The sequence below is a fragment of the Seriola dumerili genome, unplaced genomic scaffold, assembly GCF_002260705.1.
Source record: "Seriola dumerili isolate Sdu_G_001 unplaced genomic scaffold, Sdu_1.0 BDQW01000056.1, whole genome shotgun sequence".
Taxonomy (NCBI): Eukaryota; Metazoa; Chordata; class Actinopteri; order Carangiformes; family Carangidae; genus Seriola; species Seriola dumerili.
The window spans coordinates 732,569-804,657 of NW_019174311.1; the positions used below are offsets into that span (position 1 = coordinate 732,569).

At 41.0% G+C, this 72,089-nt stretch overlaps 2 protein-coding genes across 5 annotated transcripts in view; both read right to left on the bottom strand.

Annotated features, from left to right (window-relative positions):
- Positions 1-1,328, bottom strand: part of LOC111219133 (vesicle-associated membrane protein-associated protein B/C-like) — a 6,764-nt gene extending 5,436 nt beyond the window's left edge. The window contains exon 1 of one of the 2 annotated variants that reach the window (XM_022741728.1): positions 1,035-1,328. In XM_022741728.1, coding sequence (XP_022597449.1) covers positions 1,035-1,092 — 58 coding nt within the window. In that variant the 5' untranslated portion in view covers positions 1,093-1,328. The remainder of the gene's footprint in view (positions 1-1,034) is intronic. The other variant, XM_022741727.1, reaches the window with a different exon arrangement.
- A 5,613-nt stretch (positions 1,329-6,941) lies between these two features.
- gnas (GNAS complex locus) lies at positions 6,942-46,396 on the bottom strand. 3 transcript variants are annotated; one of them, XM_022741506.1, is made up of 12 exons: positions 45,140-46,396; positions 40,106-40,178; positions 35,610-35,664; positions 35,287-35,406; positions 27,693-27,790; positions 24,056-24,110; positions 23,502-23,575; positions 23,329-23,387; positions 23,114-23,234; positions 22,252-22,382; positions 21,458-21,525; positions 6,942-7,263 (listed from the first exon to the last, which is right to left on the bottom strand). In XM_022741506.1, the coding sequence occupies exons 1-12, from the start codon at positions 45,276-45,278 to the stop codon at positions 7,117-7,119; spliced, it is 1,140 nt and encodes a 379-aa protein (XP_022597227.1). In that variant the 5' UTR covers positions 45,279-46,396; the 3' UTR covers positions 6,942-7,116. The 3 variants fall into 3 exon arrangements, with proteins under 3 accessions (XP_022597227.1, XP_022597229.1, XP_022597230.1); XM_022741508.1 differs by lacking the exons at positions 35,287-35,406; positions 35,610-35,664; positions 40,106-40,178; positions 45,140-46,396 and adding an exon at positions 33,953-34,031; XM_022741509.1 differs by lacking the exons at positions 27,693-27,790; positions 35,287-35,406; positions 35,610-35,664; positions 40,106-40,178; positions 45,140-46,396 and adding an exon at positions 24,972-25,035.
- Positions 46,397-72,089: the final 25,693 nt, after the last annotated feature.

The window sequence follows — 72,089 nt, forward strand, 5'->3', positions numbered from 1 at the left end:
AAGAGCAGCAAAATGTGCAAGCATTTATTTTATTATTCACACCCCACCCTCAGCCAAAATTTGGATGATATAGAAAACTTATTCAAGGGGCGGTTTTGTGACATGTGCCAAGTGCAAATGTTTTCATGTTGCTTGTTGTATCATTTAAATCATCCTCAAACTGTCCCTCTGACAGAAATATTCAACTTGTTTTGGAAGCTAAACCCGGGTTATGGAATCGTATGTTGGACAAACAACCTCACTGCTCTAATCAGATACACTGTGTGGGTGTATGCATCTTCTCCTGGCTCATCTTTTCTTCCAAAGCGCTGCAATAATCGATCAGTGAACAGCCCACTACTGACTGATCCCTTCACCTTAGGCCATCGCTTGACCCATTTCTCCAGCAACATCATACCCAAAGGCAGTGATCTCCATTATCCCTGCCCTTATAACAGCTACGACTGTATTTACAGTTCTTCAGGCTGTATATAGAAAAGCTGGAAAGGAATTCAGGCTGCACAATGAAAGTAAACTGTAAAGCTCCCAGTCGAAGCTTGCTAGCTGATGATATTGTGAAATAAGCATGGTGATAAGGCTAAGCAATGACACCCCGATCGTAGAAAATGCTAGAATAGCCACTTTTTGACAGTCGGGTGTTAGCAACAACGCCGAGCGCACGGCATATGTCAAGAATTAGATCCCATCGCGGAGTTGTTTAACCTGCTGTCAGGGGATGAAAGACAGAGACAGGAGCAAATGAGTGAATTAGAGAAATGGGACGGCGGGCCTGCCCTGACGCTGCAATGACAGCTAACAGTTTGATTTGCTTGCTAGGTTAGCTGAATGCTAGCTGGTTAGCATCGTCGCGCACAGTGTCGTTTCACCTGTTTCAACGCAGACTCGTTACGTCTGTCTAATCTAACAACAGCGACGACACTTAAGCAAACGTTAAGTGGTTAATGCAGAAATCAATACACTGGCTGTCATAAACGGCTTCTAGGTTAGCTACCTAGCCCGGCCCGGCACGGCCCGGCCCTCTGTGCCAGCGTTACCTCTGAATTTCAGTTCGTGTTGTGGCTCTAGCACCAGGACTTGTTCTGGTCTGGCCATGTCCCAGAGCTTCTTCCTGTCGTGACGGCGAAGACAACAATGTTTAACCGCAGGTAGCCCAGAGAAGTGAAGCAGCTGGCTCCCTAAGAAACAACCGAACCGTCTGCGGTTTTTTTCTACGGGAGGGAGGAGGATTACAAATGCACCACGACTCCGACTGGCTGACTGACTGCCACCGACAGCTGCTGGGGGCTAACGTGCTAGTGCTAACTGTGCTAGCAGCGGAGGGACAGACGGGAAGGAAGGAGGAAGGCGACGTCACGGGAGAGGCGGGGCCGAGGTGGGACGTCAGCTGCTCTTTCTCCAAAAAAAAACTGTTCGTATTGAATCATGAAACGTATATTTGTAAATGTCGACTGTTACAAATATATGGAAGAGGATTAGGGGCACATGTGAAAAAAAATTCCGTGGAAAAAAAGAAACAATATAAAGGACGATACATCGATAAAATAATCAGAAAGAGATCAAAACTATGAGCCAAGGCCGTAGCCAAAGGTGGATGTGGATTACCAACGGTGAAAAACGGGCAACTGCCTCAGGGCCCGAAAATCCCCAGGTTTCCTCCATATTAATTGGGTCTACATGAAGCTTTATTGTTTTAGTTTATATTGTCATAAAGTTTTGTCATATCAAATTGCTATAATGTTTTGTCTGTCACGAAATTAATACAAAGAAAATCTGGAGGAAGGTAGTATTATTCCATCATAGGAGATTATTTTCATTATCAATAGTCTGAAAATTATTTTCTTCAATGGTGGATTGATTGCTTAGTGTATAAAATGGTGAGAAACCCAAAACCCAAGATTCCCTGTTTTGTCTGACCACTTATCGACTTAAAGATGTTGAACCATTATAGAAAATATTGACATTTGAGAAGCTGGTACCAGAGAAATTTTGGCCTTAAGTGCTTAAAATGAACTGAAATGATTACTCACTTACCAATATTGTTGCCATTGATTTTCTGTCAGTCAATTAATCAATTATTTAATCTCTAGACTACTGGTTGATTTTAGGATGAACAATGAAACTGCCATGTATAGCAGATGTCAGTAGGGTCATGACCTCAGTTAGTGTTTAGAAAGTGTTTAAGAAAAACTGAGGTCATGTACGCTTGCTGCACCTACAAACAATCTCAGAAGATTATGACCAGGAACCAAAAAGGTCAAACTTTTTTTTAATTATTTTTATTTTAATTTTATTTTATTCAAGTTTTAGTTGACTGTTCAGTTATGCAGTATTTTACAAGGCTACTCTTTATGCTGTTTCAAAGCCAGAGCCAGGAATATAATTCTTGATGGTTTATATTTTTGCTGGTCTAATCATAGTTGCATTTAAACTCACTGAGTATAAAAATAGGGGAATCAGCCTATAAAGTATGCACCATGTGTGTTTTCAACTATCAGGTTGCTAAAACTGCAAATGCCCCCAAAATTACAGAGGACATCAATGACCTTAACAGCAGCTGTGGCCATCATATCTACAGTGCCTTGGAAACCCCAGTTAGTTTAGTTCCTACACTACACAGTAGGTCTATAAGTTCACATAATCATAGCTGCAAATAAATTTAGTGAGAGATCATCAAATTTATGCAATTTCACTTTCAAACATTCACCAAGGTTCGACTACAAACACACTGTAGCTGCATAGGATTTAATCCATGGTTCGCACACCAGTAGTTTCAGCACATCCTGAAATTTTTCTAAGGTGGACTTTCTTCAGAATAGGGGGCAGTTTTTATTGAGTGTTACATTCATATTTATTTATACAAATCTATGAGCGATGTAACATTCTCCCTCCCTAAAGATGTCAGACAGGCTAACAATCACAAGGCCATACATGAATCATGAAGGAGCTGAGTCAGGAGTCTCCAGGTCTGCATTTGTGAATGAATAGAGTTAGTTTCTTTAGACTTCTATACAGAAGTCATGACTTCAATTGTACTACCTTTTTACCGTTTCTAAGCAACATGGCTGTTAAATATCATTTCCAGGCAGGCACAGCATTTCTCATTGAATTACAGATAATTTCCTTGCACTCTCTACTTGTGGGTAGAACAGACATGCTATCTATCCAAACACAGTTTACAGTGTGTTACATCCGCAGTAAATAACAGGCTGAAATCTACATTTATTTACCTTAAATACACAGATAGATGTCAGGTATGATTGGTTACCCTGCTCTGCTTTTCCACTGTTTCCAGGTCATAGTTCACCTTTGCATTCTAAACTTCCCTCCACAGATTTCTTCCGTTTCTATATTAAAAACATATATATATATTGCTGCTTGTGATTCCATCATACTCTACTCGTCATAGAAAATGATTGACAAGTATGGTCTACGATGTTGCTGCTGCTGGTGCATATTTGTCTTAAGGCCCATTCCTGCATACTTAAAGCAACACTTTTCATCAAAAGCAAATCTTACTCATTTTCTACTCACCTCCACATCAACCGAAACGTCACTGAAGTTGGGAGGAGCACAGAGTAAATTAGCTCCTGTAGATCAATATGTCACCACTCAAAAACATCAAACAGGATATTTTAACAAGGTATGACTGTTAGCTCATGTGTTTTATGGCGACCATGTGTCTGTCTGCAGAAAATCTGAAACTAGAGACACTAGCTTGTGTTATCTAGCTATGAAAATGGCACTAACTTGCTATGTGAGTGTGGTGGTCCAAGGGTAACCCCTCTACAGGGTTATATTTTGGGTAAAATGACTCCTTTAAATCAGGTTCTTTTATTTTTCCCTGTAAGCAGCTTAAACACTGGGAATATTATATATGCTAATTCACATTGACAGTATAACATAAAGATACATAAAGATCCATTACCAGCTTGTTCCAGCTCTTCAATGAAGAGATAGTTTGTTATTTAAAGAGTGAAATCCATGATTTTAGGGCCGCACCATTCAGTCAAATGTAAGTATTCTAGATTTTTCATGCAGCATTTTATACACATTTCCCCCAAATACAGCCCAACATATCTGACATCTTAGGGAATTCTGGAATCTCCACTAAAAATTTAAATCAAGTTCTTCGGATTTGAACAATGTTTGGCTGCACAGAAATAGTTTGCTCTGTGGCACTGAAGAGGTTAAGTGTTTGATTGTTGGCCAGATATTCAGAACTTGTCCACTCAGGACATTTTTACCTTCAGGGACTCACAGAGGAGCTAAGTGCAGGACAAAGGCATATCAGTTAAATTTTCATAGGGGGTGAGGACAGTTTGCTAATTAGTTTCCATCCCGAATTTCCATGTTGTTGAGCAACAAAACCAGAGGCCCTGCACCACCTTCATGGTTGTCCCAATAAATACAGACTGTGTATCTGAAGAGGAAATGACTGCTAAATGAGCAGGAAACTCCACTTCCTCTTGTGTGGATTTACAACAACCCTATCTGCCGATGAAAACTGAGGGATAAGAATGCAAAAATGCAGCTTATGTAAGAGAGTAGACAGAAGTATTGCCTGTGTCAGACCTGTCTCAGAGTGTGTTTAAAGTGTAATGACAGACCTGTTGCTGTCTGCACCAAAAAAACCTTTATTTCTTAAAGCGCCTGTTCAGAAAGTAGAGACCCATATTTGATGTACACATTAAATGAAGACTAGGCCACTGAAAAGAGAGCAACGCTAATACTGTACAGGCTGCCTCTTGCTGTGCAAGGCTAAGGAGGACCCCCCCCCCCCCTCATTTTTTTTTTCATTTTTGGCCAAAAGAATAAGATTTGTATAGAAACAAACAATGTTCTGCATCTGTCGTCTCCTTTTAAACCTTCATAATATCCTTTGCAGATGTAAACGTAAGAAAATAAAAGAAACCTGAACACAACTTCAGTTGAAAGGATTTAAGTTATAGCAATACGCACACTATCAAGTGTACAATTTGTCAATGTTCATTTGATTCTAATAAAATACTTTTTTTAAAACCCATATACATTTCATATATTTATCTTTTTGGGGTATATGGATCCAAAAATAGACATTTAAATCATAAAGAGAATGGGAGGATAGGGGAAGACAAATAAAACTACAAAAGCTTCGAATGGCTGTCCTCTGTCCCAGAGGGGAGGGAGGGGGAGAGAGAGAGAGAGAGAGAGAGAGAGAGAGAGAGAGAGGGATAAAGAAATACAGAGAAAAGGAAATGGCGAGGAAGGCAGGGAGTTAGGAGGGGATTGGCCAAGCTATACAGCGCAGTATGACACCCACTTTAGCTCATTACACACGTACAGTCGTGATCAAGGCACAGGGATCTTCTAAAAGTTATTTTTTCAATAAAGTTGTACAAAATAATACATTTTACAGTCTGTACAAGAATAATAGTTCAGCAGTAAAATAAAGATGGACATACAAAGGAGCGGGAGGTCAGGGAGGAAGGAGGACAGATGGAGGAATGACAGAGGGAGGAATGACAGGGAGGTGTGAGCAGGTTGTTTGACCAAAAGAACATTAGTGTCCTGTTTTGTTGTTTTTATCTTCTTGTTTTTTTATATTCCAGGATTATTATATTTTATTTTCTCTTAAAACAAAACAGCACTACCAGACACGTAAAAGTACAGATGGGAGGGTGGTGGAGGGGAGGAAGTGGGGGGTGGAAAGAGAGGGGGAGAAATGCGAAGATGGAGAAGTGAGTAGATTCTCAGAGGAGAAAGAGCAGGGGTGAAAAAAGGATAGAATGACAGAGACCGAAAGAGCATACAGATAAAGAAAAAGAGCGCACAGGGCACAATGGCACAAAAGTCTACACAGACAAAAACAGCTGTGGAGACAGTAAAACAGGGTCAATCATGACAAGATGAGAGCTCTTTTTAACTTATATGGTACTGTACTGTAGAAGGATGCTTTTTGCCCTCTGCTTGTTAAGTTCCAAAAAAGATGGCATATTTTTTGTTTCTTTTTTGTTTTAAACTCAATATATCCTCCTCACGTTTTGCTTCATTACCAACAAGGCAATGTAAGGTGGCAAAACAATTCTGTGAAGAAGTCGAGGGACCGCCCCCCCCCCCTATCAAACATGTCCAGACTCCATCAGAGAAATTCACACAGAGTCGGCTCTGTTCTGCTTTTATGACTGATCACAGCACAACCCTGGTCCATGTAGTCTGTGGCAACGTTGCTCCTCGGGGCTCGTCTGCACAGTCAGACACTCGGTCTGTTTAATCTCAAAGCACTGTGCTAGAAAAATCCACCAGCAGGTAGATGAGCCTGTCGATCATCAGCAGATCAGTACATTTCTGGATCCACTGCAGTTGTGCAGTCCAGTAAAAAGCAGATGTGATATGTTTCTGTGTGCAAGCAGACCCCGTGGTTAGATTTATGGATGTGTGTATGTGATAGGATCGATTGGTGTACATGGTTTGAGTCAAGTCCTGAGCACAGTGCTTGTGTTTTTTGTTAGATACAGTTTTCAGCTCTTGTGACATGTTTTTTTCCCTATTTGCAGTAATTCAACAGTTCCCACTTTCCACTTACACTGAAGTAGTAGCTCTCTCAGTTTTCATCCCAACCTGAACAAGAGGGAAATTTTACAATCTCAACTATAGCTCAAACCCTCCTCACTGCAGGAAATACAGTCCAGACTGGGACTGTCAGGGATTTGGAGAGGTGAAGGAAAGGGATGATACGTGATGTGGAGAGGTGAGGAGCTGGGAGTTTGGCTGAAGGTGGAGAAAAGACTTCATTAATGTGTTCGCCCCTCAAACCAGTCCATCAAAACAGCTCTGTCTACTGTAGGTGGGGAGTTTGAATCAGGGGAAATTCTGGGTTCAGGGTGTGTTTACTGTAAGTGTGTGTCTGTGTATGAATGAATGAATGAATGAATGAATGAATGAGAGAGAGAGAGAGAGTGTGTGTGTGTGTGTGTGTGTGTGTGTGTGTGTGTGTGTGTGTGTGTGTGTTTTGGCCCCCGTTCCTTCACAAGAGCTCTCACACTTCTGTGGAAGAGGGAAATTAAGCGACTCAGGGTTCAGGGTTTCTCATTGTCCAATCTGTTTCTGTGTTTTTGGCTGAACCCCTTTCCTTTCCCATCACAACAGCTCGTACTGCCGCAGGTGCATCCGCTGGATGATGTCTCGACAGTCATTGAAGACACGCCGGATGTTTTCTGTGTCAACGGCACAGGTGAAGTGTGGGTAACAGTAGTGCCTCCCGTCCCCGCTTGCTGTGCTGATCCTCTGTAAATGAAGAAAGCAAAATGTGAAAAACTGTTTCAAAATAAATATTACAAGCTAACACATTTTATAATTGGCTGCTGAGGTTTTTACTTTTTACTAAGGACTGATATAATGCAAATACATACAACACACAACTCATGCTATATTTAGCTTGAGATTCTAATCTTTTCTCAACAAATCTAATGAAAACACCAAAACCAACAATGTGTTAGTCCGTCTCTCAAAACTTTCTGAGTCACATGATTCCAGTGCTGGCCTCCCTTCACTGGCTCCCTTAGATTTCAGAATGATTTTAAAATTTTATTACTGACATTTAAGGTCTTAAATGGCTCTGCACCCAATTACATCTTCGACTTATTGACAAGGTATACGCCCAAACGAGAGGTGAAATCTGCAGATGGAGGCCTGCTGGTCCCCCAAGGTCAAGGCTTGTGGCTAAGGGTGAGCGGGCACTTGCTATTAGAGCTCAGACACTCTGGAGCCCCCTCACACATGAAATCAGACACTGTAACTCTAACTTCCTTTAAATCTGTTCTTAAAACACATTTCTTTGTCGCAGCCTTAGGTATGATACATGTTTTATTTATATTGTTTTATACCTTATTGCCTCTTTTTACTTACTGTCAGATCTTCTTACATAATGTTGATTTGAGAGGTTTTTATTATGTGCCTGCAATGCAATAGCATTGAAGGCATATATTATTATTCTGCATACTTATTAGTGTGAATGCTGCAGCACTATTGTTATTCAAATCTTTAGTATTGGTGTGAATGCTGAGGCTACTCCTTCATACTTTTTCATACAAAAACCATTCAACTATCAAAACGTTCAGCTTGTTCTGTAGATTATTGGATGTACAATTTTTTTCTATTAAACTATTAAACTTGTATTCAACGTTTTGATATCTTGTACAGTTTTTGAATTATCACAGTTTTAGTTTCATGCTTTTTCAGTAATTCCTGAGTTTATAATGGGTGTGTATGGCACAGAATGTTCAGGGCTAGAGTGGATTATATCATCGCTAGAGTGGGAGATGCTATAAAATTTGTCTGAAAAAAATCAGTGTAACTTGTCCTTATGGCCACATATTTCGATCTTGACACATCATTTCTTCCTCAAATTTCATAAATAAATAAAATAAAATAAATAAATAAATTTCTATTGTCTGCAATATAACTGACTCCACATTACATATATTCTAATTGGTGGATTACCTTTGGAGCTCATTCTGATTGGTGAATTAGGTTACCCAGTGTTTTCCAGGTGCTACCTTCTTCAGAGATAAAGAAAGGTAGGCAGCCAGACAGACAGACAGCATTGTCACCATGGCAACCTCTGAGTGCAGGGAGGGGATACACAGCTAGGTCAAATTACCTGATCAGAAACTTTTTTGTTTTGTTTTATCAACTACTTTTCTGACATTTCTATAAAAAAACTGCTACAGACTGCTCCAACACTAAATACAGACAATGATTTACACACCTCTCAACTGTTTTCACTGGAAATATGTTTCAGTCCAGTTGTAATCAGGAAGCATTCGGCAGTTGATTTCAGTTTGTCATTCTAACTGACACAGAAACACACATAAATACAGACAAGCAGAGAGGCGCGCAGACAGATAGAAAGACACACACACACAGAGACACAGACACAGGCACACAAACAGATACTCACTAGCACACAAGCATATACTCACACACACAAACACATATACACACACACACACACACACATACACACACACACACACACACATACACACACACACACACACACACACACACACACACAAAGCTGTTTACAAATTAGTAGTCATAGAGGGAGATACCAGTTCAGACTGGACGGAACAACAATTAATATAGCAGCACACATGTTGAATTTTATCTGCTCCACTAGTGTTATACTCCAGATCCTCCTTTTACTTTCCTTTGGTTGTTAACTACTCCTGCATACTTTGTGCTATATGAACTGTTCAACTATCAAAACGTTCAGCTTCTTGAAGACATTTTTTTACAGTGTAAGTGAATGGAGACGATGTTCAAATCCTTCAAAACTTCTACGTCTTTGAAACTCGAGTACTTGAGCATACTTTCAGCTACAGGCTTCATTCAAACGTTAAAGTATTCACAACACTTCCAGCTATTAAGCGATTAATCAGCTTATTGAAATCTTAAATTAAAGTTTCTAATGTTCAGGATGCAGTTCATCTTTCATCATCATTACTTCTTCACATTTTTAAGGCATTTTATTCCTACTTCCACCTATGGTGGTAAATAATTTGTCTTTCAAGTGTTTCAACATGTTTCGGTTATTAGTCCTTGGGCCAGAGCCCAAACTTTCACTTGTCGGTACCACTCAAGGTGACCAAACTTACTTATAATTTTTGAAACGATCTATGTCTGTAGATGATATTTTGGTATGATAACCCTTCCTGAGTGGCAGCTGTATCATAGTTATCAGCTCATGAAGTTACCCACCCCCTTCAGAAAATTACATTTTAGATGCTGGTGCATATCCTGGTTTAGACTCATGTACAGGACATCTGTCAATGTTTCACAATATTGTCTTTGGTATCATTTTAAAGGGGCCCTTTAAGCTTTCAGTCAAGCTAAGATGTGAATCTTTCTGACCAACATAGAGGTGACTGTAGCTCTTTAAACTATAAACAACACAAATTTTTGCATAATTTTCGTCTAAATGATATACTATCTTTTAGCCCTGTGCCATCTAGGAACAACAGAGACACAAAATACAAAAACTGGAATAATCACAGGACCATAAGGATTCAGGAAATGTATAATATGCCTATACTCTTTCATTGTCAAGGGTGATTGTGAGCCTTAAACTAGAAGGGCATCATTAACTAGACCAAGGTCAGTATAAGGCAGTGGTTCTCAAAGTTGGGGGCGCGCCCCCTATGGGGATGGTACAGTGAAAGCCTTTTAAATTGAAATTGAATTGAGTTAACAGCGAAAGAGAAAGATAGAGAGAGAGAGAGAGAGAGAGAGAGAGAGAGAGAGAGAGAGAGAGAGCGAGAGAAACTCAGACAGCGACAGAGAAAGCGAGAGAGAGAGAGAGAGAGAGTTAAACAGCGACAGAGAAACTCAGACAGCAACAGAGAAAGAGAGAGAGACAGTTAAACAGCGACAGAGAAACTCAGACCTCCTTTATCCAGATAACCTGTCCATGAGTGAACTCATCAAAGAAAACCAGTCCCTTAAAAGTGAGCTGCAGACCTTGAAAAGTGCCAGTGCCCAAGATGTCATAGCAAACGCAGCCATCAAACTGAGAGGGGACATCAAGAGTCAAGATGTTCCTCAAGCCTGGCCACCTGAAGTCAAACCAGAAGCAGAATGTCCTACCATTCCAGAGTCACTCAGTGTCTTCCTGTGCCATCTACTCACAGGCTCTAATGATCCTGATCATGCGATCCGAGTTCAGTGGCTCCTACAATCATTTGGCCATGACATCCTATATGCAGTGACATGTGGAAAGATCAAACCTTCCATGCACATCATTCTGCCATTCAGTGTCAAGTCTTTGACAGGGAATGTAGAGTTCATAAACATCCTCAACCGACTTGGTCATAGTGTGTCCTATTCACAGATGGAAGAGATCGACACTGCCTTGTGTCTTCAGAAACTCTCAGCATCAGGGAGTGACATTGCCTTACCAAATAACATCCATCCTGGTGTATTCACAACTTTAGCCTGGGACAATATTGATCGTCTTGAAGAAACCATCAGTGGAGAGGGAACATCTCACAGAGTCAATGGAATTGCTGTGCAAGCAAAGACAGTGGGCATGGGTTGGACAGGGACTGGGTTGACTGTTGCCAAAACAAAGCACAGAAGCATTGATTCACGCCCGCCAATGTTACCAACTTACAATGCTGGACAACGGGTGGGGCCACCACAAAGCAAAAGTTCAGATGCTGATACTGTAGCCAATACTCAGCTTGCCAGAGAGAAGAACCTTGTTTGAGTCCTAGCAAGAATGTCACAACAAGAAGACCAGTCAGTCAGCAACTGGACAGGCTTCAACATCCTGACTTGCAGTGATATGACAGTCATCCCTGACAATGTAGGCTATCTGCCTACCATCAATGCTCCAGCGACACAAATGTCTACTGTCAATGAGGTGCTTAACCAGTCAATAAGCATCATGAGGTGCTTAGGCCTGACAAAGATTGTCTGTGTCTTTGACCAAGCCCTGTATGCAAAGGCTGTTGAGATCACATGCAAACATGCACACAAGTTCCAGAACATCATCATCAGGCTTGGGGAATTTCACACCATCTGCACACTGCTAGCAATAATAGGAAAGTGTTTCAAAGATGCTGGACTTGGAGACCTGTGCATTCAGTCTGGCATAATCGCAGAAGGCTCCATTGCTGGTGTTATGGATGGCCGCAAGTACAACAGGGCAGTGCGACTACACAAGCTCTTGTATGAGGCTCTCATGCGACTGACATGGAATGGTTTCCTCTCCTGGTTGGAAACAACTCACATGAATGACATGGTTCACCTGGATGAAACACTGAAGGCAATTGACAGCCTTGGGGAAAATGTGTCACAAACCACTTTGAAGGAGGTCCTCGAGAAGAGCTCTTGTACACGTATCATGGAACTGTTTGAAGTCTACCGCAAGTTCCTCAGTGGCGGAAACGGCAGCCTCTCAAGCTTCTGGATGTCCTATTTGGACATGGTCGAAATCTTGCTGGGGCTCATCCGAGCATCCAGAGAGGAAGACTGGATGCTACACTTGGCAAGCATTCGAGCAATGATCCCATGGTGCTTTGCATATGACAGGATGAACTATGCACGCTACCTCCCCTACTACTACGCCCAGATGTCTCAGCTGTCCATCACACACCCAGATGTGTACACAGAATTCATGACAGGAGGCTTCTCTGTTCAACTGGGCTCCACCAATCCCTTTGGCCGGATCCCTGTTGACCAAGCTATAGAAGAAACAGTGAACAAAGACACCCAGACAGCTGGAGGGACAAAGGGATTCAGCTTGAAGTCAGGAGCTGTAGCCAAATATTACCTAACCGCTGAGTACAGAAGCATGTACCTCAGACAGCTGAGAGATCTGACAGGTCAAGGCACGTCCAGACTGTCCCATCCAGATCTACATGGTCCAAGGATCAAGAGAGATGAAGCAGATGTCCAGTCTCTCATTGGCCTTATGGAAAACAAGTGGTTCAATCCTATGTCTCCTGATGAGAACGATCTGGTTAGCCTGTCCACTGGCTCCATGGCCCCACCTGATGTGACCAGGGATCTCCTGAGAGCTCATGAGATAGGAGAAGAGGCCTACAAGGCATTCAAGCAAACAAGATTAGATGAGGACACACCATCTTTGAAATTCCATGACAAGATGACCAAGCAAAGTCTGAAGAGATTCTCCACAGTCAGCACAAAAAAAGCTAAATGAAAGAAAGGACAGGACGTGGTGCTGAAGGCAGACAGAAACCTGTTCAGCCACATGATCCTATTGGCTGAAAGCAGGAAGATAAATATGAAGGATGTCCTTGTTTACCCACTGGGCCCACTGCCATGGGCACTCACAAATGCTGATGGGTCCCTACGAAAAACGAACAAGGCTGCACTTGCCAGAGAGCTGGAAAAGAATGTGTCTCCTGCAGAACAGATCCCAACACCATCCACTTCCATCATTGATGGGATGAGCCTGGTCCAGAAAATGAATGGCAACAACAAAACCTTTGGACAGGTGGCAGAGTCACTCTTCACCCAGGTCTTCCACGAAGGGGCACAGAGTCAGAGGATTGATGTTGTGTTTGATGTTTACCGCCAAACTTTGATAAAAGATGCTGAACAACTGAACCGGGGTGCAGACACCACTGTCCAGTACAAGAACCTGGCAGGGGGACACCATGTACAGTAGTGGAGAACTTTTCTGTGCAGTCTTTCCAACAAGACCAGTCTCATCAAGTTTCTGGTGATAGAGTGGAAACTCCCACAATACAGAGATGGACTGCATGGCAAGGTGTTGTACGTTACCTGTGAGGAAACCTGCTACAGGTTGACAGATGATGGGTGTGAAGAAGTAGTAGAGCTGCACTCCACACATGAAGAAGCTGACACATGCCTGCTCCTGCATGCATCAGATGCCGCAAACACGGGCTCAAAAGCAGTCATCGTCACAGCTGAGGACACAGATGTCATGGTTCTTTGTCTTGCCTTTCAGAAGGACATCACCTGTCCCATCTACCTGAAGTGTGGGACACAGAACCGCACACGATTTGTGGACATCAGCAAACTGGCAAGCTCAATTGGAAACAGCCTCTGTGATAGCCTAATTGGCTTACACGCCTTCACTGGCTGTGACACTGTCAGTGCATTCGCTGGCCGGGGGAAGCTGAATGCCCTGAAGATGGTGAAGAAGGACACTTCCTACCAAGAAACCTTCAGTGGACTTGGGCAGTCATGGGATGTGAGTGAGGAGCTGTTCCAGAGAATGGAGGAGTTTACATGCCACATGTATGCTGCTAACAGCAGCACTTGTGAGGTGAACCAACTGCGCTACCAGCTCTTCTGTGCCAAAAGGGGAAAGGTCGAGTCCAGTCAGCTGCCACAATTTAGAGACTGTCTCTTCCTGCATGTTGAACGAGCCAATTATCAGGCAGCCATTTGGAAGAGCAGTCTGCAGGCTAACCCTGTGGTGCCAAGTCCTACAGAGCATGGATGGAAAGAAGATGAGGACAAGCTGGCCATTTACTGGATGCGCTCCCCACCTGCCCCAGATGTAGTCTTGGAACTGCTAACATGCAAATGTGTGCGTTCATGCAAAATGCCAAGCTGCACGTGCTTATCAAATGGACTGGCATGCACAGACATGTGCAAGTTACAGACTTGCAGCAACCAAAAACTGCAGGATGATCCAGAATCCGACTTCGAACTCAGTGGGTCAGATGACGAGAGAGACGAGCAGTTTGATTGACATAATGTGATGATTCTGTACTTGGTTACCCTACACACAGAACTTGATAGCCTAACTATAATCAGATCTTGACATATTCCCATTAATAACAATGTTCATTTTGTTTACAATATTGTGATGTTTATAATGTTGTTTATAAAACTCAGTTGGTTCCTTATCTCATTGTGGTGTCCTTTATGTCCTGTATTTGCATGATAAAGACCAGTGGCTGTCTAGTTATAGGAGCCTAATGATGCCCTTCTAGTTTAAGGCTCACAATCACCCCTGACAATGAAAGAGTATAGGCATATTATACATTTCCTGAATCCATATGGTCCTGTGAGTATTCCAGTTTTTGTATTTTGTGTCTCTGTTATTCCTAGATGGCACGGGGCTAAAAGATAGTATATCATTTAGGCGAAAATTGTGCAAAAATGTGTGTTGTGTATAGTTTAAAGAGCTACAGTGACCTCTATGTTGGTCAGAAAGATTCACATCTTAGCCTGACTGAAAGCTTAAAAGGTCCCCATTAAAATGATACCAAAGACAATATTGTGAAACATTGACAGATGTCCTGTACATGAGTCTAAACCAGGATATGCAGCGTCTAAAATGTAATTTTCTGAAGGGGGTGGGTAACTTCATGAGCTGATAACTATGATACAGCTGCCACTCAGGAAGGGTTATCATACCAAAATATCATCTACAGACATAGATCGTTTCAAAAATCATAATTAAGTTTGGTCACCTTGAGTGGTACCGATATCTGGTCTGGCCCATGGACTATATAAGCTTTTGCAGCTAATGGACTTCAGCTCCTCAAGTTTAACATTTTGGCATCTACTTTTTTAAAGCACTGTACTTCTGTTAATATGAATTGCTTTTTCAACAATTTCAGCATTGTGTCAGAAATCTCCTTCAGGTGTGACATTAAAAGTTTTGCTCATACATTTCTTTCTTAGGTTTTTTCAGCTATTTTAGGCCACTTAGCTTTCAACTTTGATGTTTATGTTTTTCACATTTTGTATATTTTGTACAGTTTTGTGCTGTTTGTTACACTTTCCAACAACAACTTAGGCTTTTTCAACCATTTCATACCATTCAACCTAGAGCTTACAATTTCTGCTTCTAATCTTCAGCCATTGCATGAGCTACTTTAGCGTTGCTTCAGCAGTTGCTTTAGCTTTTTCAGCATTGCTTCAGCAATTTAATTCAGCTCTCAGCACTTTCAGCAGGAAATGCATTTTCTAGTTCGTCTTATTCATCTTCCATATCGACATTTCGGCACGTAACTAGTCCCGCAGCTTTGAGAAAACCCAGACAATATATCAATGCGTGCACCTCGATCGGGAATAGTGTGCTATGGCCTTTCTAAGCAATTCAAGTAACCATGGGGATGTAAATGGCCATGAAAGGCGAAAAACTTCCCATAGAGAATAAATGGGGAAACATCTTCAAAACGACCAACTTTGGAGCTCTACTGCTGTGTCATACTTCAACGTAGAAAAATGAATGAAACATTATATGGGTCACAAGACTTGAGACTCTTTTGGGTTAAATCAGTATTTTGAAAACTATTAGGGTTTACAAAAAAATCACAGTTTACGTTTTGTGTAATTTTTAGACCGTTTCAGACTTTATAATGGGCGTGTATTGCATGGAATGTTCAGAGCTAGAGTGGATGACATCACCGCTAGAGTGGGAGAAGCTCTAGAACAAAAAAATTCTAGAACTAGAAACTTCTGTTTAACTCATCTTCACGGCCACATATTTCAATCTTCACGCATCACGGCTTCCTTGATAGTAGACAAATTCGTGCTGCTTTGTAGAAAGTGTCTACCTAGCACAGAGACTTACAGAATTTGAACATGAGCCTCAAAGCAATGGGATTACCCTCCACCTCTCTCATTGAGTGTCATGCTTTGCTATGGCAGACACCTTTTGTTAGTTTTGTTTGGACTTTTTGCACTTCCTGTTTTATTTTGTAATTGGTTTCCTTGTGTGTCAGTGTTTTTGCTTCTTGTCTTGGTCCTGTGTCTGTGTGGTGATTGTCTGCCCCGCCCTAATGTGTTTCACCTGTGTTCAGTCACCCTTGCCTCCCTTGTCTATATAGTCTTTGTGCTCCCCTTTGTCTGGGTCGGTTTGTCACTGTCGTCCTTATTGTCTCTGGGTTTGTCCTTAGCCTGTTCATGTCTGTTGATTTCTGGATCTTCCTCAAGTTGTTCAAGTCTGGTTTGTCTTCAGTCCGTTCATGTTACCTGTTGTCATCCCCTGTGCTTCCCTGTGCGTGTGTTAGCTTAATAAACCTGTCTGCACCGTCTCCCATGTGTTGGCTGCATTCGGGTCCAGCCCTTACCCCTCAAACCCTGACAAACCCTGACAGCTGTGACATTGACTAAAATACAAATTCAGGAGCTGATTTCCCGAGAAATGCATAAGTGACATTTTTCTGGGAACTGGCTACTGTGTCCACATTTTTGGCTCCAGAAACACCAAAGCCAGTAAAGCAGTGCACGAAGATTTTCAAAATCACACCCAGATCTGAGTTAGCTGTCTTTTACAACTAGACACAGGTGTTCGAACTAGCTTGTTAAGAGACTCTTTGATCTCTGTGATGTTTACAAACACAGCCACACGCACGCACACACGCAGAAAGCTGTTTGCACACATATTAGTGCTCATACAGAAAGATTACAATTCAGACTGGACAGTACAACAGTGGTTGATTTCATTGCTGATCTCACCTGGGAACTGATATATATGATAACCTAAAGACGTTCTTTAATTTCCTCATTTTATCATATATCATTATTGTCGCCCTATAACATGTTTTACCCCTCTCTCCCCATTTTCAAATGTAACACAGTAACACCTTAACTCAAACATTTTAACTGACTTACTTTGTTCTTTTATCTGAGAACATTTTTCACAGTGATTTACCTTTACTGATGTCTTTTCATTAATACTAGTGATGCCGTTCACATGCTGATGTGCTGACTTCGGTGCGGTGTCCCATCTCCAGTCAGTTTCTGTTAGTGTTAGATTTTATTGCTACTCTTTCTGAACAGTTAATGTTGCTGTTTTCTTCATCACAGTGTCTAATTACCTGCTGTACATTCAAACTTACACTAGTTCTGCTCCAGCACTTAGAGCTCTCTGCTCCTTTTAGCGACTTTCACTTACTCAGCAGTTGTTTACAGGCTGTTCAGATTTGCTAGTTTCTTTAGCTTAGAAGTTAGCACTAGCTTCTCTCTCTCTCTCACTCGCTTGCTCGGTGTGGTGTTGTTGTAACTTCACTGTAGAGGATTGTTATATTTACTACATCTTCATCGATGTCTGCTGTCTTTTGGCACAGCTCCACTCGCTAACCTGAATAAAATTTACTATAATTAATAATGATAATTATTAATGTCATTAGCTGTCATTACTATTTTTATCAGTAGGAGCATTACAGTTCTCATTGCATTACTATTGCTGTTACTGCCATTACTATCACTATTATTAATATTGCTATCATTGCACATTCTTGTTCTTTTCCTCTGCGCTCTCTTGCTCTTTCTCACTCTATCCCTCCAACCCTGAGTCCGGTTCTGCTCGAGGTTTCTGCTTCTTAAAAGGAAGTCTTTCCTTGCCACTAGGGGTGGGCAATATGACGATATTAGATCGTGAAGGATTACAACGTGAAGACGATCTTTCAAACTGCAGAGATTGTGGGATCGTCTAGGGCACATTCTATAAATTGCAGTTCTATGCTGATGCACCGACGCACCAGACGTATTGACGTCATCAACCTGACCGACCAATCATAGCGAATTACGGGCAGTGACGCGCTTTCCTACCCGCCTCCTTGTTTGTGTGTGTAGCGGTAGCACATGGAGAGCGATGGCTGAAAGCCAAACGGAGTTGGTCGTTAAAAAAAATTCCACCTCCATTATATGGAATTGGTTTGGATTTTCCGCAACTGATCAAGCGCAAGCAAATGTAATCTGCAAAGTTTGCACAGAAACTGTTCGCACGTCGGGTGGTAACACGACGAACCTGTTTAATCACCTGAAGAAGAAGCACTAAAGCACTAGCACTAGCAACTGTTGCACTAAAAGAGATAACCACAGTCACTTTACTTTGTATTTTTGCGTTTCAATAAACTATTTAGTGTTTTGATAAATAAATCCTGTTTAAATGACTGTCAGTAATGTCTTTGATTGATATTTTACTTTCTGTTACTTTTGCAAGAGTGCACTTTATAAGACTGTTATTGTTGTTTACCTTAAACTTTACGTTGTTTGCACATGCAGGCAAAACTGCGACTATTTGAAATAAAATCTGTTAAGAAAGGTTCTTTGGTCTAAATTGTCTGTTTTTCTTTTTCCAATTTAAGATCGTGATAAAATCGAAATCGTGATTTTATTTTTAAAAAATCGTGATATGATATTTTTGCCATATCGCCCACCCCTACCTTAAACTTTACGTTGTTTGCACATGCAGGCAAAACTGCGACTATTTGAAATAAAATCTGTTAAGAAAGGTTCTTTGGTCTAAATTGTCTGTTTTTCTTTTTCCAATTTAAGATCGTGATAAAATCGAAATCGTGATTTTATTTTTAAAAAATCGTGATATGATATTTTTGCCATATCGCCCACCCCTACTTGCCACTGTCGCCTAGTGCATGCTCTTGGTGGGAATTGTTGAGTCTCTATAAATAATATTATAAAGAGAAGGTCTAGACCTGCTCTATCTGGAAAGTGCCTTGAGATAACTTATGTTGTGAATTGGCGCTATACAAATAAAAACTGACTTGACTTGACTAACCGAAGCTAACTGCGATCTCTAACTGCCATCCCTGAAAATTTTAGTCAAAAAAAGTGCTCTTTTAAAGGTCTTTTAAATACCACAATTTCCAGCCTTGATTGACAATTTTTATATAAAAAATGTAGAGAATTTTTTTGTCCTGCATCACCCAGTTTTGGTATCATTCTGACATATAATAAGCTAAATAAGATAGGATAAATAATAATACGATAAATCAACAAGGTGTATTTGCGTGTACTTGTGTGTGCATATTGATGTGTGGTTCTTTGCGCGTGTGTACATGTCTTTCTACAATTGTGAGGACAATTTTGGTTAAAAACCATTATTATGAGGTCATTTTGACCGGTCTTCACAGACGCACACAAACACCATCTTACTTTTTTGATATTCACCTTCAAAATAAGAGTCTCAACCAGGTAAAAGAACTTACTGTAGGTTCTGTTGGGCAGCTCTACTGCTGCTCTAAGCTGTTGGGATTGAAATCAGCCATTTCTTGTAAAAAAAAAAAATGATTACAAATATATTTGAGGGGCACTTAAGGTCAACTTGTACCCAAGCGACAAGACTTTTGTCAGGGACTGTAGTGTGCTATGACTTTTCTTAGTGATTCAAGAAACCATGGCGACATAAATGGCGATAAAAGGCAAAAAAAATCCCATAGAGAATGAATGGGGAGACATCTTCAAAACGACCAAACCCAGCCCTCTCTGGCACTCATTGTTCTGATAGGAGTACTGTTAGCACCGAGACAAAATCTCACTCAGCTGTGTCAGCTCTGTGCCTCTCTCTTCCAGCTAGACACAGGTGTTTGAAACAGCTCATTAAGAGACTCTTTGATCTCTATGATGTTTACAAACACAGCCACACCCACCCACACACACACGCACACACACAACTAACACAGTATCCGGGGAGAAATGGACAAAGCTGATTTTTATTGGCTAAATAGACTCATTAACTCTTACCGTTATTACTCTCAAGTATGAGAGCATTTATGAGGCAAATCAGCACTGTGTATGTGTTCATGTCTTTCTATGATTGTGAGGACAATTTTGTTAAGAACCCATTTTTGTACACATACTGTATGTACACACATATATTGACAGACACACAAACTATCTCCATCTTTGGATATTCATCTTATAAAAAAATCATAATTTTTGCATCAAAATTTTCAAAGCACTGTACTTCAATTAATATGAGCTGGATTTTCAACCATTTTAGCATTGTGATGAGGGGATCTTTTCAACAGGACTTGTAGTTTTCCCTCCGATATCCCATTTTCGAACACAAGTTTCATCTGAAAAGCTGTGTTATCTGGGGCTCCCCGGTGGCTCACCTGGTAGAGCGCGTACCACATAGGCTTGTCCTAACCGCAGCAGCCATGGGTCCAAGTCTGACCCATGGCCGTTTGCTGCATGTCATACCCTGACTTTCCTGTCTATCTCTCACTCTCCTATTAGAATAAAGAAATTTCTGAAAAATAACTTCTTAAAAAAATAAAAGCTGTTGTCTGCCTAAGGAGACAGAGGGGATTGTGTGAGCGTGTTTCCCTCCTCCCCCTGGTGGCCACAGTTGCCAGTGGCAACAGTGTCTCAGGAGGTGCTGCTCAGCAGGTGTTACTGGCAAAGCTTATTCTGATTGGCTAATTAGACTCATTAATTCTTAGCCTTTTAATGATGAGAGCAACTCTAAGGTAAATCAACACTGTATTTTCATGTACTTGTGTGTGCGTATTGATGTGTGGTTCTTTGCGTGTGTGTACATGTCTTTCCATAACTATGAGGACAATTTTGCTTAAAACACACACACATATACACTGAAAGACACACAAACACCATCACCACCATATGGATATTAACTGTATAAATGTCTCAACCTGGTAACACAAACTTTTTGGAGGCTCTGTGGTAGACAGCTCTACTGCTACACAAAACAATACACACACACACACACACACACACACACACACACTGACAGACACACACAAGTGCGGTTGCTGCCCAAACTTTTACACAACTGACTGTGATTGACTAATTAGACTGATTAACTCAGGGCATTTTTTACTGTTGTCCATGTTGTTCTGTTCTAGCAGGAGAAATCAAGGTAGCTTTATTATAGATCAACTTCTGTTAGAGCATGTACATGTGTGTATACATGTCTTGCTATGGTTGTGGGGACAAATTTATGTTCGAAAACATCATTGTGAGGCCATTTTGGCCAAAGATCTTTTTGAGGGATACCTGCAGTGACTGAGGTCAGAGTTCAGATAATGCTCTACATGAATGAAACTCAAAGTAAAGTCCTCTGTAGAGATTGAAACGTGTGTGATGGATATGCACCAAGCAGCAAGCACATTCAAAATTTCTTCAGGAATTTTATAGTTATTATTATCATTGTTATTATTTAAGAACAAAAGCATGCCTATGCACTTACCAGGAATTCATCTCTTATGAAGTACTTTGCCCTTGTAACACGTGGATCTTCTCCAGGCTCTGGTGTTGCTGAAAGAAGAGAGAGACATTAATGAGACCAAATTTTTTATGAAATCAATCTGTCAAGAGGTGACTGATCAAACATGAATGGATCATTCATGAAAAATGGCTTTTTCAAAATTAGTTACTCAGTACATATTATGATGAGTAATTATGTAACAATTTGAAAAACGAACCTCACCGGTGTGTATCAAGGATGACCTCTTGTGGTCAATGACACTAAAAGCACTGTCCCCCAGAGAACAAGTTTTTTGGACGAATAGCCGGACAAGAATTGTGCACAGCTGTTTTAATAATAGCCTCATAGTGGATAAAAACATGACACTAAAAGTAGATATATCAATGTTTTTCTTGATGTATCTCTTTGAAAGCATGGGGATGTTTCTGCAGGTTCAGGTTTACAGTTATAAGCACAGGATTTCTTTTAAAATGGGACATATTTAACACAAGTGATGGAAAACTGGGACATTTTTCAGAGACCACTCACCAGTTGGGACAGTTTGAGGCAGTTTGGGGTGTCTGGTCACCCTACTTTAATAACAATGATTAGATTATTTCCTGAAATAAATGAGCTGTTTCTTAAAGGCGATATTCTCAAGTGGAAAAAGGGCAGCTGTATTGGTACAGCTACTAACATGGACAGTATTGCTGAGAATTGAAGGTGAACTTCACATGCTCCTGTCTAAAAGAATGGCCATATGAGGTCAAACATGTCTGTGGATGTAGACAGCTCACCGTCATCAGGTGTAGTGTAGCGAGCAAATTCAGGAAAGTATTCCTCGATTTTGGACTTCCCTGCCAGCACCTTCTCTGCTAGCAGGTCCTGTTTATTTAGGAACAAGATAACAGAAATGGTCCGCAGCCACCTGCAGAGAACAAAACACTGAATTTAAATCACGGACTGAGACAAACTGTGTCTGAGTGTGAAGAGAGATATGAGACAGAGTTAGTCAAAATAATTATAAACAAAAATAAAGTGAGGGAGAAATCTATAAGAGAAACTGCTTTTATATTTATTTTAAGATAATTTCTAGAGAATAAAGACTGTCTTAAGGTGTGCAAAATATTGTTCTGTGTCCTGCAGAAACCTAAACAGTTCAGAACGTTTCCACTGGACCATGGCATATAATGGGTGATATACAGTACATTCTGATTTAGTTCAAGGACAAAAGTATTCAACTAAATGACCACCATGTCTGCTGCGGTGGGAGGTACACTGCCAAAGATCTTGGTCATTTTCTGCCATTCTGCAACTTTTATTTGCTGGAACCTCTAAATAAAAGTACATGATCCATCTTTGATTGGTCTTACACTGTGTTTGTTGCTAGGGAACCGCTGCACCTGGTTATTCAATCATTCATGAGAAAAAGCAAGCTGATTCATAAAAGGTTTACCAGCCTTGACACTTAGCTTGGTCAATAACCATCATCTGTCTGTAGTTACAAAAATTTGTCTGATTTAGTATCTACAAATAGAGATCCTTAACGTTTTAAAACTGAGGATCCATGGGAACACACTTTCCAAGAGACAGTTTTCCAACCATCTTTGCTACAGATCGGCAGAAGACAACAGGCCGACAGCATCTGCCTCTCTTCACCTGTTGTTCCAGATGTTCTTGAAGAGGTTGAGAGCCTCCTGTAATCGGTTTGTCTGATTGTCCTCTCTGATCACCATGTTGTAACTGCTACTGGCCACCACGAAAATGATGGCTGTTACATCTGACGGGACATGAGAGAGAGGGAAAGATAAACAGTTAGGGACAAAGATATGAGCTAAGTGCAGCGAGAGGAAGCAGAAATTAACAGAAGTTACCGTTAAAACACTGAATCCATTTCCGTCGTTCGTCTCTTTGACCCCCAACATCGAACATACTGTGTACATCAAATAAGAGACACTAGTGAAACACCACCATCGTTTGGAGAAACTTTGTTAAAAATCATCATAAACTAGTAATTCACTGGCCTTTTCTTTATGGTTTTACTTACTGGAAATTAACTTTGTCCACTTGGAATCTTGTCTCGAAGATCCCTGAAGTCAGTACTCTGCACCGCAGCAAATCCTGGTGACAAGGATTTATAGGATTTTGAATGCTTGCACTTCAAAATTTGAAGAAAACATTAAACTTCACAAATCACTTCTGTGTCCTGGACTTGTTTTCTAGGTCAGGGTGAAAAGCTTCAAGAAAATGGGACACAAGATGTTTTTATTTTCTGTCCCCATTTCCGGACTTGCACAGGGCAGGTTGGTTAGAGTGACTAAATGAGACTCAACTTTGATGGTTTGGACAATTCTGATAAATTTGGAACTGAAAATAACAACATAAAGAAGCAATGTTGCTCTACTGCAGGTCAAAAATTTCAACTGAAAACAAATGCACAACATCGATCAAGATCAATCTTCAACTCTGGTCCTTTTCACTCTAAAACATGGGTGTATCCTATTAAATTTTGGACTACTGAAATGCCTCTATGGGAAGAGTAGGCATACATATATTGAAGAGTAGGTCATATTAACTTTGTGGTTGCAGAACTTCACCCACCTGATCTGTTGGAGTGTAATCACTCTGTTTCACAATGTCAATCTTGTCTAGAAAGCTGAAGAGATAGAAGAGGAGACACTATTACTCGGACAACATTACTGATCAAATAGCTGCTTCATATGGTTGAGGACTTGTACAGATGTGTTCAGGCACAACAATCAGTAACAAACTAGAATCACCCCCTCGTGGTCGTCTGCCTCCTCCCCTCAGACAAGTTTCAGGTTACATCCCTGTTTATCCAGAGTCATATCATCAACCATTTTTCATTTTGTCAAAATTGCTGTAAAGTCTTGAGTAATGGCTAAAAAGTGTTTTGTGAGGTCACAATGACCTTGGCCTTTGACCTTTCACCACCAAAATCTAATCAGTTTGTCCTTCAGTCCAAGTGAACGTTTGTGCTAAATATGAAGAAATTCCCTCAAGTCATTACTGAGATATTGTGTTCACAAGGCCAAACCTGCGTTTTGAGAGGTCACAGTGACGTTGACCTTTGACCCCCAAAATCTAATCAGTTCATCTTTGAGTCCTAGTGAATGATTGTGCCAAATTTGAAGAAGTTCTGTCAAGGTGTTATTGAGATAATTAGTCCATGAGAATGAAACAGACAGACAACCTCTGAACAATATGGCTGTGAGTCTGACTGTCGGAGAGGAATAAAAACTAAAAGCAAGCTTTTAACATGACAATGGACTTCTCTGCAATGAGCATCATCCCTTTAACAACCATGCATCATGTGTGTTTTAGTAAAAAGGATAAATAAAACGTTCATTCATACTTAACACCTCAACTCGGATATCATATGAAATACAGCAGCTGTATTCCCACATAGGTTCTACATGACACATTGGAAAGGGCTAAAACACAACATTTTGACAATGTGACTGAAACTCTCCACTTAGACCAACATAAATTATACCATATTTTGCTCGGCAGGCAACCTTCAAGGCAGTGGCATCCTCCCTTCACTCTTTCCTTCAATATGCAGGGAAAACACTAAAGCCTTCTTCCAATATGTCAGAAAGCATCAGCATGTGTGACAGAAGGGAGTAAATATAGGTAGAAGTGACTGTACACCTGTCCAAAAATTACAGACTTACTACATGACTTTTATTTATTTGTGTACAAATATAAAATCCAGCTCTCCTACCTGATTGGCTCACAATCAAGACATAATACAGTAGTTGGCAGACAAAAAACCTGAAAACAGTTACAGCTAACAGTTATGACTAAAAAACATTCAATGATCCTGACCACTTTGAGCATCACATGTAAAACAGGTGAGGAACTGAGCAGTGAACTTCTCATCTCACAATAGCAAGAAGATCTAAGGGCATATTTCCCAAAATTTGTGAAAATGACTGAAAACCAAAAAGAAACTGAAGGGAATGGAGATGGTCAGAGGAAAAACTCATGTGCACAGAGCAAGTGAACGTGGGAAGACAGAGAGGAGAGAAGAGTGCATGAGGAGTGAATGTGAAGGAGGGGAAGAAAAGGGAGAGAGGGACAGACAGAGAATGAAAGTGTAGTGGTGTCTGTCTGACATTACATAGCAGATTTCAAAAATAGCTCCCCAGCGCCCTGGCCTCCAGCATGGTTACCATGGAGACCCAACCACAGGTGCTATTAATAGTTTATCAGCTCCCGATCTAGTGCGGCTGGAGTAGCTCCAGAAAGAAGACAGACAGACAGACAGATGGAGATGGAGAAGAGGAAGACAGAGGAAGAGAAGAAGAAAAGCAAGAGCAGGATGAGTTTGTGTTTTTGTGCTGGATGTGTGAGCAAGAAGAGGGAGGGAACAGGAGACTGGGCTGTACCATCTCAACCATCAGGGGGAGAATTTCTCCTCATGTAAACTTTTTAAAAAGACCAAAACCAACCTAAAGTGCTAAAATAAATGCAAATAATATCAACTGAGAGTTATTTACTAGCAAAAAGCTGTTGAGGCTTTGGACTCAAAGTCCACATGTGAGCAAAGGTATCCTCCTCTAACACCACCCGTCCACCTCCTTTAAACATCCTCAGATCTGCAGATGACTCAACCTCAGCCATGTTTGCTCCCAAACACTACAAACTGCTGCTGTTACATGAAAACTATGTCACAACAATCTTTCTTTTCTTTTTGCTTTGGAAATGATAACTGGGCATCAGTGTGTTAGTTGCAATTAACTCTGATCTGTTAAAACACATTCAATATGCTCTTTTGCAGTCTTAAAAACACATATGTATCATTTAGATATGACAACTAAAATGTAGAGATTGAAAGATGCTGGGAGAAACATAGAGGAAGAGGGAATCATAGTCCAAAGGTTTTAAAGAAAGGTGGCAGTGTTGGTCCTAGCTAATAGCTGATAATGTACTGTCTGCTGCATAATTTTGCAACTGTATCTGACATAACTGTCAGATGTGTGTGAGATGTTGAACACATACATCAATAGAGCCTCAACATTTTGCTTCAACTGGTTTTTAAATGGTCCAACTTGGCCCAGATTATCTGCTAGTATTACTCCATATGTGTTGTTAATGTTTATACAGGAAGGAATCACACAGAAGAAACTTTTCCAGTGAACCAATTTTGACTGTAAATAACATTTGGTACACATGGAGACTGAAGTCATTTCTCTGAAGTTAGTTGGTTAAGCCTGTAGTGGTATCCTGTGGCTGTTACTGAAGAGCCAAATCTTACAGCACCTTTGTGACTGTGCATAAACTATTTAGTACTAAGAATTTATCTTGTAAGGACACAGTACGGTAAAGCTGTCGAACATTTACATCAAACATATGTTGTTTGAATATGAAATAAACAAAACCGTACAAGTAACAAGAAACAACACAGAGACTTAAAAAATGGTTTCCTTTCCTAACGTAAAAGTGTTGAAGTCTCCACATGGTGCACATCAAATGGAACAGGAGTATCTGCTCGGGTGCTACTAGCATGAAAGACAAGCCCATGTGACTTTGCCCTGGCTTACTTGTAATCTGGCAGTGTGAACCAACACAAACCAAATAATAAAAGCGAGAACATTTTGCCACTAAATATTAGCATATTAAATAATATTTATTATTTCACAATAATGACTGTGAGACAAAAGAACTCACGGTGGGGAAACTTACTCAAGTTCTTCACATAAAGAAAAAAAACATTGATAAATTGGATTTTTAACTAACATTACATCTAATGTTTTCTCAAGTGTTCACATATTTAGAGTCTCTTTGTCAGAATGTGGTCCAGGGTCAGCTGATCCTCTCTTCTTTGTGCTATGTGATTGTGAACTGGGATTTGGACTGTTAGTTTCACCTTCTTCACTTTGGGCTTAGGACATCATATCTAGCATTTTTGTCAATTTCTCACATTTTATAGACTGGTTGAGAAAATAATAAGCAGATTAATTGATAATACAAATTAATTAGTTTTAATTAATTAATTGCACCCCTAAATCTAATATAATGCCACCAATTTCCTTCAAAAATTACCTGAGCTGAATCAACACCTTTTAGAAACATGGTCAATAAAAACTGATTATGAGCCTCATAAAGACTGTTGGAGCATTTTGTATTGCATATGAGTCTACCTAATAGATTTGCACCTCGGGGGAAAAGGAACGTGACCATGAAGCCGCAGTGGAAGGTAGTTACTTACTATTGTGCACAGTCGATCAGCTGGTACTCGTTGGATCTCTCGTAACACGCCCTGACCCCCTCGTCCTGCCACAATGTCTTCGCATGTTCGTAAAACTCCTGAGGAGAGACAGGGAAACACAGAAATATGTCAATGAGAGCAGGCAGCGACTGAAGAGTTAACATATTCATTCTTGTTTGGGTGCGTTTGCGAAGCTGACACCTGATGCACTGGTCGAAAACTTGGTTAAGATTAAATCACAAAAAGCACAGTCAGATCTGTCTGGTGGCAGGGAATGGAAATGTTACATTACATACTGGGTCGTGAGTACAAAATGTTTGATTAAATATTGTCAGCTGACAGTTCATCTGCTCAGTTAAAAAAGGAAAGAGTTCCTACAAGTAGGAGATGTTCTGTATTATTAACTGTGCATTTTATACCAAATATGACGAAGTTAGAAAAGAGGCCACGGATGTCTGTCATCCACGGTGCGTGTCTGAGGGCACATGGCACTCGTTTCTGTTGACACCACATGCAGTGTACATTGTGCTTGGGCGATGCCTGTATACATCTGTAAACGTCAATAGTGGTGGAGGGAAAGAGCACCTCACTATAGACAGACGCACTGACATGCTGGGACACAGTATGGATTAACCACTTCACTTCTTACATTCTTTGTGCTGACTGAACCATAGGTGTCCTCTGTAGATTTCATATTAATCATGTTAGAAAGCTGCTGAGAACACAGTGATCCTAGCAGTACACATGGGCAGGTATAACAACACACATCCACAGTATGTGCCACACACAGGAGTGTATGTTAACAGCACGCTAGAAAACATCATCACAATAAAGGACACAGTCACAACTGCAGGATTCAAATTCTTCAGAAAGGTAAGTGAAATTAAATGAGTCCTGGTATATAATATACTACATATATTTAAGGTGTTTTTAATTGCATCATGAAGAAAATGTACAGAGTAGATGGTGGTGCCAATAAAACCTCTGAATTTTGGTGTTATTCTAAAATCCTTTTATTTCATTTAACAAAATAAGATCTCTCTCTTAAATTAAATCGAAGGCAACTGGACTTGTATTTGTCTGTGGAAGACGTTTCGCCTCTTATCCAAGCGGCTTCATCAGTTCATCATGTATTGGTCTCTCTAGTCCGCACTAGTCTGACCAAGAAAATGGAGAAGGACCCAGGTATTTAACCTCTTGTGGGTGGGTCCACCAAAGTACCTGTGAAAGTACTGGTTTCACCTGACCATTGTTGTGGTCTCATGTGGACGACCGTCGTTAGGGGTCAGGTGACCCTGTTGTTGTCCCCTGTGAACGACAGTCGTTAGGGTCAGGTGAGCCCCTGGTGGATGACGATCGTTGAGAGTCGTCTGAGGTTATGTTGTTGACCCTCCTGGGTACCGATGAAAGGGCGACATTGTAGATGGGGGATAGATGGTGTCGCAGACCACCTCCCCTGTTTAGCGATGGCCTCTCCACTTTTACATAGATGGCTTCCTTGACTCCCCTTTCAAACCATCTGTCCTCCCTGTCCAAGATTTTGACATTGCTGTCTTCAAAGGAGTGTGCCTTTTTCTTTAGGTGGGAGTAGACAGCTGAGACAGGGCCTGAAGAGTTTGCCCTCCTGTGTTGGGCCATACGTTTGTTTAAAGGTTGTTTAGTTTCCCCAATATATAGGTCATTGCAATCCTCACTGCATTTGACCGCATATATCAGGTTGCTTTTCTGATTGTGTGGTGTTTTGTCTTTGGGGTGTACCAGTTTCTACCTGAGTGTGTTACTGGGTTTGAAACATACAGGGATTTGATGTTTGTTAAAAATCCCCGGAGTTCTCTGAGACCCAGACACGTATGGAATGACTATATTCTGCGTTTATCTTGCATTTTCTCAGCATCCTCCATGTTGGTATTCTTTCTGGAGCGTGTTGTTGTTTTGCCAAAGGTCCAACTCGGATAGCCACAAGTTTCAGAGCTCCCTTTAGATGTTTGTGCTCTTCTGCTTGGCCCGAGTGGAGGTTGGTATGTTGTCAGCCCTGTGTTGCAAGGTTCTGATAACACCCAGTTTGTGCTCCAGTGGATGATGTGAGTTAAGAGAAGGTATTGGTCTGTGTGCGTGGGCTTCCTGTATACTCCAATGTGAAGGCTCCTGTCCCCAGCAAGGTGGACATCACAGTCAAGGAAAGGTAGGTGGTGGTTGTCTTTGACATCCTCTCTTGTGAATTTGATGTTCTTGTCCACTGAGTTGATGTGTTGGGTAAAGGCTTGTAGTTCCCTTCAAGGGAACTCCACAAAGCCATTGGTTTAGGTATGTGGATGACACATGGGTAAAGATTAAAACACAAGATCTACAAGCCTTTACCCAACACATCAACTCAGTGGACAAGAACATCAAATTCACAAGAGAGGATGTCAAAGACAACCCACCTACCTTTCCTTGACTGTGATGCCACCTTGCTGGGGACAGGAGCCTTCACATTGGAGTATACAGGAAGCCCACGCACACAGACCAATACCTTCTCTTTAACTCACATCATCCACTGGAGCACAAACTGGGTGTTATCAGAACCTTGCAACACAGGGCTGACAACATACCAACCTCCACTCGGGCCCAAGCAGAAGAGCACAAACATCTAAAGGGAGCTCTGAAAACTTGTGGCTATCCGAGTTGGACCTTTGGCAAAACAACAACACGCTCCAGAAAGAATACCAACATGGAGGATGCTGAGAAAATGCAAGATAAACGCAGAAATATAGTCATTCCATACGTGTCTGGGGTCTCAGAAGAAACTCCGGAGGATTTTTAACAAACATCAAATCCCTGTATGTTTCAAGATCCTTATTGTTAACACACTCAGGCAGAAACTGGTACACCCCAAAGACAAAACACCACACAATCAGAAAAGCAACCTGATATATGCGGTCAAATGCAGTGAGGATTGCAATGACCTATATATTGGGGAAACTAAACAACCTTTAAACAAACGTATGGCCCAACACAGGAGGGCAAACTCTTCAGGCCCTGTCTCAGCTGTCTACTCCCACCTAAAGAAAAAGGCACACTCCTTTGAAGACAGCAATGTCAAAATCTTGGACAGGGAGGACAGATGGTTTGAAAGGGGAGTCAAGGAAGCCATCTATGTAAAAGTGGAGAGGCCATCGCTAAACAGGGGAGGTGGTCTGCGACACCATCTATCCCCCATCTACAATGTCGCCCTTTCATCGGTACCCAGGAGGGTCAACAACATAACCTCAGACGACTCTCAACGATCGTCATCCACCAGGGGCTCACCTGACCCTAACGACTGTCGTTCACAGGGGACAACAACAGGGTCACCTGACCCCTAACGACGGTCGTCCACATGAGACCACAACAATGGTCAGGTGAAACCAGTACTTTCACAGGTACTTTGGTGGACCCACCCACAAGAGGTTAAATACCTGGGTCCTTCTCCATTTTCTTGGTCAGACTAGTGCGGACTAGAGAGACCAATACATGATGAACTGATGAAGCCGCTTGGATAAGAGGCGAAACGTCTTCCACAGACAAATACAAGTCCAGTTGCCTTCGATTTAATTTAAGAGAGAGATTACTATGACCTGGACGAATGAGAACATTCACAAACAACAAAATAAGACAAATGTCTGTGGTGAGTAGTGTTAAACGCTGAAAATGGATTTAGATCAACAACTGATCAAAGAATATGTTTCAATAAAATGTATTGGATACTAGCTTAGGATATGTGACAGTTTCTGATATTTGATGATACAAGCACATTTTATTTGACACACAAAAGGTATTGATGTACAGCTGTATGTGTGGAGAAGCTGAAAGAATAAACTCACAACTGTAATGTGATGATAACTTGATATTACTGCTGGTCAAAACACACAGGTCTTGGACTTTTTCTGTTACCTTTTTCTGTAGATTAATATGAATTGTATATTGTATTTGATAAGTACATTAGATTAGGAATTTAGAAATGTAAACGTGTGTCATGTGATTTGCCACTGACTAAAGGCTGTTGAGAACCACAAGAATCTTTAAAATAACACCTGTTGTGGCTCATTGCGAAATGCATCGCTCGCAGATTTGTAATCATGTATGATTATTAATAAATGAAGATGATGAAGACACCCCTTGTGTGTGCTGGAATTTCTACTGAATGAATCTTTATAGTATTAATGGATACTGTCGTTGCAATGTGACTATATGTAATGTGGATCAAACAGATGGTCCTTCTGAAGCTGAGGACGTTTGTTCGGTTCGTATTATATTAAATTTTTAACCTGTAATAACATAATCCCATCAGGCTTAAAAATATCACTGAAATGTACCTGCTGTACCTACTGTACGTACCTATCTGACCTGCTCCATTCAATCTCATCCTGTCCAGATTGTGTTTAACTGGTGTGTCATTGCTTAGTGTGTGTTAACTCTGAACACTTACTAAAGACGTGATCAGTCAAAAAAAATCCACATAGTGCTGAAATGATTATTCTATTAATCCATAAATAATCAAGAATTTGACTGAATTTGATTTGATCGATTGAACATTTAAGTTATTTATTAAGAAAAACAGCAAACATTTCCTAGTTCCTCAAATATGAGAATTTTTTTTGCTTTTCTTTTCTTTTTGTAGATTAATAGATAATCAATAGTAATCATTATCTGTGGCCTTAAAACCAAGTAACAGGTATTTTGAAGGAAAGGTAAAGACACAGTGTATTAGAGTGACTCAGCAGTGTCTTCTATGTTTAAGGTAATTAACAGGAACTCTGTAGTCAGTGTGTCCATGAACTGTCCTAATGTAGGGCAAACACTGAATACTTCCTTCTTCACCTTCTGTATCAGTCTTATATTTACACACATTCTGTCATTTAAATCAATTTAAAATAAAACAGATAAGTTTACTGTGTCTAATCCTGTGTAGGAAGTTATGCAATGTTACTAAAGCATAAAAGACTCAAGTGGTGATTTGCCCTTTGACGCCTGTGAGCACACACACACCTCTCTCTTGTCACACACACCTCTCTCTTCTCTCACACAGACAGACAGACAGACAGACAGACAGACAGACAGACAGACAGACAGACAGACAGACACACAGAAACTGTGCTGTGCCATAAACAACTCAACCAACCAAACAAGTAAAGCCCAACAGCAACTGTAAACAAACAATTGTTTCCAAACAGCAGGAGGCAGCTGTGATTTTGTGGCTTAAGAGAGCGTCCCATATGAGAAAATCAGATTTGTGAGGTGTCACTGAGTATGATTCTCGTTTGCTTTTTCACTGTTTACTCACCAACTATAAATCGCTCAGAATAAGGATATGAGCATAGTGCCCACATGTAAATATATAAATGAATAGGCCAATGTATGTGTTGAAAATGGTCACTTGACTCAAACATACTGTATATGTGCTGCCCCCCCCCCCTCTGTGGAATAGAATGGATCATTGTCCTCCATCAGTAACTTTTTATTCATGTTTCTTAGGTCTTAGCTCTTGGTCTTATTTATCTGTTGTTTATCATTATGTTTTTTACAAATTAACACAATCATTCATGTGATGTAATCCAATCATTAATGCACCTGTCAATCATAACCATCCACTGCACTGTAAAACTTTTAATGCTCTCACTTATAGAACATACCGTGGGTCAAAGTTCAGTAACAGGTTCTTCTGTTAAGCTGCTCTGGCTGGGTTGTGGTGAAGAGATGTACATTTATTCTAAGATTAAAGAGAGTGTAGGGATTTGAACTGTGATGTGCTCATCCTCCCAAAGTCAGATATTAACCAGCTGTATGCATGGGTATCGTTAGGATTTTATCTTTATCTTATCCAATCCTTATTGATTCAGCTAAGACTATCACTGGTTCTTTTTTTTTCCCTTTTTTCCTTTTTTTTTTTTTATATAAAAGTGAATAAATTCCGAACAGGATTTGAATTGATTGTTCTGGTTTGTTTCAGCCAGTTTCAGCCAGCAGTTGCTCAGTTTACAACAATAATAAGATAATCAGTTACAGACAGCTTTCGTTGTAGCGTTTCCTTACAGTTCGTTATTAGCTTAACCAGTGCTGTGTTGTTTTGTAAAAGACACCGGGAGTCGGTGGAAGTAACAGATGAAAATATCTCTTTTCTGTTTGTTGTTTGTTAAACAGGTATTTGGATAAAGTTCGTATAGGCCTTTTACACTTTATTGCACTTACAGTAAAGTTCAGTGATAGTTGTCGACAGTAATCTTCAGTTATCTTTACTTCACCTGGTTCTGTGTCCGGTGCAGCCTCTGCTGTGCTGTTTGCTCGATGTGTGTCTGTGTGTGCGCGCACGCTGTGTACCTGCAGCCTTGCCTCTCCCGGAGAGCAGAGAGAGCAGGCCAGAGGACAGAGAAGCAGTGTGACCATAGATGATTAAGAAAATAAATATATGGCAGTAATAGTGACCGGCCGCCACAAATAAATCAATGTACGGCAGCCCTAGATTTATTTACAGTCCATGGTGAGACCATGGACTGTAAATAAATGGACTCAGCCTCTGTGACGTCACCCACAGGTTTTTGAAGAGCGGTTTTGAAGCTCAGAGTGAGCTACTCCACAGTCGCCATCTTAGCAGTTTCTGACATCACCCCTAACTCCCAGCTAATTACAAAATAACATTTTAACATGGGAGTAGGGCTGGACGATATAGAAAAAAATCTTATCACAACAATGTTTTTCATATCAGTCGATATTGATATATATCGCAGTATAATGCAAATCACTATTTCTGTCAAGCTTAATGGTTCGTTTTTACTCCTAAGTGAGATGTGAAGATATCATAAAGGTTAATTTTGGTTTAAATATTACTTATTTTCTGTCAGAAGTTGAACATGACAAATACACTGTAGAATATTATATTACTGTATTTCAAATAAATGAAAAAGGTATATACTATAAACTAAAATCTTAACTCTGACCATCAAAAGCTTCTTCTAGGACTGTAAAGGCTTGCATTGTCGTGCTCTTAGAGGATGGAGCTGCTTCAGATGATATAAAACATTAGTGGTATTAACTGTCTTTGTGGGAACATGTTTTCGACACAATTTGCAGTGCATGCTACTCTGCTTCTTATCAGACTTTAATTAGCCAAAGTATCTCCACACTACAGAATTCCTCTGACCCTTCTTTTCAACGATATCATCGTCTTTTGAGCCTTGGGCAGTGGCCGTTGGGGTTTCTTCTTCAGTAACACTGTCGCTCTAGTTTCTTTAACATTTTCTGCCGTCATTTTCTCTTTTATCTCTCTCCCACTCCTGACGTACTGGTGGGCACAGCAAACATTAGCGCATGTGCCGGTAACGGCTGCTACTCCAATGCTCTATCCTGTGTGCATCAACCTAACCTGACATGGATGTAAATCTATTCCAGCGACATGATTGATTTGGTGCAACGCTATTCTCATTATCATTGGCTGTTCATGTTTTCTGTCAAAACATGGATGAATGAGTTCTATCAACGTTGTATCGACCATGTCTTATATTTCTATTGAGGAAAAGTTATTTTGCGATGATTATGTGTGTGTGTGTGTGTGTGTGTAGTCTGATATTGTACTACTCACTGATGGAAACTCAAAGTCCTTCTGGTTGACGAGGTTGAGGACGTATTCGATGCGGTACTGGTTCTCTGGGCTCACCAGCTGCACTGGCGGTGTCAGGTGGCTCATAGCTGTTACTATGGTCTGTCACAAATATACAAAACCAAATAGAACACATTTATTTAAATGGATCACAGACAGATGGCAGACGAATAAGATTTTGAATTTTAAATGAAAAAGAGGACTGTTTACTTTATCTGCTCATATGTCTCAACAGTTCAATTAACCCTAGTAAAAATATGTTTTCATCTGCTACAAGCAACAATTACACCAACACAACCACTTACCTCAATAGCCTCTTTAATATTATTTTTGATGTCCTGAATTTTCTGCTTCTTCTCTCTGAAACAGGTAAAAAGCTTCAGTGACAGTCATGTCAGGGATTATTGCTGTACAGCAGTAACATACAGAGTCAGACTAAAGGTAAGAAATACAAAATAAAGAAAGTAATAAAGAAAGACTGAGATCAGATGTGGGCTACAAAGAGTTTTCAGATTTTCAAGTGGGCCGTGTGTTGGAAGAGGAAGGGAAACCCTGATTTAAACTATACAATCTCAAAAAGAGTGAAAAATGAATTACGGTAATATCTAATTTAAATCTGTCTTTAAATTACTTATGTCACAGAAGTGAGAACATTTCAGCAGCTGGAAGAGGGAAATATTAACATAAAAACACATTTGTAAATCAATTAAAAAAACTCAACTATGATAAATATTTTCATATGAACAAGGGGTGAAAATAATACTTGCATGTGAAAGGGGGCGTCTTTCAGCTCGTTGTTTTGGCCCACAAAATGCACTGTTTTCATTCAGCCTCACCGCTTTCATAAACATCAGAGATCTTACATCAGTTTTTTAGGATCTTAGTCTTTCTTTGTATTTGTATTTCTTACCAGTTCTGGGTATAATAAATATCTACTAATGATTTTATTGCAGCCAAATTGTCCAACTCAGAGTAAAACTGCACCAATATGTAGCTGCAGACAGAACAAGACACTACGGAATATTACAATAAAAATAAATCTGCATAAGTGTGACGGTTTCCAATAAATTCCTGTTCATGCAGAGTGAGAATAACAATCTGACAGCAATAAGTAAAACAAAAACACTTAATTACATAATTTAAAATAAAATTACTATTGATTGCATAATGTTGATCACAGTGCACTGTTACTACCACTCATCATTCTCAAACTGACATCTATGGTTAGGACAAAACTAAAATGTGATTTACAGGCATCATAAAGGACACAGCGCTTACATTATCACTACTCTGCCACTGCTTATCTTCTCTTTAACACATACAAGTGTAGTTTAGTTAGCAAATAATGTTTTAGTCAATTAAAAAAAGGTAGAGGGAGGGAGTTCCATGTTACCATGACATGGTAAACTCCAGTGCGCTGCATGAAGTTTGTTTTTGATGTGGGAGGGACAAACAGACCTTCATTGGCACGTGTGGTAGAGAAATTATGTCTGTGTTGTGTGAAGGATAGCTGCTTGTACTTTTGGTCTCTCTGTGACAGAAATTAATCTAATAAAGGCAACCAGAGGACCACTTGGTCTATCTTTCACCTTGAGCCTGCCAGGACAACAGCACATTGTGTTTACAATAGTTCTATGTCAGTGACAAAGGGCGAGATGGGCCTCTTTGTTCTGTGCCAGTTTTACCTTTTTATAAAGGGATGCTGCTGCACTGCTCCAAATCTATACACAAAATGTAGAAGATCAGCAGATAACTGAGAGACCACTGCCAATTTAAACTTGGTTGATTCATTTCTTTAGACCGATGCGATTTCCATGCTCATCTGTTTGATTACTGAAGACGAAGGCTGCACAATTGTTTCACACCTTCAAACAGGTAAAATCTATTTGGGGGTAATTGTTATAACAGTCCAGGTTAGGGCTGCATGACACATCAGATGGAAGTGGTTTCTAACTCACTCTCTTACATTTAACAGGCTGTAGATTGTCCATAGGGGGGTGCTGTTTTGTTACAGTCACACTAGTTGTAGTCATGCCAATTTGTACCTCATATATACAAGGGGAGTAATTGCAGTAGCAGTTTAGACATGCAGATGCAGACATGTCAATGTTGTCACCTACAGACAAACAAAGTAATCACTACAGTTGGACACTGTCTCAAACTGTACTTTCTCAATAGCCCAAACTCTCATACTGAGTGCATACACATATGGCAAATATACCTTCATGGGCCAAGCTGCCATGAAGCTACACTACAATAAGCCTGTTTTCGCCTTTCATAGATACCTGTCACAACATTTGCTCTCTCGCAGATGAATTAATAACATGAACATAAAAACAAGAGGTATAATATTCCAATTACTAGAAATTGTAGCTTTGACAAAAAAAAAAGAAAGGCACAAACAAAATTCACAAGTCACAACTTATTTCCTTCACAGATCTGGTTCAGAATTTGGTCCAGAAGGGCTTGAATTAAACTACAGTGTGTTGTTATATTCCCACTACAATAATTGTATGTATTGGACTGAAAAACACACACAGACGTGAATATAATTTGTGTAATACTCATTGACAAATAGTAACAGAGCCTGAGAGGTCACTGTGCACCAAGAAACACAAGAGAGAGTGAGAGAAAAAGAGAAAAGAGGGGGTAAGAGAGAGTTTATTGGGTTAGGAGGGAGATTGAGAAGGCCTTGTTTACATTTTCAACATGATAGTCATTAAAAATCACATGGTCGTGTGTGTGCGCATTCTCTAGCTTGGAGAGTGTGACTGATGTCTGTGTGTGGCTAGAGAGAGGGGAAGAAGACTAGAGGACACATTTGTCACATTGACCATGTCTAGTCATACATTAAGGTGAATAAAAGCAGACAATTAACAGTAAGATGTAAACGAAGATGACGGGGACTTACGAGCCGATTCTGAAATCAATATGACAACATTTTTGTCATAGTTCGATGTGTCATAATGCAGATTTTTTTCTAATCTTATGATAAATGATCAAATTTATGATCATTATATTTAAGTGCACAGAAAAGGCACAGCTGCTGAAAACAAATGCAAAGCACGAATGCACAAAAACTGGCACTCCAACCTGGGGCTGCAACTGAGGACTAGCAATTAATGGATCGATTGTTTTGTCAATTAACTAAGCAATAGTTTAGTCCAGTGGTTCCCAACCAGTGGTGGGCCACAAGATATTGCAAGTTGGCCAACAAATCATCTGCGAAACAGTACAATTTTGATGAAAAGATGTACTTATAAAAAAAAAAAAAAAAGCAAACATAAATGATGTTTTTAAATGTTTTAAAATAAAATGATCCTTAAGAACATTAAAAATATTTCAAAACTCCTGTCTTTTTTTGACAAAAACAACCTCAACTGTCAACCACTTAACAGTTCCAGTAATGAAGCTGGCAGAGAGAGAGCTGAGTCAGTCATTCATTCCTTTTCCAAATCAGGCCAGCAATTGGAACCAGCAGTCTTCCGGTCATAAGCCAATTACTCTGACCTTAAGGTTACCGCAACACTCAATACATTCACCCAATGTCTTTTATCACTAATGTTACCGAACTCTTTCAGTCTCAAATCAGTAAATTTATGTTCTGCCTCAGGATCCAGGCTCATTAAAACATATTACTATGCTTGTCATGTGGAGACCTACGAGCAACGAGCCTGCAAGACTGTTGTTTTGGTTTTAATAGAACTTCACAAACAAAGATGATTCATTGTTACACATTTGAAAGATGACATTTGAGCGCAAAAAAAAAAAAATCAACCGGATAATCCAACACAATGTCACAGTTCAGACTCAGAATTATGATGCAGGATTTGTTTATGTGCCTTGTCAATGAAGACACCTACCCACCCCTACAGACACATATATTGACTGACTGACTGACTGACTGACTGACTGACTGACTGACTCTCTCACACACACACACACACACACACACACACACACACACACACACACACACACACACACACTCACACACACACACACACACACACACAGTTCAGTGTTATGGAGTCACGCGCTGGGTCATACGCTCTTGTCTGCCTAAGGTGCTGATTTTCTCTTCTAATCTTGCAAAGAAGATTCCATCCTCATTACAACCACCAGACCAATACATGCCAAGTCACTGACATACAGAAACAAACACAAAGATGAATACTTCAGTTTTTCCTACTGAAACAAGCAAGTATGCCATCTGGAAAGCAAAAAGCTAGAAAAAGAAAACAGCAGAATTGTAATCTTTCATAAGAAACACTTGAGAGTTGTGTGTACAGACTAACTTGAAGAACTGTAAATGAAAGAAGACCAAAAACAGACAAATCAATTAAGCAAAAACAGTGGGACGTCTAGAAGCGGCATGTCTTCTAATAACATGAGAAAAATAGTATCTGGAATAATAATTCCAGCAGCTAGTTTTATTCTTGACTATATTGTATATATAACAACATACAAGCTAGCACCACAGGGATTAGCTCACTGAAAAGAAGCCAAAAACAAGTGTGTATGTGACAAATTGTCCATCATCTCTTCCTGCCAATATTGATATATGTTAAATACATAACTTCAATGCTCTAGGCTTGACTTTGCAGGGTCAAACATCAATTTCTGCTCTGCAGTCTGACTAGCTTCAATGTCGATGGCAGAGTTTTGCCAAACACACTGTTACTTTGGTCTCTGTGAGGAGGTGCAGATTCAGCCAGGGCACAGGTGATTCACTCAGCAGATACTGAATAAACTCTACTTCTGATGTGCACTCATGTTCAGCAACTCATATCACACTCACTCTGCATTGAAGCCGTTGACATGTAGGATTCTCATCTGTTTCACTATGGTGCTCTTTCCTGACTCTCCAGCTCCTGAGAAAGAGAAAGAAGAAAATATGGATCTGTTGACATGTGAAACAAAAACACACACACATATATATATATATATATATATATTTGGGACATACATCATACACATTTGCCTGAAATACCACTTACAGTAAGCGTATAATAGTTCCATTCCCTGTATGTGGATATAAGCATTGTACCTGGCTGAAAGTTCTTAAATTCCTAACATTGGCCTCTTGGCTGTGACTTACAATGCTCTATTGGAAACTTTCAAATGACAAACACCAGATTTCATACACAACTGTGACTGGTTTGGGAGGGAAACTCGTGGTAGAGGCAAGGACAGTGCTGCTGTCTGTCGTGGCTGAAATAATAAAGTAAACTCCACTAGATACCAGAGTTATAAGATTACATTTTTAGACTTAATCATGACTACCTTTAGACTCTTCAATGGAAAGTGAGTTTAACATTTCCCTTTAAAAACAGGTACTATAGTGTTAACTACAAAAGAGTTTGACAGACAGTATACTCCACCACTACTATAAACAAAGCTGAGTTAGGCATACAGCCAGAAAAATAAGACAGCTTAACCACCAAAAAGTTTCATATTTATAATTTTTCCACTGCTTCGATGAACACCACCAATATACCATTGCCTTGCTTGCCTATGACAATAATGTCATGTGACTGATTTTGTGACATGCAGTTTGGTTTATTGTACTTTCTATTAGAGGATCTCTTTGTACAGTTACTCCCTCCTTTTGTACCACTACACAAACTGACCTCTTCAAATTTCTGAATTCCCATCTCTCCACTCATGCTAAAACTCTTTCTGCTAACAAACAACTAGTTCAGAAGATCTTCATATGCCTTCATATCCTGTGGAGAAATTATTATCACAGGGTATAAAGTGAAAGGAGCATGCAATCGTGGTTTACGATTCTTATGGTCTATATAATGTACCTTTGTTAGCTAACAATCACAATTAGTGAATCAGCATTCATTTATTTGGCTGCCAACAAACAGCAGAAGGCATTAAGAGAAAGTGTCAGAATGTAGTTAGTTGGCTGCATTCAGCAGGTCCCTGGATGGTTGGTGTGTATCTGCTGTAAGAATGAAACTTGCAGCCCTTACTCTGTAATGTGAAGCCTACAGTATATACAGCTGTATGAGTGAGCAACATTTACAAGTTGCAGTTCTTTCACACCGTGCAATGCTTTACCTATCGCTTAAACATTTTTTACTGTTCAGCTGTCTGCTCTATTTTATCTTAATTTTGTATTTACAACTGAAGTGAAGACCAAGAATTAACAATGACTCAAAGATTTTCCTTATATGAAATACACTTCATATGTTAGGCAAAAAGATTAGAATATTTTGTACATGAAATCAAAACTTAAATGGTACTCTTCTTTTAAAGTCCAAATGTAAAGTTCAAAAGTGCACCATCAAATCAAACAAACATCAATCTTCACGACACATTGAAGCTAATATTGAATCTGTCTTATGAGTGAAGATGAGACTAGATCCATCTTTACTAACAACATTAATTCTCATTTTATTGCTGCTCTGAAGCCTACAGTTCATGGACTACAGAAAATGCACAATGTCGGAATTATTATACACTATCCTTGTACAGCGATGTGCCTCATTTCAAGATGACGTTGCTTGTTTAAAGCTAAATCTATAAAAACATTTTAGCCTCAATATGTGGCTAATGGACATGTTTGGATGGGCAGGCTGTGGTTTGTGTTCCCTCAGGTGAGCTGGACCCCCTGCTGAGTTTTTGGTGACTTTTGGAGGAGTGATTAGGGTGAAAACAGGCAGTTATAGCTGTGATTATTCTAAATATTATAATTTGATATAAAGAGACAGGGGTGAAACCTCAAAAAGGAGACTTTAACCTCGGCCATGCTGGATCTTTCTAATGGTTTCTAATGACATTGTTTGTCCAATGTTTTTAAACTGTATTTTTGGGTAAAAGTAGGCACCTGAAAATCTAAACTAATAAAAAAGATAAATAAATAATATACCACTTATTTAATGACAATCCCACTACTGAGTGGTTAAACTGACTGGCAGTTTGAAATAGTTTTATATTTGTAGGTTTTAGCCAGCATTTCCCACCCATGAGATGTACTTGTGGCAGTCAGACAAGCCACAGAACGGTCTGGGACTTGGGCATTATGGTGGCTCAGCAAGCTACAGCACATACCATGAACTCATAACATCATGCTCTCAAACCTGACTGATGACCTAATGTAACAAAGTCAGCTCTCCCACTTCTCTCCCATCTCCCTGTCTCTTCACACACCATACTGTCTGATGAAGCGAAAATGCCATAATATCTTCCAAAATAAAGGCATTAAAAGTGAAATACAGTAGTGTGGTGGTGATTTGTGCTTCTTGTGTACTAGAAACCATTTTGGTTGCATGTTTAAAAACACACTGAATCACGTTGGGTACTCAACCCGAATTTTTATGAGTAGCAGCAGAATGTGTCCACAATACAAAGCATGAAGAACAGTTCAGTAAAAAAAAAGGTGGCCATCAAAGCATGGTCAGATTCTAAGACTTATATAAAATGATTTTTGAATGGTGTGTCTTAATGTATACCATATATATGTGTGTTTTGTTTATGCAAAGTTTTCATTGAGCAGTTTGTTTAACAGCATTAAACACTGCATTTGAGAAGTTTGAGGAACCTGGCCATTGGTTGTTATCATATCTCCAAAATAACAAAAATCTGTTTGTTTTGTGAAATAACCTTAATGAACTCAAGTTGGGTGACTTTTACAACACAAAATATCAAAACTGTGTGCAACTGTCATCACATGAGATCAGACCAGGTACAGCGGCCATTTAAGTTAGGGATGATACTACAATCTACCGATATTCTCAGGGGAAGCCTGTATTTAACTGGGAATGTTGTTGTTTCTTCCCTTGTAGATATTATGAGACATGGAAACACATAGACAAACGTTGCCACTGGAATGGAGACACAGACGGAAACTGTGCCATGTGTCAGTGAACAGTCAGAGAAAAGTCACCAACTCTGACCAACTAAAATGTGAATTATCTCTGGGGCAAGATTCAACAGTCAATTTAACATTCACTGTAATAAGCTAACAGATAAGTAAAGCAGGACTTTACCATATAACAAACATTTGCAGAGTTTTGTGCACACAGGATTTAGTCTTTGATTTGCTAATATTGTGGCGATATTACATTAGAACTGGACTTATTATTTTACCATCAATACCATCAAGTTCACTTCAATTATAGAATGTCAAGGAAATGTTTAAATGAATCTATGGTCATCTTAGGTAAAAATATAAAGATAGATACACTCAAACAAACAGACTCAAATGACCTCACAAGCAATATGGTAATCAATGCTCCTCAGGTTGTTGTTGTGCCTTTTTTGCTCAATCTGATAGATGTATTATTAAAGACACAACATTAGGAAACTTCACTAAATTAAAAACATAAAAGTCCTTTGTTGGATAGGAAGTCTGAAGTTTAGAGGATGGATTACTTATCCTCATCCTTGGTAGAGGTTCATTTGTTTTAGTTCATAATTAGAGACCAATATATCCATGATGCTTTAAGGAATGTTAACTGAGGATCATTATAAGTTCAAAATAGAGGCTCTAATCTGTAAAAATGTTATTTGGTAATAAATTGATTTATATCTGCAACCCCTTAATGAAACAGGCTACTAACAAACCCTTTAGACTTTGATTGGGTGATATATTTAACCCAGTGTAGTTCTAGTTGCAGGATACAATTAATCCAATGAACAACAACTTCAGCTGTTGAACAGACATGCACAAGTTTTGTTCTGCAACAGACTGCCCATGTTTGTGTGTCACCTACAAATAACACAAAAACTGAACAACTGTGTGTCATGTTTACGTTCCTGGGTGAAACTTTCACTGCTTTATTCTTTATGGCAAGAATGTGGATTGCACTATTTCAGATACTATGTTTTCCCAACATGGATAAAAATCAAGCACAAGGCCTTGCATACATTTTTCTCAGCAGCACCACGATTGCATGAGAGTGACCCTTTTATTCTTCATTGGGCTTTTGTTCCTCATTTAAACCTTATCGTCCAAAATATGCAGTGTCATACAATACACCTCCCTCCTCATTGGCATTTTTGTAATCAAGTATTAGGATTTTTTACAAAGAACACTACGACTTCTCAGAAGTGATAAGCCAGCAAATAGACATACGAGGAGAGTACAGAAGAGAGTGGAGCAGGGAAAGTTAGACACTCTTATTTGTCTCTTATGTAACGTAGAGACCCAGCCCACCTCCAGTTCACTCTGACAGACACACACAACCACATGTTCATTTCTTCATCAGGTACATTTTAGTGTGTTTTCCTTTGCAGTCACATTATCTCAAGGCTACAAACCCACAAACTGACATGTAATGTAACACTTGTGTTAGTTTAGCCAACTTTTACCTGCTTGCATGATTAGGACTAAATGAGTGCTGTAGGCTGTGCTGTGTGTTCCAACTGATATGGTTGAAAGGGACATTTAATAAAAAAATAAATTAAAAAAAACATGCATGAATTACCAATAAATTCCAATAAAAAACAGTTTTGATTGATGTCTGTGGTTGCTTATTCTATGATGACCACTGACAGCAGTTTACCCACCTCACATATTTACCTCTACATTGCTGTACACTCTCAAATCAACCTGTGGACTTTGTTGCAGCATGTTTTGGTGTTGTTAGTGGTAGACTGCCAGTTTGAAAACAACATGCTGAAAACCCAGGACAGTGCTGCATTTTCAGCCTTATGCAATGGCAAAGTCACACTGTTGACAATGTTTCCCAAAACAACATCCCAGAAGGTTATAGAGGGAGGAAGCAGAGCCTCAACTGAGCAGACTGAGGCCTTGTCTGTGAAGCAGCAAGCAGAGAAAGCAAAAATGAACAAAAATAACATACATCATCACACTCACCTAGAAGTAGTAGTCTGTGTGTTGCTCTGTATATCTGTTTGTCTTTTTGGAGCTGCTTCTCTATCTTTTTGTTTGCTTCTCTTTGTGCCTTCTCTTCATTTCTCTGGTCTTCGGTCTTACTGTTGCCCAAACAACCCATCTTCCCGCAAGAAAAAAAAAAAGGGGGTCCAGGGGAGGAGGAGGAGGAGGAGGTGGAGGAAGAACAAGAAGTAGAGGTGGAGGGGGGTATGTAGAAAGAAAAATAAATAAATAAACTAGTCTAGATCCCTCGTTTGACCCGTAGATTTGGGAGCAATGTCACCCACATTTACACCGTTCAACGTCCCTGGTCTGCTCCAAACACTGTCCGTGGTGCAGCACTGGATAAATTATGTGTCCATAACGCGTATTTTGCTGTCAGAGAAAGGGCAGGATACTGTTGCTGACGACACCGAGGCCGCCTTCTCAGTTTGCTGAATCCTACTCGGGCTTTTTCCTCCTTCACATGCACTGTAGTTTTTGTTTAGTTTCCCCCACACTCCCCCCGTCACCTGTGTAACGCTGAGAACTGTAATCCACACTTCTGTTAAAACACCAAAAATCGGGGTTTCACCTCAAACGGAGGCAGAATCAACAGCCTAATTTGCATTTCCAAAAGCCCGGGTCTTGCGTCTCACTGCTGCCCATGACAAGAAGCCGAACACGGCGTGTCCGAAAAGGTCGTCCGTGCTGTGGCGCGGCTCGTTTCCTCGTCTCCCCTCATGATAAACATTTTCAGAGGTGAACACTTATGCTATCAATCTGTTTCTCTGTCTCCCCGACCACTGTCTACGTCGGGGCCCTGCAGGATAGGAGGAAGGAAAATAATATTTACACACAAACGAGCTACATGTGTGATATTCTCATTGCTTCCGTCGCCATCCGGCTCCTTTCCATTCTCTGCATCAAATCAGCCCTAAACAGCTCCGAACTCACTGCGGTCGTCTTTTCGACAGGATCCCCACCACCTCCAATTCCGGAGCAGTCCAATATATCCCGGTTTGTCCTCCTTATTTGTGATGGCTCTTCCTCGCTGTTTTCTCCTTCAAAGGGCCTTCTCCCTCTCTCTCTCTCTCTCTGCCCCTCTCTTTTGTTGCTGAAATGTGTTATCAGCCCCTCACATCACCACCGAGCCTCCAAAACTGCGCACCGATATTGTTTTTTTTAATTGCCGGCTCGGCCCGGATGAATGTCTTCAAGAAAAAAAAAACTTTAAAAAAAAATGAAAAAAGAAAAGAAAAAGAAAATGCCACCAAGATGTGAAAATCCCTCGAAATGTATCCACGTTCCTTGCAGGTGAAAAAAGCTGCCCCCGCTGTCAGGCTCAGTTTTTATAGCCTACATACGGCCCATGTATATGCACACACTTTCATGTAAACATACAGACACACACACACACACACACACCACACACATATATATATATGTATATATATATATATATATATATATAATTATATATATATATATGTATATATATATGTATATATATATATATATATATGTGTGTGTGTGTGTGTGTGTGTGTGTGTGTGTGTGTGATATATATATTATATATATATATATATATATATATATACCTCTTGAATCCGTGGTGGGGAAATAGGCTAAAGGCTTGAGACTGCATGTGCATTTACATTCACACAAAATAGGACACGGGGTTGTTGTAGCAGCACATTCCCACCGCGAAGGCCGCTCCCCTCCTGGCCGCTGGTTGTGGAAGGTGAAAGACAGAAATAAACTATTCTTGGAGGTTATTATGTTCTCCCTTTCTCTCTCTCTCTCTCTCTCTCTCTCTCTCTCGCTTTCTCTTTCTCCGAGAATAGTAGCTCACATTGAAGAGATAGACAGCGCTGAAGAGAGACGGGGTGGGGCCACACGACGCTCATTGAACCCTGGGAAGGAAGGACCGAGAGAGGAGGAGAGGAAAGGCCGCTTCGCCTCGTCACGTGGCTCGGGCGCGGGGTAGCGTCAGCGTCAGCCATAGACTGTATATAAAAAGGCGTCAGCGCGGCTCTGCGTAGAAAACGGCGCCCTCTTCAAAGAAAAAGACAGCACACCGGTCGGAGGGTGGGAGTCATGCACAGCAGCCGGGTCAGGGGCTCTTACATGTCTCTGAACAGCCAGAGGAGGGAGAGATAATCAGATCTGTGACTTTTGTAAAAGTAACACAATAACAATGTATAAATACTCTGTTAAATATTTCGAATAGTGGAAGAATTAGCGGCAAAATGTACTTAAAGTACCATAAGTAAAAATAGGTTACTCGTCATGCAGAATGGCGTATTTTATATATTATAATTAGATTATAATTAAGCATTAATGTTCAAGCATTACTTTAATGTTGCAGCTGGTTAAGCTAATTTGAACAACTTTTTGCTGGGTATCTTCAGGGGTGGACAATAACAAAGTACATTTACTTCAGTAGCCTACATATATATATAGTAGGCTATAGGCTATATATATATACTGTGTATCTGTACTTTCCTTGAGTATTATTTTTTGTAAATTAGTGACGTTTACTCCACTACATTGAAAGACAAGTATTGTACTTTTGACTCCACAAAATTTTTATGAAGGACTCTTACTTTAAAGCAGAGCTTTTACTCAGTGAATTTATTTTATTTTATTTTATTTTACAAATGTGATCATAGACCATAAACTGTGTTCATCACAGACAGGAGAAAAACCAAAACAATTCTTTACCAGAGCACCACAGCATTATCTGAAGTCCATGTTGGAAATTTTAGAAATAAAGAAAGATTCCTCTCATTTTAAATGTTTGCTGTGTTTACCACAACAAACTTCATCACTGCCTATAATAAAGAAATATGAAAACAATAGCTCCTTTTGTTGATTGAGTTGTGTTTTTATGACCATTTATACAAGCTTTTTATTCTACAGGTTCTACAAGTTAGTTCTGTGGAACAATACAACAATATGTTGACATAAAAATTGCAGGCTACTTTTGAATACTTCAGTATTTTTAAAATCAAGTACTCCAGTACTTTAACTCTAAAAATCTGACTGAACAACTTTCACTTGTATTGGAGTTGGTTTTGACCAGAGGATACTATGACTCAAGTAATGAGGTGGTGTACTTTGTCCACCTCTGGGTAAGTGGTAACTACAGCTGTCAAATAAGTATAGAAGAGTAAAAAGTACGATACTTGCTTTGAAAACTGGAAAACAGGTCTAGACAGTCATAAAATGGAAATACTCATGTAAAGTACAAGTATCTCAAATTGTAACTAGGTACTTAGTAAATGTACTTTGTTAAAGTACATTCTACTACAGCTAATCACACAGGACATGACAAACTCTCCAACACTAATCCAAATTAAAAAATGCACTCACATTACTGACATTAATAAATAACTTTACATAATTAAACATATAACTAAATATACTGATTTAAAAAACATTGTGAGATGTGTACTTAGCAAATATGCATTTTTGTGTATTTCATTTGATCATGATTGAAAATATTGGCCCGTTTTGCAACTGCCACCCATATCCACAGTGAGAACGTGAACCAGGAACTTCACACTGTGAGGCAACAACAGAGCCACTGTACCTCTCTCTTTTCACTGTCAAACATATATTATTGTGTTATTAGAGTTTTGGGGACGTTTTAGTATTTATACATACAATATAAACAAAATGATTTATACGACAGGATGAACACTGCACTTGGTGGCTACTTAAAGGGATCAGTGTGTGTGCACAATGTAACCAGCCAATAGATACTTTCTTTTTCATTCAGACCTAGCAAGTTTGTCCAGATTGTGGTTACTAAAGTTTGTGCAACAAGATCTTTGTGAAGCTTATGATATTCAGTTTTTGCTCCCCAAATGACAGTTACCCATAGCCATGATATACACTCTTCATATTAATCTCACAATTGGAAAATTGGAAATTAAAGCAACAAGGTCAGAATCTTTAATATCGTCAAGAGGTTATCTAACTATTTTTGCACATTTATCATACTTACAAACCTTAAATGTTTATAATTAATGTCAAAAGAAGTTGTTATAATAACTAAATGTTTATATACAGATCATATATGAAGTTATTTTTGTCATTTAAATAAATGAATTAATGAATATGCAACTGCTAGAATGATAGTAGGCCTAGTTACTTCCTGAATGGGATTTTACAATATTTTTTGGGATACATATAGAAATTCTATAAATTTAAAACAGTATCAAATTAATTGTGCTATTGAAGAAAAGGTTTATAATGGTTACAGGAACAGTTGCTGTTAGGTCTCATAAACACTAGGTGGTAGCAGTCTTTTAACTGAACAGAAATGTCTGGGTTAATTCATTAGCAGCCAAATTATAATGGAGTAATTCTCATACATTTCAGAATATATAAAAAGGCATTTTTGATCGAAATGTATGTGAAATGACTTTGAAAAGTAAAACTGGCTGCCTATTTTTTGTCTAAATACTATAGAATCTTCTTTGAGGTGAAGCATCATAACATAGTACTGTAATAACCCATCACTGGTACAAAAGACTTATAATTATCATTTGCAGCAGTACTACAGTGTATGTCCATATCAGACAGAAGCCATTGCTGAACAGGTCAGAATTTAAGTAGAAGTGTGTAGTGGACTGTAAAACTTAAAAGTTATTTATCATTATGTTGTGTTTTAAACAAAAAAACTTGAAAATTACTGGAGACGTTTTGAATGTCCCTGTTGCTTGGTTTTTGTACTTCACTCCTCTTGTTTCAGTCTGTACAAAGGACGTTACTTTCAGTCTCATTCATGTCATGGAGACTTATCCTGACACTGACCTCAGTCACTGCAGTTGTCCCTCTCAAAAGCCTTTTGAAGCTGTCACGACTGGCCAAAATAAACTGACACTAATGGTCTCAAACCCAAATTTTTCCCCACAACCATATGTATATACAGATGTACATGCCCTAAGATAAGTTAGTCTACAATAAAGCTATACCCCATATAGACGATAGCTTCTAAGATCGAACTTACCTACCTTACCTCTTAACTTTTTGAGACTCTTACTTTGGAAGTGTCTGTGCTTCTGTGTTTGGCAGTATAAATTGCATAAGGTTTTGTACAACGGAGCCAATAATTCCCTCTTACCATTTTGAGACTTTTACTTTGAAGGTTAATCCAATTCGTGGAGATGGTGTTTGTGTGTTTCTGTCAATATATATGTGTGTGTATGTGTGTGTGTGTGTGTGTGTGTGTGTGTGTGTAGCAGTAGAGCTGCATCTTTTTACCTGTTTTAGACTCTTATTTTGAAGGTGAATATCAAAAAAGTAAGATGGTGTTTGTGTGTCTATCAATAGGGCTGGTGTGTATTGTTGTGTGTGGCAGTACAGCTGTCTACCATAGAGCCTCCAAAAAGCTTCTGTTGCCAGGTTGAGACACTTATACAGTTAATATCCACATGGTGGTGATGGAGTTTGTGTGTCTTTTAACCTTCAACAGCCCTTTGAAGTTGTCAGGACTGACCAAAATGACCTCACAATAATGGTTTTTAACCAAAATTGTCCTCACAATTATAGAAAGACAGAACTACACATCAATACATAAGTACCCGCAAATACATGCAAATACACTGTGTTAATTTATCTTACAGTTGCTCTCATACCTGAGTTAAAAGGCTAAGAATTAATGAGTTTAATTAGCCAATCAGAATCATCTTTGCCCATTTCTGCCCAGTAACACCTGCTCCTGAATTTGTATTGCAGTCAGTGGGAGAGGTGGAGGGTACTCCCATCACTTCCTCAAAAACTGTATAATATATTACAATGAGACCAAAACTGGGTGATGCAGGACTGAGTTCACAGTTAGCTCCGGTTAGTCAAGTCAAGATTTATTTGTATAGCGCCAATTCACAACATAAGTTATCTCAAGGCACTTTACAAATAGAGCAGGTCTAGACCTTCTCTTTATAATATTATTTACAGAGACCCAACAATTCCCACCAAGAGCAGCACTAGGTGACAGTGGCAAGGAAAGACTTCCTCTTAAAAAGGCAGAAACCTTGAGCAAAACCGGACTCAGGGTTGGAGAGACAGAGAGAGAGAGAGAGATAGAGACAGAAGACAGAGCAAGAGAAGGAAAAGTGTAATGGGTGAGGTTTGGACCCAAAAGCAGCACCGACTAGAACCGATGATTGGTAATGACTTTTATTGTTAGTAGAAGCAGGTAAATAAACACAGTTCAATTCAAAGGGGAATGGCAGTCTTGGAGGGGCTTGGGGAAAATCCGAGGGCCCAGAATGAAGCTGTGGATGAGGCAGCCGTACCCGGCAGAGGGTAGGTAGGAACCAGGCAGAGGACCAAAGAACCAGCAGGTAAGTAACACCAGGAACACTCACGATGATCGAAATGAGGACTCTGTCCCAGCAATGATCAATAGGGAAACGAGGAGAAATCACACGCTGCAGTAGTGGAGGTGGAGGACTCAGAGCAGCCCCGAGAACAGGCAGACGAAGACCAGGAAGAGGCAAGGCAGAATCGTGGTCAAAAACAGAAGGGCTGAAGTAATTACCAGGGCAGAGACGAGGCGGGTAGGTCGGGAGCAGGCAGGGTCGGAACCGGGAGATCAGACAAAGAGTAAACGCTGGAAAGTCTTTCATGGGAACAAAGAACAATCTGGCAGTGAGTGTGGAGGAGAGTGGAGCTTTTAACCAGGCTTAATTGCTGAAGAGCTGCAGCTGAGTGAACATGTGAATGAAGTGACTGACGAGGTGGGTGTGGCTGGCAGATGGGGTGAGCAAGGGAGTGGTGAGTGGAAAACAACTGAAGGCAGGTATGTATGGAGGACAAACCATGACAGAAAAGAACAAGAAAGTGCAATGATAGCATTATTAATAATAGTGATAGTAATGGCAGTAACAGCAATAGTAAGGTAATGGCAACTGTAGTGCTCCTAGTGATAAAATAGAAATGACAGCTAATGACATTATTAATTATCATTATTAATTATAGTAAATTTTAGTCCAGTTAGTGAGTGGAGCTATGCCTAAAGACAGCAGACATCGCTGAAGATGTAATAAATATCACAATCCTCTACAGTGAAGTTACAACAACACCACACCAAACGAGAGAGAGGGAGAGACCAAGAAACTAGTGCTAACTGCAAAGCTAAAGTAGCTAGTAGATCTGAACAGCATGTAAACAACTGCTGAGTTAGTGAAAGTCGCTAAAAGGAGCAGAGTGCTCTGAGCGCTGGAGCAGAACAAGTGTAAGTTTAAATGCAGCAGGTAGTTAGACACTGTGATGAAGAAAACAGCAACATTAACTGTGTTCAGACAGAGCAGCAATATATTCTACCAGTAACAGAAACTCAGATGGAACACCACACTGACGTCAGCACGTCAACACGTGAACTTTGTCACTACTATTAGTGAAAAGACATCAGTACAAGTAAATCACTTTGTAAAAATGTTCTAAGATAAAAGAAAAAAAGTAAGTCAGTTAAAATGTTTCTGAGTAAACGTGTTTTTGTCTTACATTTGAAAATGGGGAGAGAGGGGTAAAACATGTTATAGGGGGATAATAATAATATATAATGTAACGATAAAATCAATGAACATCTTTACGTTACCAGATATATCCGTTCACAGGTGAGAAAAGCAACGTAATCAACCAATAAATTGGTAATGAGTCTAATCAGCCAAAAGGAATCAGCTTTATCAATTTCTCCACAGATACTGCGTTAGTAGTGTGTGTGTGTGTGTGTGTGTGTGGGTGTGATGTCTACTGCAGTTACAACAACACCACACCGAGTGAGCGAAAGAGAGGGAGAGGGAGAGAAGCTAGTGCTAACTGCTAAGATAAAGTAACTAGCAGATCTGAACAGCATGTAAACAACTGCTGAGTTAGTGAAAGTCACTAAAAGGAGAAGAGAGCTCTGAGTGCTGGAGTAGAACTAGTGGAAGTTTAAATGTACAGCAGGTAGTTAGACACTGTGATGAATAAATCAGAGAGTGAACCAAGTTCTCTTCAGAATAAGCGGCTACAACACAAGGTCAGCCAGCTGATTTTCCAAGCAACAGGAGTCACAGCAGAGTTAGCCTGGAACAGCTAACTCTGTGAGGAGAACAAAGTCAGACAGGACTTTACTCCATCAGGAAGCCTCCCAACTGGACTTTACAACAACACTGGAAAGGACCTCTTTGTTTTGTACCAAGGACTGGGTAACGTTAACTGACCGGACCAAACCTCTTCTAGCACAGCATAGCACAGCACAGCTAAGCAGCAGAATTCTTAACTTCATTAATATACCTGTTGATTAATGTCTTGTTGTTGCAATGTTTGCTTAGGTTGTGGTCAATCATACAGTTAATTGAGTACTTGTATGTTCACACACATACCTGTAGTATGTCTCTTCACATGAGCTAGGCTAACATAGAAATTCACACCTTCCCTCCCCCACACACTAGGTGGTCTCAGCGGCCATTTTGAGTAGTTTCTTTGTTTACCGCCATCTTGGGTAGTCTTCTTTGTTCAGGTTATGTGGTCACAGTGACCACTTTGAATCGGCCATCTTGCTTTTGTCAATATGTCTGCTGCTGTATTTACTGGTGTATTGTCCAGTCTGAACTGTAATCTCTCTCTATGAGCACTAACTTGTTAACAGCTTTCTCCCTGTGTGTATGTGTGTGTGTGTGTGTGTGTGTTTGTAAACATCACAGAGATCAAAGAGCATCTTAACGAGCTGGTCCAAAATTCGCCAAAATTTCGATACGGAAGAGCTTTCTGTGTGTGTATGTGTGCGTTTGTCTGTGTGCATTGATATTGCCAAAAGATCTTAAAAACAGTTATTGAACTAACTTTAGTCAATAGTACGAACGGGAATTTGTGCCTACCAATCAAAAGACCATCATCTAGCCCCCACACCCAACAGAAACCCTGCCATCCACACCCGTCATAATTCGTTATGTAATTAGCATGTAGTGTGTTTCATTGAGCGTCATTGTGTTGGAGTATATAAGGGTTTTCTCTCTCTCCCTCTCTCTCTCTCTCTCTCTCTCTTTTACTGCAGTAACCGTTTTACATACACTCTATGGTTGCAACTGGAGTGGACTGCTTAAAGGGACATCGCAATCGTCAGGTCACAAAGGATTCTGGGCCTTGTAGTAGGCTATTTTATGCTTTTGAGCAATACAGAAAAATTTCACCCATTTTCACTGTTTCCTATGACCATACAGATTGTGATTGAAAGCGACAAAGTTAATTTACTCTAGTACTGTGTAATGAAGTACAATTTTGTCGTACTCTTACTTCACTTAAGTATTTCCATGTTGTGCTACTTCATACTTCCCACTCCACTACAATTCAGAGACCTATGGATACAGACTGCGTTGTCTTAAGTCATTATTATAGAGCTCCTGACTGTGTGTGTGTGTGTGTGTGTGTTAGTCTGGCTGTGTGGGTATGGCTGTGTTTGTAAACCTCATAGTAATCAATCAGGCTGTTAACGAGCATCTCCTGTGTGCAGCTGGAGGCCACAGAGCTCAGATGAACATGTGACATGAACACACACACATACATGCTCTCATACTTGAGAATAATAAGGGTAAGCACTGTCTATGTCTAGCGTGAGTCTAATTAGCTCATAAGAATCAGCTTTATTCATTTCTGCGCGGATACTAAGTTGTAGCACTTGCCTGTGTGTGTGTGTGTGTGAGTGTGTCTGTCTGTGTGTGTGTGTGTGTGTGTGTGTGTGTGTGTGTGTGTGTGTGTGTGGCTGTGTTTGTAAATGTGGCGGGCAAGGGAGTACTTGAATTATAGTTAACTCAAATCAACCAAATAACCAAAACCAACAGCGCCACCCCAGGGTTTAACCCTGAGGAAAAAAAAAAAAAGAAGAAAGAAATGTAAATGTGTGAAATAAAGCAATAAACTAAATATTCTAAACCAAGGACAACACAAGTTCGCTTTACTGAACAGGCAGGAGACGTGTTTCCATACAGAAAAATATACAGGAGTTTATTTCATAAATATTAAGAACAGTGGGCATTTACCATAAAAATGAAGTATTTTTCCTTAATACTGGGATAAGAACAGAGCTTCTTCCAGGGCTGAGGCCACTATGGTTAAGGTGAAGAGAAGGGGAGTGAAGGCATCAACTAAAGGGGAGCACCACAACCCACATAGTAAACACTAAACACACACACACACACGAGGGCAAAGCCAAAAAGGAGTGAAAGGACACTACACACGATAGGACACCATCACCAAAATAGAGGGGCAGGTCACCAGTGAGGCCCTCAGCACCTGGAAGCAAGCAAACAGAGAGGAACAGTTAGTAGCATGAAACCATAAAAAAATAAAGAACAAAGAAAAATAAGAATTAAAGAAAACTACTGTGGCCGACCCACTAACTAAAACAAAACAACCAAGAAAGGTCAGCACACAAATATACTAACAAAACCAAACAATATTTCAACAAAAAAATGCTCAAGATATAACAGATATCAAAAATAATGATTCAGACAAACAGTCTCAATTAGAAAATCAAAATAACCCCAAAATTATTAAACAAAGAAAATCCCACTCACTATCCCCCTCCTGTTCGCTACAGGCACACTAAAAGAAAAGTTGCGAGTAGTGTAACTCAAACAGCACAGGGCAACTTTAAAACAAACTTATTGGATCTTCATCAGCAGAGCAAAGGCACAGGGATTTCAAGGCGCCACACGGCAGCACATTGAAACCCCACAAAACAGCAGCGGTCCCGAGTGCAGAGCAGCTTGGCTCGTGCTGGCTACGTGCCGAGCCTTCGGCCTATCCCGTCAGCGTTGTGGTTGAAGCACCACGAGGAGGAGAGGGAGAGAGGGAGCCAACAAATATTTTGGGCACTGCCAGCGTCTGCGCTGTCGGATTTAACAATGCGCAACAGCAGAGGAGAGAGGAGTGCAGCGCGTCTGAAGCACCGGAGACCAGGTAACCCGGAAAAGGGGAAGTGTGCACCAGCTGCCAGAGAAAGGGCAGCACTACGGATCCCTCCCTCTTATATACTCTTGGGCTCAATTAAAGGGGCGGAACCACACCAGGAGTAGAGCGAAAGGGAAGATGCTCATCCTGCTACATAAAGATCAAAAAGCCTCTTAACGAGCTGGTTCGAACACCTGTGTCTAGCTAGAAGACAGAACTGACAGTGTGATTTAATTTAATTTAATTTAAAGAGGCTGAACTTTTCAAGGATTTGAACATGCTCTCCATTCATTTAAATGGCAAAAAAGAAGAAAAAGCTTCAATAATTTTATTATTGAAATATTAAAAAGGTGAATTGATCCGATAATCTACAGTAAAAGCTGAACGTTTTGATAGTTGAACAGTTTTTGTAGCACAAAGTATGAAAGAGTAGTTAGAAACAGTAAAAAGAACTAGACAATTCCAGGGAAATTTTGAGTGCCACGGGGGCTACTGCCGGGATGAGTGCATGATTTATTTCCAGTGTTCAAAAGTCACCCTGATCATATTCTGGTTTTGAGAAATGTCTTGATATAAAAGACTCTGATATAAAACAATGTCACATCCCTCCATCATGTATTATGTGGGAAATAGCTCATATTCTATGTTGTTTTTTTTAATAAAACAAGAGGCATCATGTCTTCAAACTGGCATTTAAAGGGTTAAAATCCTGAAAACTAATAAACATTTGGTAGGTTTGAGCAGAACTGAAGTGGTTTAAGAGATGTATGCAAAACAAAGCAGAAAAAAATATTGATATATGATGATTTTATAGCATTTTCTTTGTGTGTCCTTTTTTGAACGCGAGGAACCCCAGAGGGTACAAAATGTGTTACCAGTGTATAATAGACCTGTAACAGTAACTGACATTAGATTTTAAAAATATGTCAAAAAAGACACTTTCTTGCAGAAATCCATACCTTCAGCTGTAACACAGCCAAAATGATCAGCAAATCAAAAAAGAAAAGTGAAGAAAATGTCCAAAAAAGGACAGAGGGACCCCTGAGGGTTAATAAATCCCATGAACCGCTATTTAAATTACCACTATTATGTTTTTTTCTGTGCTAAATTTAACATTACTGGGGAGGAGAGCAACGCGACTAGAAGTGACAGCAAGAGAGGGCTAGTAGCTTCTCCTCTCCTCTGTCTCAGCGGAGACCGTCACAACTTCATTCACTCATTTAACAAAACAAAAAGAAAAGCAACAAAGGAAGCAGTAAATGGACTTACATATTTAAGACCTAACTAAATGTAATTTAAGACCTAACATGCGGCTAATGTAAAGCTAGCGGAGCTTGGAGAGTTGGTTATCTGGTTGCTAGGCACGCACACACGCACACAGGTCAGGAGCTGCCGTTGCCATGGCAATGTGAAAATCTGCCCAGAATTTGGCTTCTACATGGCTTAAAACAATTGCAAATTATGAGAAAACCGTTACTTCTTTTCAAAAACCGAAAACACCGTGACAGACACTGAAGCCAGAAGTTTCTTACAGTCTCTATTTTATTCAGATATTCCTTAAAATGAGTGAGTAAGCTCAGTGTGAAGACAGAGTGAGATTTTTTGAAAAAAAAAGAGGATTACATTAGGTGTCAATGAGAGTGAGACAGGTATTGCTGCTGGACTCGGTACCTGTTTAAATTTTGTGCAGACCCTGCCTGTCAAAGTTACATTTTATGAATCCCAACAACTATGTCTACATTTTCAGAAAGAATCATTTGTCTTCTTTTTACGGTTTGGCTGTGAGCTCGAGTTAAAAATAAAAATAAAGGTTATTTTTTACTGCTTCACGCACTCCAACTGACGCTGTCACTCTAACTTTGAAGAAAAAGTGATTTCCACTCCTCCTTTGAGTGCTCAAAGTTTGAAAAGTTTACATGTTATGTAAAAACAGTTGTTGTGTTTTGGAGAGAGCAGAAGTTTTCCTCCGTTTTATAGTTTGAATCACATTTCTACGTGCAGGTATGAGAGAGCTGGGTGACTCAGAAAAAGGTTAAATTTTGTAGAAAAAAGGTGAAATTTTGTGGGTTTTTAAAGAAAATTCCAATGCATTGTGAATGCATTATTCATTCCCAGTATTTTGGGAATAACTTTGGGAAAAATTGGAATTTTAACAACAAAAGTCATAGCACCTCTTTTGGGATCAAGACGCACGTTTTGATGTATATATTACCGGGGTTTTCTCAAAGCTGCGGGACGAGTTATGCGCCAAAATTTGGCGGAAGAATAATAATAAGCCCGAAGGAATATTAATAGATGCCTCGGAGCTGAGCACCCGTGGCACTAATAATAAAATAAAAAATTGATGATTGAATTCACAGAAGAAATGAAGAGAACATTTGATCATCCTGTTAGAGGCCGTCAAGCCGTAGGTCAACTACTAGACTTACAGCAGGGCACAGATTCAGTCTCCCAGTACACAATTCAATTCCAGTTTTTGGCAGCAGAGAGTGGGTGGGGGGATTCAGCATTACAAGCTATCTTTGTTAAGGGACTAGCGAGTGAGTTGAAAGATGAATTGGCCCTTAGGAGAGTTCCACACTCAACCACCTCATTGCATTAGCCATCAGATTAGATAATAGGATCAGGGAGCGGAGCAGAGAGAGACTGGAAAACAGAAGACGCCGTATCCCCGCCAACAACCCACTCCCCGCCCCAGACGCCTCACCGAGTCTACACAGCACCGTTCACAGCGCAGCTGGGACGGACACGCCTCACCCCAGCGGAGCGCCAGCAGCGGATGCAGGAAAAGCTCTGCCTCTATTGTGGACAGGAAGGACACTTCCTGAACCACTGTCCGGAGGTGCCAAAAGGACAGGCTCGCCAGTAAACAGGAGGGCACTGGTGAGCCGAATCTCGACTTCCTCTGCGTCCCGAATCCAGGTGGCAGGTATGATTCACACACCTCAACACTCCTTTCCGGTCCGAGTCCTGGTGGACTCGGGCGTGGACGATAGCTTTATTGATTCAGACATTGTAAAAAGAAATCACCTGCCAGTATACGAGTTGCCCACACCCAAAGAAATACACGCAGTAGATGGTAAATTACTAGAACTCATTACACACAAGACTGAACTCCTGAAACTAACACTGTCCAAGAACCATCACGAATATTTGGAACTGTTTGTCATAACCTCTCCGTTAACCCCTGTGATTCTGGGTATCCCCTGGCTCAAGCATCACAATCCCCACATTGACTGGACCACAGCCACCATTCATGCTTGGAGCAACCACTGCCACGCCCACTGCCTACAATCTGCCATCTCATCCGCTCTAAAACGCCCAGCCCCGCCTCCGGAGGAGATAGACTTAATGAAGGTACCCACTGATTACCACAACCTCAAAGAGGTGTTCAGCAAAACCTCCGCCTGTTCTCTACCCCCACACAGACCCTACGACTGTGCGATAGACCTGCCCCCCGGGTCCCCCCTCCCCACCAAGCGGTTGTATAACTTGTCCAAGCCAGAAAGGGAGGCTATGGAAAGTTATATAGCCAACTCGGTGGCAGCTGGGTTGACTCGTCCCTCCTCCTCTCCCGTGGGTGCAGGCTTCATCTTTGTTGAGAAAAAGGATGGTTCATTACGCCCCTGCATAGATTACACTGGACTCAATGATATCACGATAAAGAATAAATACCCTCTCCCTCTAATAGATTCCGCTTTCAGTCCACTGCATGAGGCCATGGTGTTCACGAAACTTGACCTCAGAAATGCATACCACCTGGTAAGAATTCGCGAGGGAGACGAGTGGAAGACGGCGTTCAACACGCATCTTGGGCACTTTAAATACCTGGTAATGCCTTTCGGCCTGACAAACGCCCCCACCGTTTTCCAATCCCTCGTGAATGACGCCCTCCGGGACCTCCTGAAGAAGGTCGTGTTTGTCTATCTAGACGACATATTGATTTTTTCCCATTCACTAGAGCGTTCGTGATGTACTCCACAGACTCCTAGAGAATAAGCTGTTTGTGAAGGCCGAGAAATGTGAATTTCATGCTGAAACTGTAAGCTTTTTAGAATATGTGGTGGAGAAGGGGAGTTTGAGAGCAGATCCTGCGAAAGTGGAGGCAGTGAAAAGATGGCCTGTCCCCTCCACCCGCAAGAAGCTGCAACGCTTTTTAGGGTTTGCCAACTTCTATAGACGTTTTATTAGAAACTATAGCTGCATAGCTGCCCCCCTGTCACGGCTGACCTCTGTGAAGGTCAGTTTCGCCTGGTCTAATGCAGCTAACACAGCTTTTGAACGTTAAAGGACATGTTTGTTAATGCTCTTGTGCTCCTCCACCCAGATCCCGCCCAGCAGTCTGTGGTCGAGGTTGATGCCTCGGATTCTGGGGTCGGGGCCGTCCTCTCCCAACACTCGCCTGCGGACACAAAGCTTCACCCCTGCGCCTTCTTCTCCCGTCGGCTCACCCCTGCCAAGCAGAACTACGACATGGGTAACCGGGAGCTGCTGGCGGTGGTGTTGGCTCTGCACGAGTGGTGACACTGGCTGGAGGGGGCTGCTCACCCATTTGTCATCTGGACCGATCATAAAAACCTGTCCTACCTCCGCATGGCTCGCCTGTTGAACTCCCGCCAAGCCCGCTGGGCCCTCTTCCTGGGACGCTTCAAATTCACCCTCACCTACTGGCCGGGGGCCAAGAACGTGAAGCCGGACGCTCTCTCCTGGCAGTTCCCCTTGGAGGGGGGGAGGCCCTCCACTGAGACCATTCTTCCCTCCAGATGTGTGGTAGGAGCCATCAGATGGCAGGTGGAACGGGAGGTCCAGGAGGCCCTCAGAGATCAGCTGGTCCCCGACGGATGCCCCCCAGGCCGGTTATTCGTCCCTCAGTCTGCCAGATCTTCGGTGCTCACCTGGGGTCACGCCTCTCGCATCACTTGCCACCCTGGAATCCACCGCACCCTTGCCCTGGTACAGCAGCACTTTTGGTGGCCATCCATGGCAGCAAACGTCTGGACCTTCATCGCTGCCTGTACAGTTTGTGCCCGGAACAAGCCCACTCATCATCCCCCAGCGGGTCTCCTACAGCCCCTGCCCATTCCTCCACAACCCTGGTCGCACATCGCGGTGGACTTCGTCACCGGCCTTCCCCCCTCGGAAGGTAACAACACCATCCTAACCATTGTGGACCGGTTCTCCAAGGCGGTTCATTTTGTCCCCCTTCCCAAATTACCCTCCGCTTTGGAGACCGCCAACCTGTTGATTACTCATGTCTTCAGATTACATGGCATTCCCCTGGACATCGTGTCTGATAGAGGCCCCCAGTTCACCTCACAAGTCTGGAGAACTTTCTGCAAAGCCCTGGGAGCAACCTCAAGCCTCACTTCCGAGTACCACCCCCAATCTAATGGGCAAACAGAACGCACCAATCAAGATCTGGAAACCCACCTGCCATGGGTGGAATATGCCCACAACACTCTCATCAGCTCAGCTACAGGTATGTCCTCCTTCATGATCAACCATGGTTACCAACCTCCCCTGTTCCCTTCCCAGGAGACTGACACAGCGGTCCCATTGGTATGAGCTCAGTTCCGCCGCGTCAAAAGGGTTTGGCGGGAGACCAGAGCAGCTCTGGGGAGGACTGTGGAATGCAACTGCTGGCTGGTGGACTGCCACCGGATCCCTGCTCTCAACTACGAAGTCGGACAGCAAGTATGGCTCTCAACGCGAGATCTCCCCTTGCAAACAGAATCCCGGAAGATGTCCCCCAAGTTCATCAGTCCCTACACCATCGTCAAGGTCATGAACCCCAGTGCCGTCCGCCTCAGCCTCCCTCCTTCGCTCAACGTTCACCCTGTGTTCCACGTCTCCCTCCTGAAACCCGTCTCCAACAGTCCTCTGCAGCCCCCAGCACCACCGCCTCCTCCCCCTTGTCTCGTTGAGGGCCATCCAGCCTACACCGTAAACCGAATCCTGAATGTCCGCAGGCGTGGCCGAGGCTACCAGTACTTAGTCGACTGGGAGGGCTACGGTCCCGAGGAGCGCTCCTGGATAGGGCGATCCCTCATCCTCGATCCACAGCTGCTGCGGGACTTCTACTTGAGGTTCCCAGACAAGCCAGGTAGGACGCCAGGTGGCGTCTATTGAGAGGGGGTACTGTTATGGTTTGGTTTGTGATTTATTTTTGCTTTGCTACATTGAGACTCCATTTAACCTCTGTCTCCTCTCTCACTCAGGGCAGCGCGGAGGGTCGGGGCCAGTTCTCAGCAGCAGCCTCATTGCTCTCACCTGTTCCTGATTCCTTGCAATCAGCCTGGTTACTTAAGTCTCTGCCAAACATTCCCCTGTGCCACACGATTCATTCGCATGCCTGCTGTTCCTTGCAACGTTCACGAGAACCTGCCTCGCCTCCCGCTCAGTATTTCCAGTGTTATTTCTTGTGTGCTAGTGAGTATTTTTTCCTCCTGGACAACTTCAGTTTATTCTAGAGTTTTTTGCCCCTCGTGGTTTTTTGTGTTGTTCTTTTGTTGTTTTTTCCCTCAGCAGCCGCTTGGGTGGTCCTTCGTTAGTTTCTCTCCTTGATTCACACGTGACATATGGGACTGTAAGGATAAGTCACACAGATTTTTTCCAGACAAATTTTAGAGCTACTCCCTCTAGGAATGATGTCATCCACTCTAGCCCTGAACATACCGTGCAATACAAACCCATTATAAACACAAATGATCTGAAAAAAGCATTAAACTAAAACTGTGATAATTCAAAAAGTGTACAAGATATCAAAAGGTTGAATATAAGTTTAATAGCTGAAAGTCTTGTATACATTTTAAAGTTTGAATGAAGTCTGTAGCTGAAAGTATGCTGAAGTAGCTGAAGAACAATAGTGTGAATGCTGAGGAATTCACACTAACTAGAAAATTCACATGCATTTCCTGCTGAGAATGCATGTGAATGTTAAGAGCTGATTTAGATTGCTGAAGCAATGCTGAAGAAGCTGAAGCAACTGCTGAAGCAATGCTAAAGTTGCTGAAGCAATGCTAAAGTTGCTGAAGCAATGCTAAAGTAGCTTAAGCAATGGCTGAAGATTAAAAGCAAAAATTGTAAGCTGTAGGTTGAATGGTATGAAATGGTTGAAAAAGGCCTAAGTTGTTGTTGGAAGCTAAATTGCCTAAATTGGCTGTAAAAAAAAAAAAAAAAAAAAAAAAAAAAAAAACCCTAATAAGAAACGTGCAAACAATTTGAAAACTTGAAAAATTAGATGCCAAAATGTTAAACTGGAGGAGCTTAAGTCCATTAGCTGCAAAATAGGAAAATTTAAACATGTTGTCAAAACAGCTGAAAGTCAAATTATTTACGGGCAAAGGTGGAAGTGGGAATAAAATGCCTTAAAAATGTGAAGAAGTAATGATGAGAGGTGAAGTGTATCCTAAATATTAGAAACTTTAATTTAAGATATCAATAAGCTGAATAACTGTTTAATAGCTGGAAGTCTTGTGAATATTTTAAAATTTGAATTAAGCATGTAGCTGAAAGTATGCTCAAGTAGTTGAATTTCAAAGATGTAGAAGTTTTGAAGGATTTGAACATTGTCTCCAATTACTTACACTGTAAAAAAAAATTGCAGAAAACACTAATCAAAAATGATGAATGTCAAAAAGTTGAAGGTAAGGATATGTCTCCTGAAGAAGCTGAACGTTTTGATAGTTGAATGGTTTATATAGCACAAAGTATGCAGGAGTAGTTAACAACCTAATAAAAGGAGGATCTGGAGTATACCACCAGTGGAGCAAGTTAAATTCAATATGTCTGCTGCTGTATTTACTATTGTTATGTCCAGTCTGAACTGGTATCTCTCTCTATGACTACTAATTTGTAAACAGCTTTTTTATGTTTGTGTGTGTGTGTGTGTGTGTGTGTTTGTTTGTTTGTGTTTGAGTGCATTTCTATCTTTTTGTGTGCCTCTTTGCTTGTCTGTATTTATGTGTGTTTCTGTGTCAGTTAGATAGATAGATAGATAGATAGATAGATAGATATTTATACTTTATTTATACTTTATTTATCCCCTAGGGGACATTCATGTGTCTATTAGCTCATTGTTGATAACAATAATAAAAATAAAATAAAAATAAAAATAATAATAATAATAATGATATTATTAATAATAAAAACAGTTAATAATAAATAAACAATAATAATTAGATTAGTCCACCTCCTTTGGCTGAGGTGTTGTATAACCTGATGGCAGTGGGAACAAAGGATCTCCTGAACCTCTCTGTTCTGCAGCGCAGTGAGATGAGATGTTTGCTGCACCTGTAGCTGCTTCTCTGTCCTGCCAGAATGTTGTGGAGAGGATGGTTGGTATTGTCTAAGATGTCCTCCATCTTACATTGCATGCATCTCTCCACAATAGTCCTGAGTAAGTCTCAGACCCAGCCTTTTTTATCAGCTTGTCCAGTCTCCTTGTGTTCATGTCTGAAATGTTGCTGCCCCAGAAGACTGCAGCATAAAAGAGTACACTGGCCACCACTGACTGATAAAACGTGCAGCATTTCACTGCAGACGTCAAAAGACCTGAGCTTCCTGAGGAAAAAGAGCCGGCTGTGCCCCATCAGGTAGATGGCATCCGTGTTCATGGACCAGTCCAGTATACTGTCCAGGTGCACACCTTGGTATTTATAAGTGTGCACCACCTCAATGTCCTTCCCTTGAATGCTGACAGGCTGAAGGCTGGGCCTAGACCTCCGAAAGACGATGACCATCTTGGAGGTGTTCAGAAGGAGGCAGTTCTTGTTGCTCCATTCACTGAAGGCCATCGTTAGATCCCTGTACTCCTCTTCCTGCCTGTTCCTGATACAGGAATAGCTGTGTCATCTGAGTATTTCTGGATGTGGCAGGATTCAGAGTTGTATTTAAAGTCCGCCGTATACAGGGTGAACAGGAAAGAGAGCCAGAACAGTCCACTGTGGAGCCCCAGTGCTGCTCATCACTGTCCCTGAGACACAGTTACCCAGCCTGATGTACTGTGGTCGTTTTTTTAGGCAATCCACAATCCAGGACGTGAAGCAGGGATCCACCCCCATCCCTTCCAGCTTGTCTTTAAGGATAGGGGATTGGATGGTGTTAATAGCACTTGAGAAATCAAAGAACATAATCATCATGTAACTACCTGGCTCATCCAAGTAATAATGGGTTCGGTGGAGCATGTAAAGGATGGCATCATCCACTCCTATATGTTCTTTGTAGGCGAACTGTAGGGGGTCAAGCATATGTTCAACCTGTGGCTTCAAAACTTGGAGAAGCTGCCGCTCCAGGGTATTCATGATGTGTGATGTGAGGGCCACTGGTATGTAGTCATGTATTTCAGCCGGTCGTAGTCTTAGCCGGTCGCCTGGCTGTTCCTCTCTTTATAGCCAGTGATGGTCTTCATCCCCTTCCACACCTCTCTGGTGTTGTTGTGCTGCAGTTTTCTCTCTACTTTCTTTTTGTAGTCCTCCTTCACCTTCTTTAAACTCCTCTTCAGCTCATGTTGCACACACTTGAGCTTCTCCCTGTCTTCATCCCTGAAGGCCTCCTTTTTTTGGTTGAGGAGGGTCTTGATGTTACTGGTGATCCAGGGTTTTTTGTTTGGAAAGCAGCGTACAGTCCTTGCTGGTATTACAGTGTCCGTATAAAAGTTAATGCAGTCTGTGGTACATTCAACCATTCTATCAAAGTCAGGGTCCTTGCTTTTATCATTTTCCTGTAACTCCTACAGCACATTCCTATCTGTGCACTCAAAACAGTCTTTTAGACACTAACTGGCCTCCGGGGTTCAGTTCCTGAATGAGCGGGTGGTTCAAGTCTGCCTTAGTAAACAGGGCTTGTAGGAAGGCTGAAGAAAAAACAGATTATGATCTGATCTGCCAAGTGGTGGTAGAGCTGAAGCAGTGTAGGCCTCCTTGACGTTTGCATTCAACAGATTAGGTGTCTATCACTTGTGGGACAGTCAATAAACTGAGTGAAAACAGTCAGGGGAGTAGTGAGAGTGAGATCATTAAAAATCCCCCGATATTGCAATGAATGCATCAGGGTGCTGGGTCTGTACTCTCACAACAGTCTTGTGAATGATGTCACATGCGACTGCAGGCTCTGCTCATGGTTGAATGTAAACAACAATGGTGACAATGTGTGGGACCTTCCTCAGTACATATTACGGTCTAAGACCAACTGCCAAGAGTTCAATATGCCAACAGCAGATCTTCTTCACTGTGATATGACTGGGGTTGCACCATCTATGGTTCACAAGCAGAACCAGACCTCCACCTTTATTCTTCCCACCAGCTCTGCCGTCTCTTTCCACTCATACTGCAGTGAAGCTGGGTCACTCTACACAACAGTCGGGAGTGTTGTCGTTTAACCAGGCCTCCGAGAAACACTAGACTACACTCACGATACTTCACAAGTGCCTCAAGTTCATCACACTTGTTAGCCAGGGAGTTGACATTTCCCACGAGGATCGATGGTAGAAAAGGCTTATATCTCCATCTCCTAGCCTTTAGCTTAGCCCCGGCTCTGCATCCATGGTACGTCTTCTTCAGCTCAGCCGGTATGGGATGTTTAACTCCATATCTGGTAAACTTTAAAGCCAGGAGTTCTTCCTTTGTGTACATTATTTTCTCCATCATCTGACGAAACAACGTACAATAAAAAACATCAATCAACAAAAAATATACTAATATATACAAATATATTGCAAAAAACTGAGCTATGTGGGCTTGCTGCCACTTGTTGGCAGCGCATCATTTGAATGATGTTAATGATTTTGTTAGAATGACAAACTGAAATTAACTGCCGAATGCTTCCTGATTAAAACTGGAAAAAAGACAGTTCAGAGGTGTGCAAATCATTTTCTGTATTTAGTGTTGAAGCAGTCTGTAGTGGGATTTTCATAGAAATGTCAGTAAAGTGGTTGATAAACACCACAGATATCAGCAGAGTCTCTAATCAAGTAATTTGACCTAGCTTTGTATCCCCTCCCTGCACTCAGAGGTTGCCATGGTGACAATGCTGTCCGTCTGCTGCCTACCTTTCTTTATCTCTGAAAAATGTAGCACCTGGAAAACTCTTGTCAAAATTAATCCACCAATCAGAATGAGCTTCCAAAGTAGTCCACCAATTAGAATATACAGTATGTAATGTGGAGTCAGTTAGATTTCAAACTGAAATTAACTGCCAAATGTTTCCTGAATGAAACTGTGTCTACCTTTCTATGTGTCTGTTTGTGTCCGTGTGTGTGTGTGTGTATGTGTGTATGTGTGTATGTCTCCGGTTTGTGTGTGTGTGTGTGTGTGTGTGTGTGTGTGTGTGTGTGTATGTGTGTGTGTGTGTGTGTAAGAGAGAGAGTCTCGCTGTTGAAGACAGAGCTCGTACAAATATATGGGAGAAAGGGGTCGGCGAATCTCTCAAATTCCTGCTATTTAATTCAAAACGCTATACAATATCAGCAAAATTATAACATGGTCAGTGCCACAAGACTCTCCTGAACACCTCTATGTGGTTTTGGTGTTTCTAGGGCCAAAAATGTGCAAATAGGAGTGAATTACAAAGAAGGGTCAGTTCTGGTTTTCTCCTGAAGTCCGGTCTTGAATTTGTATTGCAGTCTATGAGTTTGAGGGTGCTCGCATCATTTCAAATGCTGTTAGTCTCTGTGCTAAGGTAATAATAATAATACATTTTATTTAAAGGCGCCTTTCTTGGCACTCAAGGACACTGTACAGAGTTACACAAATTGAGATTAAAAACACATTAAGAAGAAGCAACAATAAAAATGAAATATAAAAATAAAAACAATACAAAAGTGACAGAGCAATTGGCATCAGATGGAAAAGGCAGTTTTAAACAGATGTGTTTTGAGTTGTGATTTGAAATGGGGGAATGAATCGATATTTCTGAGTTGGGGTGGTAGTAGATTCCAGAGACGGGAGCAGAGCGGCTGAATGCTCTACTCCCCATGGTGGTGAGACGGGCGGAGGGGACAGACAGGTGTGTGGAGAAAGAGGATCTGAGGGAGTGGGAACATGGAGGAGGTCAGACAGATATGGGGGGGCGAGGTTGTGGATGGCCTTAAATGTTAATAGAAGGACTTTGAAATGAATATGGAACTGAACCGGTAGCCAGCGGAGCTGTTGGAGGACAGGAGTGATGTGGTGGATGGAGGGGGTACGAGTAATGATACGGGCAGCTGAGTTCTGGACCAATTGAAGTTTGTGGAGGGATTTATGAGGGAGGCCGAAGAGGAGAGAGTTACAGTAATCCAGATGGGAAGTGACGAGGCTGTGGACAAGGATGGCGGCAGTGTGGGGGGTAAGGGAGGGGCGGAGGCGATTAATGTTTCGTAGGTGGAAGTAGGCAGACCAGGTAATGTTATTGATGTGGGATTGAAAGGATAGTGTGCTGTCAAGGATGACACCCAGGCTCTTAACCTGGGGGGAGGGTGAAACGGAGGAGTTATCAATAGTGAGGGAAAAACTGTTGGTTTTGGATAACGTAGATTTGGTGCCAATGAGGAGAACCTCGGTTTTGTTACTGTTTAATTTAAGGAAGTTTAGAGTGAACCAGGTTTTTATTTCAGTGATGCAATCAGTTAGGGAGGTGGGCGGGAGAGTGGATGAGGGTTTAGTGGAGAGGTAGAGCTGGGTGTCATCAGCGTAACAGTGGAAGTCAATGTTAAATTTGCGGAAGATATTGCCGAGGGGAAGGAGGTAGATGATGAAGAGGAGGGGCCCCAGGACAGAGCCCTGGGGCACACCGGAAGTGACGGGGGAGGGGATGGATTTAAAGGACTTGAGTTGAATGAACTGAGTGCGGCCAGAGAGGTAAGATGTGAACCAGTCTAATGCAGTGTGGGTGATGCCAATGGAAGATAGCCTGTTGAGGAGAGTGGTGTGACAGATGGTATCAAAGGCTGCGCTCAGGTCGAGGAGGATGAGGATGGTGAGGAGTCCAGAATCAGCTGCCATAAGTAGGTCGTTGGTAATTTTAATGAGTGCTGTTTCAGTGCTGTGGAGTGGGCGGAAACCAGACTGGAATTGTTCATACAGGTTATCGTGGGATAGGTGAGAATGGAGTTGGGAAGCAACTGTTTTTTCGAGGATTTTGGAGATGAAGGGTAGATTGGAGATAGGACGGAAGTTATTGAAGTTGGAGGGGTCGGTGCCAGGTTTATTCAGAATTGGAGTAATGGCAGCAGTTTTGAAAGATGTAGGGACAGTTCCAGTGGTGAGAGAGGAGTGGATGATGGCAGAAATGAGGGGGACCAGAGAGGGAAGGCAGGCTTTAACAAGTTGTGTGGGGAGGGGGTCCAGTTGACAAGTGGATGGCTTGGATTTCTGAATGAGTTCTTTGATTTCTGAGAGAGTGGGGAGCAGGAAGGATGAGAATGAGTGTGTGGATGGGTGAAAGTTGGCTGAGATGCTGAGGTGAGGATTTGGACCTAGGTGCTGGTGGATATTCTTGATTTTTGCAGTGAAAAAAGACATAATGGAGTTGCAGAAGGAGGTTGTGTATAAGTGAGGGGGGAGAGAGTCCTGGGGTTGGGTGATATTGTTGAGCAGGGAGAACAGTGACTTGGAGTTTCCTTTATTTGCATCGATGATACTGGAGTAGTAGTGGGTTTTGGTGGTGGCAATGGAGTCCTTATAATGTAAAATATGGTTATTGTACATTTCTTTGTGAATAGTGAGACCAGTTTTTCTATGGAGTCGTTCAAGTTGCCGACCTTTGGCTTTCATGAGACGAAGATCAGGGGTGAACCAAGGGGCGGAGACGGAAAAAGAAACAGATCTGGTTTTTAACGGAGCAAGAGAATTAAGAATATTATGAAGTCCAGTATTGTAATGAGAAACCAGATCATCAGGGGTGGACAGATTGTGGATGTCAGGGAGGCAGAAGGAGTGGATACTTGATGTGAGAGTGGCAGGGTTGATGTTCTTTATATTCCGGAATGAAATGAGGCGTGGTGTTTTAGAGATGGAAAGAGTGAGTTTCACTGTAAATGAGAGGAGAAAGTGGTCAGTTATGGGGAGTTCATCAGCTGTAAGTTCAAGGGGGGTGACACCAGAGCAGCAGATTAAATCCAGAGTGTGTCCTTTGGAGTGTGTGGGAATAGTGGTATGCTGCCGACATCCAAAACTCTCTAAACAGGATGTGAAGTCTTTGGTGAGAGGTAGATTGATTATGTCCATGTGGATATTGAAATCACCCAGCAGTATTATATTTGGTGAGAGAGAGGATAAATGGGAGAGGAAAGCAGCAAAGTCATTTAAAAAGTCACTATTCGGTTTGGGGGGACGGTAGACAGTAGCAATGATGGTTGGAGTGGGACCAAGCTACTCACAGACAGTGGATTCAAACGAGCTGGAGACGGGCACAGACACTGGCGAGACTTTCCACTTGTCGCGGTAAATTATTGCGAGACCTCCTCCCCGACTGGAGCCACGGGGTTGACAGACGTAAACAAACCCACTAGGAGTGGATTCAATCAGCTGGGAGAAGTCGTTGGGCTGTTGCCATGTCTCGGTTAAACAAAGGAAGTCTAGCTTATGGTCTGTGATGAGGTCCTGGATGAGATGTCCCTTGTTTGGCAGTGAGCGGATGTTGAGTAGAGCGAAGTTGAGTGAGGTGTTGTCGCAGCTGGTGGTGGTGTTAGCCGACGAGGCTAGGCGGATTAACATGCTGTGGTCGACAACCTGGTTGGTGGAGCGTGAAGGGCGTCGAGAGCTGGACCACATGGACTTTATTGTTGTTGAGCTGTTATAGTGGAAATTCCGGTGGGACCCTCGGTGAATGTATCTCCGGCGGGGCTGGAAGGTGATGTCCGGGTGAAGGTGGAGTGCCTCAGGCGTAGGTCCAGGCAGGTGACAGCGCAGCCAGAGCAGGTCAGTGGCCGAGTACTGAAGCATATCCGTCACTGGCAAGTGAACGGGCAGTAGAAAGAGCCAGACACATACGGACAAGATGTATGTCCTACTGTCCACATTGTGGACGAGAACTCAGGCAGCGTTGACCAGATAAATGCCAAGTGAGGCTCAAGCTGGGACAGAACAGGTGAGCTAACAGTAGGCTAGTTAAGACTCACACGGACGTAGTGCCAGTAAATCATAGAAAATTTCCAAATGAAGGCAATTACAAGGTCCGATTAGGTTATAAAAACTATAAAATAAGTCAAAAGTTCTGAAAAGTTGAAAAAAAAATATTAAAAGTTAAAAAGTTAGGTTACCGGCGAGCAGCGGCAGCAAGTTGCACCAGTGTTCACTCTTGTTGCCATGGTGAAATAAGGTAGACACTTTGTATGAAACAGGACAAATTTGTTTAATAATAAGGAAGAAATTATTTGTAAAGACCGAAATATGTGGCCGTAAGGACAAGTTACACAGATTTTTTTCAGAAAAATTTTAAAGCTTCTCCCACCCTAGCAATGATGTCATCCACTCTATCCCTGAACATTCTGTGCAATATGCACCCATTATAAACTCAAAAATGATCTGAAAAAAGCTTGAAACTAAAACTGATAATTCAAAAAGTGTACAAGATATCAAAAAGTTGAATACAAGTTTAATAGCTGAAACCCCTCTGAACATTTTACAGTTTAAATGAAGTCTGTAGCTGAAAGTATGCTGAAGAAGTTGAACCTCAAAGAGGCTGAAGCTTTCAAGGATTTGAACATTCTCTCAATTCATTTGAATGGTAAAAAAATCGCAGAAAAAGCTTAATATTTTGAAAATTATGATAAAAGTTGCATACATTAGATAATCGACAGAAATAGCTGAACGTTTTGATAGTTGAATGGTTTTTGTAGCACAAAAACTGTAGAAGTAGTTAGATCCCTCATCATTTACATATAAAGATTTGAAGAATATTGAATAAGTAATAATAATTTGAATGTCATGGTCTCAGCCCGGAGGCTCCAGGTTTTTGGTTTTTGGATTTTCTTTGTTTGGTTTTCTGTGTTTTTGGGTTTCTGTTCTGGGTTTTGAGTGTTTCT

Bases quoted from the DNA above. Each gene is read 5' to 3' on its own strand.
- gnas (XM_022741506.1), bottom strand. From the start codon at position 45,278: ATGGGTTGTTTGGGCAACAGTAAGACCGAAGACCAGAGAAATGAAGAG. The intron at 27,791-35,286 runs GTGAGTAGTACA...GTCTCTCCTCAG, and splicing joins AGGACTTTGAGTTTCCATCA to GAGTTTTACGAACATGCGAA. The intron at 23,576-24,055 runs GTGGGTGAAGTT...CCTTGTCACCAG, and splicing joins ATTACACTCCAACAGATCAG to GATTTGCTGCGGTGCAGAGT.